The sequence below is a fragment of the Triticum aestivum genome, chromosome 2B, assembly GCF_018294505.1.
Source record: "Triticum aestivum cultivar Chinese Spring chromosome 2B, IWGSC CS RefSeq v2.1, whole genome shotgun sequence".
NCBI classification, from domain to species: domain Eukaryota; kingdom Viridiplantae; phylum Streptophyta; class Magnoliopsida; order Poales; family Poaceae; genus Triticum; species Triticum aestivum.
Genome location: NC_057798.1, coordinates 641,916,931 through 641,989,019, shown reverse-complemented (window position 1 = coordinate 641,989,019; position 72,089 = coordinate 641,916,931).

Below are 72,089 nucleotides of genomic sequence, written 5' to 3'. Positions count from 1 at the left end.
ATATACAACTCATCTATTGTCCGGACGAATCAGGTGAAATCCATCCAGTTTATTTTTATTGATACATTTTTACCGAGAACAATTACTCTCGCCTATTATCTCTTTTATGGAGGACAATTATTAATTAGAAAAGTGGTATCATGCCATGGATACATAACATGCACTAGCATCATCATGCACTAGCGTCCGCTCTTGCTCCCTACTCAACGGATGTGCGCAAGCTGCCACCCCTATGGCTCGGTCTACATCAGCTCTCCGGGACCGCGACTGTAGTTAACTCGCCCGTCCGCACTGGCCTATGATAACCCGCAAGTATATAGGATCAATTGTAGCCTCTTTCAATAAGTAAGAGTGTCGAACCCAATGAGGAGCTAAAGGTAGAACAAATATTCTCTCAAGTCCTATCTGCCACTGATACGACTGTACACACGCTTAGTGTTTGCTTTACCTAGAGCAAGTATGAAACTAGAAGTACTTTATAGGTGTTGTTGGATAGGTTTGCAAGAATATAAATAGCATATAAATATAAACTAGGGGCTTTTTAGATAAAGAAGCAATAAAGTAAATATAGCGAGTGTGGAAAAGTGGTGGTAGGAGTTGTGAAATTTTCCCTAAGCAATTGACTATGTTACTAGACCGGTAATCACTATTGCAATTCTATTTGAGGGAGAGGCATAAGCTAACATACTTTCTCTTCTTGGATCATATCACTTATGATTGGAACTCTAGCAAGCATCCGCAACTACTAAAGATCATTAAGGTAAAACCCAACCATAGCATTAAAGTATCAAGTCCCCTTTATCCCATACGCAAACAACCTACTTACTCGGGTATGTGCTTCTGTCACTCACACCACCCACCATAAGAAAATCATGAACATATTGCAAACCCTACAACGGGGATCCCTCATGCTTGCGCGACACGGAGAGCACCATAGGACAGCACCAATAATAAAACATGCAACTCAAACCAATCATGGGAATTCATCAATCACCGATAGGACAACGAAAATCTACTCAGACGTCATAGGATGGCAACACATGGATAATAATATGAAGCATAAAGCACCATGTTCAAGTAGAGGGTACAGCGGGTTGCGGGAGAGTGGACCGCTGGATATAGATGGGGGAAGGTGATGGAGATGTTGGTGAAGATGATGGAGGTGTTGGTGAAGATCGCGGTGATGATGATCGCCACGGGCAGCGTTCCGGTGCCACCGGAAGCAAGGGGGAGAGAGCCCCCCTTCTTCTTCTTCTTCCTTGACCTTCTCCCTAGATGGGAGAAGGGTTTCCCCTCTGGTCCTTGGATCCCATGGCATGGGAGGGGCGAGAGCCCCTCCAAGATTGGATCTATCTCTCTGTCTCTCTCTGTTTCTGCGTTCGCAGATTCTGCCCTTTCACCGTTTCTTTTATATCCGGAGATATGTAACTTCGATTGGGTTGAAACTTTCGCCCAGATTTTTCTCCTAAAATTAGCTTTCTTGCGGCCAAATAAGAGCGTCAACCACCTTATGGGGTGCCCACGAGGGTCCAGGGCGCGCCTGCCCCCTGGGGCGCGCCCCCTGCCTCGTGGCCCCCTCGGGCACCGTCTCGCGTTGATTTTTCTTCCCAAAAATCATAAATATTCGAAAAATATTCTCCGTCCGTTTTTATCCCGTTTGGGCTCCATTTGATATTGGGTTTCTATGAAACATAAAACATGCAACAAACAGGAACTGGCACTGGGCACTGGATCAATATGTTAGTCCCAAAAATAGTATAAAAAGTTGCCAAAAGTATATTAAAGTTGAATAATATTGGCATGGAACAATAAAAAATTATAGATATGACGGAGACGTATCAACATCTCCAAGCTTAATTCCTGCTCGTCCTCGAGTAGGTAAATGATAAAAAGATAATTTTTGATGTGGAATGCTACCTAGAATAATCTTGATCATATGTCTAATCATGGCATGAATATTAAGACACAAGTGATTCAAAGCAATAGTCTATCATTTGACATAAAAACGATAATACTTCGAGCGTACTAATAAAGCAATCATAACTTTTCAAAACAACATGGCCAAAGAAAGTTATCCCTACAAAATCATATAGTCTGGATGTTGCTCTATCTTCATCACACAAAATATTTAATCAGGCACAACCCCGATGACAAGCCAAGCAATTGTTACATACTTTAGTAATCTCAAACTTTTTCAACTTTCATGCAGTACATGAGCGTGAGCCATGGACATAGCACTATATGTGGAATAGATTGGTGGTTGTGGAGAAGACAAAAAGGAGAAGATAGTCTCACATCAACTAGCGTATCAACGGGCTATGGAGATGCCCATTAATAGATATCAATGTGAGTGAGTAGGGATTGCCATGCAACGGATGCACTAGAGCTATAAGTGTATGAAAGCTCAAACTGAAAACTAAGTGGGTGTGCATCCAACATGCTTGCTCATGAAGACCTCGGGCATTTGAGGAAGCCCACCATCGGAATATACAAGCCAAGTTCTATAATGAAAATTCCCACTAGTATATGAAAGTGACAATATAAGAGACTCTCTATATGAAGAACATGGTGCTACTCTGAAGCACAAGTGTGGTAAAAGGATAGTAACATTGCCCCTTCTCTCTTTTTCTCTCATTTTTTTATTTTCTTTATTTTATTTTTTATTTTTTGGTGGGATTCTTTGGCCTCTTTTTTATTTGGGCTTCTTTGGCCTCTTTTATTTTATAAATAAAGTTCGGAGTCTCATCCCGACTTGTGGGGGAATCATAGCCTCCATCATCCTTTCCTCACTGGGGCAATGCTCTAATAATGATGATCATCACAATTATATTTACTTATAACTCAATATTACAACTAGATATCTAGAACAAAGATATGACTCTATATGAATGCCTCCGGCGGTGTACCGGGATGTGCAATGATCTAGCATAGCAATGACATTAAAAAACGGACAAGCCATGGGAACATCATGCTAGCTATCTTACGATCATGCAAGGCATTATGACAATGAATGCTCAAGTCATGTATATGATGATGATGAAAGTTGCATGGCAATATATCTCGGAATGGCTATGGAAATGCCATCATAGGTAGGTATGGTGGCTGTTTTGAGGAAGGTATATGGTGGGTGTATGGTACCGGCGAAAGTTGCGCGACACAAGAAAGGCTAGCAATGGTGGAAGGGTGAGAGTGCGTACAATCCATGGACTCAACATTAGTCATAAATAACTCATATACTTATTGCAAAAATCTACAAGCCATTGAAAACAAAGTAATATGCGCATGCTCCTAGGGGGATAGATTGGTAGGAAAAGACCATCGCTCGTCCCCGACCGCCACTCATAAGGAAGACAATCAATAAATAAAATTATGCTCCAACTTCATCACAAAGCGGTTCACCATACGTGCATGCTTCGGGAATCACAAACCTCAACATAAGTATTTCTACTAATCCACAATTGCGCACTAGCATGACTCTAATATGACCACCTTTATATCGCAAAAACTATTGCAAGGAATCAAACATATCATATTCAGCGATCTACAAGTTTATGTAGGATTTTATGACTAACCATGTGAATGACCAATTCCTGTCATCTCTCTAAATAGATATAAGTGAAGAAAGAGAGTTTAATTCTTTCTACAAAAGATATGCCCACGCTCTAAAAAATATAAGTGAAGCAAAAGAGCATTCTACAAATAGCGGTTTTCTATGTGAAGAGAAACATGCAATCCAAACTTCAAATGATATAAGTGAAGCACATGAAAGCATTCTATAAAGACATACTCAAAAGATTTAAGTGAAGTGCAATGAGCATTCTATAAATAAACCAAGTACAATCTCATACCATCATGGTGCATAATAGAAAAATGAAAACTAAATGCAAAAGACGCTCCAAGACTTGCACATATCGCATGAACGAAACGAATCCGAAAACATACCGATACTTGTTGAAGAAAGAGGGGATGCCTTCCGGGGCATCCCCAAGTTTAGACGCTTGAGTCTCCTTGAATATTTACTTGGGTTGCCTTGGGCATCCCCAAGCTTGGGCTCTTGCCTCTCTTCCTTTTTCTCATATCGAGACCTACTCGATCAAACACTTCATCCACACAAACCTTCAACAGAAAACTCGGTAAGATCCATTAGTATAATAAAGCAAATCACTACTATAAGTACTGTAGAAAACCAATACTTTTGTTTTTGAATTGTGTCTACTGTAATATAGCTTTTCCATGGCTTAATCCACTGATATAAATTGATAGTTTCATCAAAACAAGCAAACTATGCATCAAAAACAGAATCTGTCAAAAACAGAACAGTCTGTAGCAATCTGAACATTCACCATACTTATGGTACCCCAAAAATTCTACCAAAATTAGGAAAAATAAAAAAAATTGTATATCAAGACATTGCAAAGAATCAGAACCGTTTGACTTTCCAGTTAAAAATGTAAAATTGCACACTACAACCAAAGTTTCTGTCCTGCACCATACAAACCAACAAGCATTGTAAACATCCTAAAGGCAAACCTTAGCACATTATTTTCATAATACAATGGAATTTTACAAGTATAATTATTTTTGATGAAAAGTTTCTGTAATTAAGATTCACAAAGTTTCCATGAGCATGAACAAAGTTCAAGGAGCTCTCCCACTTCAACAATGCTTGTCTTTCTTACTTTCACTTTCCTTTTTGAAAAGTTTTCGGTTCCCCTCTTTATTTTTTTGTTTTTAAACTATATGAAAGCACTCAACATAAATAAATGACTCTCTAAAACTTCCAGGTTGTCTCCCTGGCAGCGCTTTCTTTAAAGCCATTAAGCTAGGCATATAGTGCTCAAGTAATGGATCCACCTGGACCCCAAGGTATATCAAAGCCAATTTTAATTAACAATGATTTGTAATTTATTAATGAGCACAAAGTAACATATATCATGCAACATAACGAAGTCTAACTCTCTTCCCATGCATCGGCATGTCATAAAAGAACAATTCATGCACACCAAGTAAGGCCAATACATAGTATAAGCAGTTTCTTGCAATTTTATCATATTGGGAACATAGAGAGGTGGAGATATAGTTCCTATCTCATAATAATTACAAGTAGGAGCAGCAAGCACATGCATATCACATTCATCAAAATTATCATGTGCAATGGTAAAAGGCAACCCATCAATATAATCCTTAATAAGCACAAAACTTTTCCGATATAGTGTAATCAGGAGAATTCAAAAAGATAATAGGACTATCATGCGTGGGGTGCAATAGCAACAATTTTATGTTTAACATAAGGAACTATAGCAAGTTCATATCCATAAGCATAATTCATATTGGCATCTTGGCCACAAGCATAGCAAGCATCATCAAAAAGGGATATTTCAAGAGAATCAACGGGATCATAACAATCATCATAGCAATCATCCTTCGGTAAGCACGAAGGGGAATTAAACAATGTATGAGTTGAAGAGTTACTCTCATTAGAAGGTGGGCACGGGTAGCTAATCCGCTCTTCCTCCTTTTGTTCTTTGTTCTTTGGTCTTCTCGTCATCTTTTTCATCCAATGAGCTCACAGTTTTATCAACTTCTTCTTCCATAGCTTCCTGCAAAATATTAGTCTCTTCTTGGACAGCGGAGACTTTCTCAATAAATGAATCAATATTGGAATTTTATTCATAATTCTCATAACAATATTTAAGTATAGCAAAATTTTCAGGTCTATAAACTGAATCATCAAAATCGTCAAACTATTTAAACACAGATTCAATCTCATAAGCACCCATAAAAGCAACAAATTCTTCTATTTGTTCCACATCATAGTAATCATATATACCATTAGCATAAGAAGCCAAGGTTTTATTATCATTAAATTCACATGAAAAGGGAAGGTGTGGAGCCTTCATCCTAGAGCAACAAGTATAATCATATCTCAAGCATAGTTGCCTAGCATACCAATACAACATATAAATTTGATCCCACTATAGTTTCCCTTTTTGTGTCAAGCAATAATCCCTAAAGTATTCACGTCGATCCAACGTGTCTCCCATAACATAATTGAATGGGGTTTTCTCATGATTATCAAAGTAGTACATAATTTCTTTCACATAACGAGCATCGAGGGTTTTAGGAGGTTCCCCATCTCCATGAGTAGCAAGTACACCTAATTTTTTTGGTATTTCGTGTTCCATATGCATAACTAAGATAGAGAACAACTTAGACCAACAAATAAAAATTACTTAGTGATAAAGCAAACAAGCACACACGAGAATATTCACCCCACGCTATGACTCCCCGGCAACAGTGCCAGAAAAAGTTCTTGATAACCCGCAAGTATACCGGATCAATTGTAGCCTCTTTCGATAAGCAAGAGTGTTGAACCCAACGAGGAGCTAAAGGTAGAACAAATATTCTCTCAAGTCCTATCTGCCACTGATACGACTCTACGCACGCTTAGTGTTCGCTTTACCTAGAGCAAGTATGAAACTAGAAGTACATTGTAGGTGTTGTTGGATAGGTTTGCAAGAATATAAAGAGCACGTAAATATAAACTAGGGGCTATTTAGATAAAGAAGCAATAAAGTAAATATAGCGAGTGTGGAAAAGTGGTGGTAGGAGTTATGAAATTGTCCCTAAGAATTGACGACGTTACTAGACCGGTAATCACTATTGCAATTCTATTTGAGGGAGAGGCATAAGCTAACATACTTTCTCTTCTTGGATCATATGCACTTATGATTGTAACTCTAGCAAGCATCCACAACTACTAAAGATCATTAAGGTAAAACCCAACCATAGCATTAAAGTATCAAGTCCCCTTTATCCCATATGCAAACAACCTACTTACTCGGGTCTGTGCTTCTATCACTCACGCCACCCACCATAAGAAAATCATGAACATATTGCAAACCCTACAGCGGGGATCCCTCACGGTTGCGCGACACGGAGAGCACCATAGGACAACACCAATAATAAAACATGCAACTCAAACTAATCATAGGAATTCATCAATCACCGATAGGACAACAAAAATCTACTCAAACATCATAGGATGGCAACACATCATTGGATAATAATATGAAGCATAAAGCACCATGTTCAAGTAGAGGGTACAGCGGGTTGCGGGAGAGTGGACCGCTGGATATAGATGGGGGAAGGTGATGGAGATGTTGGTGAAGATGATGGAGGTGTTGGTGAAGATCGCGGTGATGATGATGGCCCCCGGCAGCGTTTCGGCGCCACCGGAAGCAAGGGGGAGAGAGCCCCCCTTCTTCTTCTTCTTCCTTGACCTTCTCCCTAGATGGGAGAAGGGTTTCCCCTCTGGTCCTTGGCTTCCATGGCATGGTAGGGGCGAGAGCCCCTCCAAGATTGGATCTATCTCTCTGTCTCTCTCTGTTTCTGCGTTCGCAAATTCAGCCCTTTCACCGTTTCTTTTATATCCGGAGATCCGTAACTCCGATTGGGTTAAAACTTTCGCCCGGATTTTTCTCCTAAAATTAGCTTTCTTGCGGCAAAAGAAGAGTGTAAACCGCCTTACAGGATGCCCACGAGGGTCCAGGGCGCGCCTGCCCCCCTAGGGCGCGCCCCCTGCCTCGTGCCCCCCTCGGGCACTGTCTCGCGTTGATTTTTCTTCCCAAAAATTGTAAATATTCGAAAAATAATCTTCGTCCGTTTTTATCCCGTTTGGGCTCCGTTTGATATTGGGTTTCTGCATAACATAAAACATGCAACAAACAGGAACTGGCACTGGGCACTGGATCAATATGTTAGTCCCAAAAATAGTATAAAAAGTTGCCAAAAGTATATGAAATTTTAATAATATTGGCATGGAACAATAAAAAACTATAGATACGACGGAGATGTATCAGCCTACAACACTGCTGCCGACTTATCCATCCGTACCCGCGACCAACTCATCTGTCCGCGCCTGTGGCTGACTCGCCCGCGTCCACGCCTCCTCCAACGCCGCGACCGTCTCTACCGTCCGCCCCCGCGGTCTGGTCTACATCAATACACCACAGCCGCACCCGTCTGCACAAGCTGCTTAGTGAGCGCACACAAGTAGCCAGTCCTGCGGCCTGGTCTACTCCAACAACTCTAGAGAAAATCATAATATATTATCAGTCTCCGCCTGCACTGGATGGCTCAATGGACAGGCGCACAAGTCACCGCCACTGCGGTTTGGTTAACTTCAACTACCACCCGGGATGAACCATTGGCCGGGTTACTGACACAGCTCATACGGGATCATTTATAACCCACCGCGGTCGACCTTGACCTTCCGTGGATTCACATCATGTTATCAATGCCAAGGAAATACAATGAGTGTCGTGAAGATTATCAACTCACCACCTTGTCTCCAGTTTCAACACTTTCCAGCGTTCCGCTGTCTGCTATATGTTTGCTTATGCCATGGCCAAGTGTGAAGAATCTCAAGTTGATTCCTCGAGTCATCTTAAGGCTCGGGGGCTACACAGACAAGACTCGGCAAATTTGGCGGCTTTCACAAATTCAAGAACCCCAAGTCATTGCAGGGAAGACAACCCGTACCTGGGGACTGCTGTCACATTGGTGAAAATTTAAAGATCATCAAAAAATTTCCGGCTCAAAAAGTGCCGGGCAATCAAAGAAGTATCCGGCTCAAAAGAAAGATTCCGGGTTATCAGAAAAGGTTCCGGCTGAAAATCCGGCTCAAGGAAAATTTGTCTCTCACAAAGTTTTCAGCTCTCAATATCCGGCTCAACATCTGGTTCAAGAGGAATCCATCTCTCGCAATTTCGAGTTCTCACAAAAATTAAAGGTTGCCAAAGAGAACTTGATGCCATGATGCGCAGTTCAAACATCAGTATCCTGCCAGATTGGCGGAAAAAAAATTAAAGGTTGCCAAAGATGACTAGCTGCCAAGGTGCATGGTTCAAACATGGGTATCCTGCCTTATTGGCTTATCATATTATGATCAACGTAATAAAGTCGGCATCCCCGTGAAAGTGCAATATTGCACTAAATTGTTTTTGACATCAATGACAACTTCATTTGTGTTTCTAACCACATGCTCTAAGTGTTAACAGCCCTGATTAAGTCAAAGTGAATCATGGATGGTTATTCCCTCTCTTATTGGAAAAAGGAAAAGCGGTGTGATCAAGAAAAGAAGAAGTCCCATAAAGTTTTCTTATTTCTTGAGTCCTTGGAGCAGCCGCTCTATTAAGAGGGGGTGCATCATAAAAACATCCAGGGAATCAACTTACCTTCTCACATTGATCTGAAAATCTTAGTGTCATGTTTCTGTTCAGGTCGGAAAAGGTCCGGGAAGCTTCCAGGGTACCCAGAAAAACTGCACTTTTCGTGCAATCTCTCTGTGTAGCCCGGAACATCTTCGGAACTTCCAGGGCGGCCGGAACTTCTGGGCACCGGAACTTCCGTCCCCTGTTTCTGCAGCTTCCGGTGTACAACTGAGTGGAGCAAACTCTGTGTGCAGCCCGAAACCTGGCCGGAACTTGGCCGGAACTTCCGTCCGTCGCCAGAACTTCCGGGCTACACAGAAATTTGCCTCCAACGGCCAGATTCCATCCCCACTTATAAATAGTCTTCTTCTTCCTCACGAAGAGTTTGATGACTCCATTTCTCTCACCTCCATTTTCAGACCTCGATTTCTTGGAGATCTCCCTCCTTAGCCAACCAAAGCTCTTGATCTTTTGAGAAGTAAAGGAGAAGTGCTCGATCTACACATTCACCAAAGCGAAAGTTGATTCCCCCCTTGTTTTTGTGGTGCATCTTGTTACTCTTGGAGGTTAGAGACTCCTAGGCGGTAGGAGTGCTTCAGCGAGGAATCGACCATTGTGATTACCCCCGAAAAGGTTTGTGAGGGTTTGGAGACCACCCCAAGGTCTACCACTAGTGGTTGAGAAACGCCTCTGTGGTGTTGTCTCAAAGGGAGAATAGGGTGAGCCTTCGTGGCATTGGTGTGCCTTCGTGGTAACATCTACCTCTCTAACAGTGACGTAGCTTCCCTCCAAGGAAGTGAACATCGGCATACATCCTTGTCTCCCGGAGTTGCGGTTATTCCTAACCCTAACTCTCTACTTGTGGTTACTTGTCTCTTATCACTTTCTTATATCATATTGTGCTTGCTTACTTACATACTTGTGCTACTTGCTTATCTTGCTTAGCACTTAGTACCACACTTGCAATTGTTAGGCTCACCATCATATTCCGCATTAGTGCCTAAAATTGCTATGTAATAATTAAAATTTGTAATTGTGCCTATTCACCCTCCTCTAGGTCCATCTTGGTCCTTTCAATTGGTATCAGATCCTCGTGCTCTATTCTTGTGGCTTAACCGCCCTAGAGCGAGATGAACCCCGATGGGACTCCCCTTGTTGCAGATCCAAAGGATAAAGGCGAGGCTTCTTCAGAAGTCAAGTCCTTTACCTCTGAGGATCTAGAAAGGGCCCTTGCTAAGCAAAAAAGAGGAGCATGATGCTTCTCTTGAGGCCTTGGTCCAAATGATAATAGCCACGTTGTCTACGATGCTTGCACCACTTTCGGGTTGTGCAGCTTCAAGGCCAACTGTGCCTACTCCGTCACTTGGTCAACGACCTCCTAGCAATGATCACTCCAGTGTTTCTTGGCTTTATGAAAGACCCCAAGTTGAGAAACCAAAATATAACCCTCAAGGCAAACCTCCTTTACTTGATGCCACTTCCCGTTTTGCCTTGTGGAGAGTTGCTATGCAGGATCATCTTCGATATGGAAACGATGAGATGCTGGAGATCTTGGAGTATGGTTACCATGTGGTTGATCCAAAGAATCCTACACCAAGAGAAATTTATGTCAAGAATCTCAATGACACTGCAACCATGTGTATAAGGAGAGGTATGGTTGAAAAGCAAAGGAGACCTTTCATACACATCACAAGTGCCAAGGAACTATGGGAAAGTACCATAAGATCCAAGACGCTCAATATGAAATTGCCAAGGGGCAATTGCAAAACTTTTGTATGGAGAAAGGTGAAACTCCCAATCAACTCCTTGAGCATCTCATGACTCTCACCGCTGACATTGAGTCGTGTGAGTGTGACAAGACACAAGATGGATTCAACATGACTAAGCGATTCCTTGTGGATAAGTTGCTTCATGCTCTTTCCCTATATCACCATCAAATGGTGTGGGACATAAGACAACACCGTGCCTTCAAGGAAATTACTACAAATGACATCATATCCACCTTCCAACTATTTGAAGAGTCAAAGGCAAATTCCACAAAACATCTTGCCATGCATGGTACCCCAACATGAAAGATCAATCTTGCATTGAAGGCCAAGCATGTATGTGAAGATGAGCAAAGTGAAGAAGAAGAAGAAGATGATGATGATGAAGATGGTGATGAGATTGAATCCGATAAGGGCCCTTCATATGAAGACATGGCTCTCTTTGTCAAGAAGTTTAGCGCAGGAAAATTCAAGGGAAGATTTCAAAAGAAGAAAGTAAGAAAATGCTACAACTGTGAAGAAACCAACCACCTCTCCAACGAGTGCCCTTATGAGAAGAGAGAGGATAAACCAAGGTTTCCCAAGACCTTTACCAAGAAGAAGTTGCCAAATCCTTTGAACTCCAAGCTCAAGAAGAGAGATGGGAAAGCAATGGTTGCTCAAGAAGAATCCAATCCGGATGATGTTAGTGGTGTTGCCGAAGTTGCTCAAGACTCTCAAAACACCTTGAGGTTAGTGAACAAGAGTGGTGATGTGGTCACCTACAACTACATGAAAGACTACAAGGGCAACGCTCACAAGTGCCTAATGGCAAAGGCCGTGGTAGAAGATGGAGAGGACCAAAGCTCTCCTGACAAGGTCAAGGTAACCCCACGATCAAATCCTCCTCTGTTCACTCCTACTCCTAGTGATGAGTATCTTGATGCGGAGGATAGTTATGAGGATGATGACCTAGATGATCCTATGCTTGCTAAACTTAATAAGTTCATGTGCTCCCTCAAAGGAAAGAAGCTCACTATGTTTCGTATGCTTATGGAGATGGTGAGTAAGCACACCATCACCATTAAGGAACTCGAAACCCTCGTCACCGAGGAATAGGAAAAATGTGAAATCCTTGAGCGGAAAGTCCAATATGAGGAAGCACGAAATGATGAACTATGCTTAAAAATTGGTGCAAACATTGATGTTCATACTAAAGATCTTGCCTCCTTGAAAAAGGCTATTGACTCTTGCGAAGAGTTGATGAATGATAAAAGTAAGCTTGTCAAGTCTCATGCTTCTCTCTCTAAGGATTGTGAGCTTCTATCCGTGTCCCTCAAGACTAAGGAAGAAGAGCTCATTCTTCTTACAAAGAGTTTTGAGACGCTCAAACTTACTTATCTTGAAACTCTATACAAAGCTTACTCTTCTCCTATTATCAATGTTGATGCTTGTATTACTAACTCTAGTAGTGATCTAGCATCTATTCTTGAGGAAAATCGCTTTCTCAAGGCTCAAATCAAGAAAGGTCTCATGACATGTGCTCAAGGGCAAAAGAACCTTGATGACGTATTGAGCCAACATAATGAGGTGTTTGCCAAAGAGGGACTCAGGTTTGACCCAAGCACAAGCAAGAAGAAGACTTCCTCTCAAAAGTGCACAACCCCTCTAAAGGAAACATTTGTACGAGAAGGGCATAAGGAGAAAGGTAAGGTTGTTAGTGGGAAGGCCACAAGGGGTATGCCCACTCTCAACAAGCCAAAAAAGTTCGTGCCTCCATCCTATGTACTTCATAAGACTAAGGATGGAGAAGTTTATGCAAAATTTGTTGGTCCTAAAAATGCATTCCGATTCTATGCTATTTGGGTCCCTAAGACCCTTGCGACTAACTTGAAGGTCCCATTGCAAAATGGGTGCCTCTAACCAAGTCATAATTGTGTGTAGGTTGCCTACTCCGGTGGAGTAAAATGGGTGATTGATAGTGGATGTACAAATCATATGACCGGAGATAGCAAATTGCTCTATGATTTCATGGAAGCTATTCAACCATTCATGAGCATTATGTTTGGTGGAGGTTCAAAAGGACAGGTACTCAATTTGGGCAAGGTGGCTATCACAAATGACATGTCTCTTGCAAATTTCATGCTTGTCCAATCCCTTAAATACCATGTGCTTTCTGTTCGCCAATTGGCTTTTGTTGGTTATGATACACTCATTGGACTAACATATGTGAAAGTCTTTAAGATAGATACTCTCGAAGTGGCCTTTGTTGGAGAGTTGCATGGCAACCTTTACACAGTTGATTTCTTGAAAGAGAGCACATTCCATGCAACTTGTCTAATGGCCAAGGCTGACAAGGGGTGGCTATGGCATCGCCGGCTAGCCCATGTCGACATGAGAAATCTTCAAGATCTCTTAAAGGGGAATCACATCCTTGGACTAACCAATGTCTCTTTTGACAAAGATCGTGTGTGTAGTGCATGCATAGCCGGGAAGCAACATCAATCAAAGCACCCACCCAAGAACATTGTATCTACTTCAAGACCCCTGGAGCACCTTCATGTGGATATTTTTGGGCCTCCTTCATGGGATAGTCTTGGTGGGAAAAAGTATGGACTTGTCATTGGTGATGATTACTCAAGATATACATGGGTGTTTTTCCTCAAGTCCAAGGACGAGACGAAGATCACCTTCATTGATTTTGCCAAGCAAGCACAACGCAAATTTGACAAATAAATCTTGGCAATAAGAAGTGACAATGGCTCTGAGTTCAAGAACTATACCGTGGAAGAATTCCTTAGTGATGAAGGGATTGAGCATCAATATTCATCTCCATACACTCCTCAGCAAAATGGTGTAGCCGAAAGGAAGAACCATACACTTGTGGAGATGGCAAGGTCCATGTTGGATGAATACAAGTCACCACATAGTTTTTGGGCCGAGGCTCTCAACACTGCATGCCATGCACCAAACCGGATCTTCCTCCGCACTATATTGGAAAAGACTCCATATGAGCTCCTAACTGGGAACAAGCCAAATGTCAAGTACTTCCGTGTATTTGGGTGCAAATGTTTCATCCTCAACAAAAGAGAACGGTTAGGAAAATTTCAATCCAAAACAATTGAGGGCATATTTGTTGGCTATGGATCAAACTCTCACCCCTATAGAGTCTACAACAAATCCAATGGATGTGTTGTAGAAACTTGTGACGTGGTGTTTGATGAATTTAATGGCTCCCATGGGGAGCAAGTTGATCTAAGTGATGTAGGTGAAGAAGATTCCTCTCAAGATATTTTGACCATGGGTGTTGGTGCACTTCTTCCAATGGAACAAGAACCTCATGATGATGAAGATGAAGATGGAAGCTTCACACATCATCAAACTACTTCAACACCCATAACACCACAAGCTCCTATTGTTCAACCGATGCCCCTAGTCCAAGTACAAGATGATGATCAAGTCCCTCTTCATGATAATCTTCAAGAACAAGATCATCATAAAGGGCAAGAACAAGAAATTCCAATCATTGATGATGAACCTTAACAAATGCAATATGAACAAGAAGATCTTCCACCACACGTTAATGATCCATATGTTGAGGACGTGGATGATGGACATGAAGTTGAATCTCGAGAAACTCTAACCTCCGTCATGCCTCGAGTGTCCGGTCGTGTTGATGTTGACAAAATTCTCACCGGCATATCGGAAGGTAGAGTCACTCGTAAACATTTCACAAACTTTTGTGCTCACTTCTAGTTTGTATCTAGTGTTGAACCTCTCAAGGTACAAGATGCATTGATGGACAATGATTGGCTCGTTGCTATGCAAGATGAGTTGAATAGCTTTGAACGCAACCAAGTGTGGTCATTAGTCAAGAGGCCAACTACGAAACACAATGTCATTGGAACAAAATGGATTTTCAAGAACAAGCAAGATGAGAAAGGTGTAATCATCCGCAACAAGGCAAGGTTAGTTGCACAAGGGTACTCACAAGTTGAAGCTTTGGACTTTGGTGATACTTTGCCCCCGTTGCCCGTCTTGAATCCATTCACATCTTACTTGCTTATGCTGCTTTTAATGGATTTACATTACATCAAATGGATGTGAAGAGTGCTTTCCTTAATGGTCCTCTACAAGAAGAAGTATATGTGTCACAACCACCTGGGTCCGTTGATCCCGATCACAAAGACTATGTGTATAAACTTCATAAGGCTTTGTATGGCCTCAAACAAGCACCTCGTGCTTGGTATGATCATCTTAAGAAGTTTTTACTCGATGATGGTTTTGTGAGAGGGGTGATCGATCCCACCCTTTTTACTAAAAGGGACAAGGGTGATTTGATCTTATGCCAAATCTATGTTGATGATATCATTTTTGGTTCTCCTAACATTCATTTGTGCAAGAAGTTTGCGGGTTCCATGACCAAGAATTTTGAAATTTCACTCAATGCGGATTTGAAGTTCTTCCTCGGATTTCAAATTCAAGAATTTCAAGAAGGAATTTTCTTGTCTCAAGCAAAATACTCAAGGATATCCTAGAGAAGTTTGTTATGTCCGATGCTAGTCCATGTAAGACACCCATGCCAACCAAAATTGTACTCACTGAAGACACAAACGGTATCCCTTTTGACCCATCTAAATACCGCTCTATGATTGGTTCATTGCTTTAGCTTTGTGCATCTAGACCAGACATCATGTTTAGTTATGCATGTGTGCTAGATTTCAAGCTTCCCCTAGGGGAAGTCATCATAAGGCGGTTAAGCATATTCTTAGATACCTTGTTCACACCCCAAAGTTGGGTCTATGGTACCCCAAGGATGGTAAGTTTGATCTCATTGGGTACACGGATGCGGATAGGGCCGGAGACAAAGTGGATCGTAAGTCCACCTCCGGTGCATGTCAATTTCTTGGACGCTCCTTGGTAAGTTGGTCCTCGAAGAAACAAAATTGTATTGCCCTCTCCACCGCCGAAGCAGATACATTGGAACCTCCAGTTGTGCAACTCAAGTGAGTATGGATGAGGCAAACTTTAAAGTATTACGGTATCACCTATAGACATGTGCCTCTTCTATGTGATAATGAAAGTGCCATCAATATTGCTGAGAATCCCAAAGATCATACCCGCACCAAGAACATTGATATTAGATATAATTTCTTGAGGTATCATGTGGAAAAGGGTGGCATTGATATTGCTCATGTTAGTACAGATATGCAACTTGCAAACATTTTCACCAAGCCATTGGATGAAGCAAGGTTTTGTCAACTTAGGCGTGAACTTGGTATCTTGGAGCTTGACAACATTATGTGAAATCTAGTACTCATCCATGCATTTACTTCATGTCTTGTCTAGATGTAGGCATGTATTTAGGGGGAGACATTCAACTCATGAGTTATCTCACCCTATATGATGCATAAATAAACCAAACACTCTCAAAGTTACTATGTTACCACTTTGTGACTTAGTACTTTAAATGATGGAGTTGTGATGTTGGGCTCAAGGTTAAAATCTTCGCAGTACCAAGTCACGTATACTCAAACATGGTGGACTCGTCCACCGCCCTCTCTTAGAGAGGCTGGACTTATTCTTAATTTTGTTTTCTGTGTGTTTGTCCGGTGTTTTTCTCTCTATTTGAGTGTTCTCGTTGTTGCTCTTTTGCTTTGCCCTAGCTCAGGTTCTACCCAAGCCTCTCTCATCTCGAAACCATCTGATATTTGTCTAGTGCACAAGCTTCAAATCATAACCATATAAATGTTGATGTGGTGTGTGGTGGTCTTGGGAGCTTTCGGACTCCCTCCCTCTAGTTCTCAGGAGTTTAGAGAGGCTGTAATCTCTCTGGATATCCCGGAACTTCCGGGGTGTGCCCGGAACTTCCGGCCGCCGGAACTTCCAGGCGTCGCGGGTCGTGGGCACTTATTATGGGCAGGGGATAACAAAGGGGCCTTTTCCCCTTTTCTCCTGTTCCACTGCTCTCTTTCCCTGCGGCGCCCCTCACCCTTCGACGACTTCCGAGTGAGCTGCCGGCCCCCGGAACCTCCGGCTCCTTCTTCTCTTTCATCGTGCTTGGAGGGGATCTGTCCTCTCCACCATCTCCATGGAGGAAGGTAACCTAAGCTTCTCTCCGCTCTCTCTTGATTCCTAGGGATTGTAGGCTAGGCTTATGGTTCTAGAATAAACACACACTTCACATCTCGAGTCCTGCATCCACTTTGGATCTGCAGTAATCCATGACTTTCACTTCTCGTTGGTCGATCCATGTCTATCCCCTGCTGAGATTCGGAAGGAGCCCCGCGACCATGCTGGTGCCCGAAACTTTCGGGCAGGCCAGACCTTCCGGCCTTGCTAGGATTTCCATGTTTGGGCTGGGCCGGTACTTCCGTCGGCCAGAACTTTCGGGATCCCCGGAACTTCCGGCTCCCGGAACTTCCGGCCTCCCCTGGAACTTCTGGCCTAAGCAAAGTTCTGTCAAATCTTTTCGACCAGTGAGATTCTTTGATTTTTTTCCTTGAGGCTTGTGTACTTATTCTGTCCCCATGCTATTCTCTCTCTCTGTCAGCAGGAGGGTCTGGTTCGCGTGCTCACTCATCCAAGGTGTATTAACGGAAATCTAAAGCTAGGGTCAAGAGGACAAAGGCTGTTGTTTTGGGGTGTGAGAACATGTTAACTGCCATCCTGAGGAAGGTGCTGAGGCTGAAGATAGTGCATCTCCTCCTGCTGCTCCCGTCCACTCCAAGAAGCGGAAGACTACTTCCAAGAAGGCCAAAGCACCAAATGTTCAACCTCCTCCTCCTGAGCCAGTCACCATGAAGGAAATGCCCGCACCGGAGTGGATTGCTCTGCGCCGAGTCAATCCTTATCGTCAAGACCGTGATCATGTGGCTGATTCCAAGTTTTGGACACTTTTCCAGCAACGCAACTATGAAGAGATTTTTTCTCAGTTCGTCAACAAGTGTGTCCTTCAGAAGAGTATCAACATTGCTCACTTTGACAAGACTCCAACAAATTCTGCTTACTTTGAGGGGATCCAGAGCATGTGTGTGAAGCTCAAACTCCTTCCACTCATGCACTTTGAACATGATGTGTCTCCGCCTCTTGTGGCTCAGTTCTATGCCATGGTGCATTTTGGGACTGATATGCAGCGCACTCTTACTTGGATGAGTGGTAATGAGAAGTTCTCTGCTCCGTTCTCAGTGTTGGCCGAGCTTCTGGGCTATGAGTATACTGACATTACTGTTGACCGTGGCTACAAGATTCACGACAAAGGGGTCTTCCAGGCTATTCACTTGGCTGATTTGTATCCTCCATCCGGAAAGGTTGGATCTGTTGGTGATCTTCTGCCTTTCTATGACATCATGCACCGAATCTTTCGAGAGATACTTGCGGTCAAGGTGGGTGACAAGAACAAGATTCGTGGTCACCTCATCAACCTTCTTCACTACACTTGTCACAACTCCGAGCAGGGCCCCATTGATGTGATGGACTTTATGTGGCATGAGATGTACAGTGTGGTAATGAACCAAAAGGTTCCTATCTATGCTCCTTATATTACTGCCTTGATTGCTGAGATTGCTCCTGATGCACTTGCGGGTCGGCGTCTGACTGGCCACTCCAGTGTTAACTTGCTTGTTAAGAAGGGCAAGGAAACTGCTCATGAGGGTGAGGATGAGGAGGAAGAGGAGCTACATGCTGGAGATTCACACCACTTTGAGTTTCGTTCCCGCTCTCACACTTTTCATCGTGGGGTGCCCAGTGACTTCGGGTCAAAGAAGAGCAACAAAATTTGGCGCCTTCTCAAGAACATGTTATGTCTACAGCAAGATATGCATAAGAAGCAGTGGGAGGAGCACAAGTCTAGGAAGGAGAGCATGAAGGCTCTTAAAGATGGTATGCGTGCATCTGGTATGGACATTGCTCACGGCTCCGAGTCTCATGTGACTTCTTTTGCGAAATACCAGTCCAAGTTTGCTTGGTTTGATGTTGAAGCCGGCGACGAAGCCTCTTCTCACCGCCCTCATGGCTCCGAGTCTTCTGGAGAGTCGTCTGATGACCCTTCCGCGTCCCTCTCCTAGGGAATGTTTATGGATTCCTCCATCTTTCCTTTTTGCCATCTAGGTGACAACAGGGGGAGATGTTGTGGTGCTTGATAGGGCTTATCGCTTACCGCTTATCTTTGTTTATCTGCCTATTTATGTTCCGTTGAGCCTTGAACCTTTGCTTTTATTTGCCTTAATTTGGATCTTAGCTTGCTATTTGAACCTATTTATGTTCCGTTAAATAATCTTTCTGTGTGTGAGAAACTTATGGCAAGGGGGTTACATGGCATATTCTAATTGCTCATATTGTGAGAACAAAGGTTAGTAAAGCGTTCTATGTCGATATATTATTCTTGTGTGGGTAAGCACAGTGATAGGGGGAGAATCCTTTAACCATGCCATTTCATTCAAATGCAATCTTAAACTAAGGCATGGGTTGTGGGGGAGTACCTTCCTATCACTGAAATATCTTAATACTGTATATACATTATGAGTTTATCCTCTCAAGCATTGTTGTCATCCATGTCAAAAAGGGGGAGATTGAAAGTGCAATATTGCACTAAATTGTTTTTGACATCTATGACAACTTCATTTGTGTTTTTAACCACATGCTCTAAGTGTTAACAGCCCTGATTAAGTCAAAGTGAAGCATGGATGGTTATTCCCTCTCTTATTGGAAAAAGGAAAAGCGGTGTGCTCAAGAAAAGAAGAAGTTCCATAAAGTTTTCTTATTTCTTGAGTCCTTAGGGCAGCCGCACTATTAAGAGGGGGTGCATCATAAAAACATCCAGGGAATCAACTTACCTTCTCACATTGATCTGAAAATCTTAGTGTCATGTTTCTGTTCAGGCCGGAACTTCCGGGACGACCGGATCTTCCGGGGACCGGAAGGTCCGGGAAGCTTCCGGGGTACCCAGAAAAACTGCACTTTCGTGCAATCTCTCTGTGTAGCCCGGAACGTCTCCGGAACTTCCGTCTCCCGGAACTTCCGGGGCGGCCGGAACTTCCGGGCACCGGAACTTCCGTCCCCTGTTTCTGCAGCTTCCAGTGTACAACTGAGTGGTGCAAACTCTCTGTGTAGCCCGGAACCTGGCTGGAACTTGGCCGAAACTTCCGGGCTACGCAGAAATCATCCCCACCTATAAATAGTCTTGTTCTTCCTCACGAAGAGTTTGAGGACTCCATTTCTCTCACCTTCATTTTCAGACCTCGATTTCTTGGACATCTCCCTCCTTAGCCAACCAAAGCTCTTGATTTTTTGAGAAGTAAAGGAGAAATGCTCGATCTACACATCCATAGTGCATAGTATCATAAAGTAGTATCATAGATGGTCTCATTTATTGCCATGCATGACACATAGTAGCATAATATTTATTATGATACGGTATCTACCTATGTTACTACTACCCTCTCTTTCTTATTTAATTGCCTGCCACATAAGCATGTTTATGAGTCTCAAGTATATGATATTAGTTATGTTACCCCATTATGGCCAGCCTTAGCACGTGACGGTGCACGGGTGCAGTGCAGCTCCACTATACTTTCATACACGCAAAACATAATAGAAAACCTAGCTTGTCACATGGGGCAGATGCTCAAGTCGCATGGGACAGATGCTCAAGTCACATGGATGGATGAAAATCGATGTGATAGCGCTGGTTGACTTTTCTTTTGGACAACTGTTGCCAACTTGTACCACTATGCGCGGACCGTTGCCCCATCGCGTAGTTATCGATTCAGTTTAGTGCGCGACGGTGCACGGGTGCAGTGCAGCTCCACTATATTTCATACACGCAAAACATAATAGAAAACCTAACTTGTCACATGGGACACATGCTCAAGTCGCATGGGACAGATGCTCAAGTCACTTGGATGGATGCAAATCGATGTGATAGCGCTGGTTGACTTTTCTTTTCGACAACTGTTGCCAACTTGTAGTACCACTATTTCCTTCCCTTCTTGAGATCCACGCTGAACAGTTTTGTAGACATCGGGGACTTGGATAATCAATTACAGCGACACACTAGTACTAAAGAAATTGCTATTTCGGGGACTTGGAGTAAAATGTTTTCCTATTTTTTCCCTAAAGGTGGACAGTCGATCACATCGATGAAGTAACACATTATTGAAGCTTTTTTTTTTGTTTGCGGGAAAACACATTATTGATGCTGGAGAGGACTAGATCGGGTCATTTGTTTTCCCATTCCCATGAGAAGACTAGACTATACCAACTCTACTGAGAGCTGGGTCTATATATCACGTCGCGTTGTAGAGCCTCATCCTCATCCATCGCATTACTAAGTACTCTGTCTTGTCTTGTTACCTCAACTTCAAATCTGTCACCCTTGGAGCTGTACCGGTGGGCCACCTCGTCGCCATCAGTTCAAGAGCATGATGATAAGGTTAATACTCTATCAAATAATAGTAGTGTGCACATAGTTATTTTGTGTTCATTTTTAATTTAGCCCACTACAGATATCTAAAGCCTAAGTTTCAAGTTTCACAGAATATCCATTTAACAATCAAACTGTCACAGACCAACCCTAAATCAGATTTGATTTTACTATACCCGCTTTATCTCTGTAAGAGTGCGATAAATTAAATGATCCACCTTTCGTATTCATGATGATTAGTTACTTCTCCAAGTAAATGTTGTTAGCAACGCAGATCATCTATAGTGCTGCAATAGGTATTTGACTATGGATTAAAGATAGTACATCTTTTCGTGCTCATGCCTTATTTGAAGTAGCTTCCCCGTTGTGCGCATCTGCACAGATTTAGTTGCTCGAACGAGCCCCGTTATTAGACATCTGACATCTTGTTCGACCAAATAACATCAGAGTGGGAGCGATGGTTTCTTCTTTAAGACACTCTTGAATCCTAGCACTCTTTGTCTGGTAATATGTTGTCGTAGGCTTGACGACACAATTTTGATTTGGAGAGGCCGTCTGTTAAATAAGTAGGCAATTTTTTTGACTAATTTAAACTATAAATATATCACTAGCATCACATTGATAGAATTAACGACATACTGATTCTGATCTAGACAAGCACGTACTATGCAAACAGTAGACACATCTACATATGATGCTACTACTGCTAATACGGAAATAAACAGAAGCAGGATAAACGTGTTATACCCTCCAGTAGGCCAGGCAGAGGCCGCGGCGTCCTCGGCAGCCTTCTTGTCGGTCTCGAGCTTCTCGGCAGCGAGACGGTCGACGTCAGACTGAGATATGGTGATGATGAAAGCGACGCGGACGCGGAGGAAGTACTGGATCGGAGGCGAGCAGTCGCTTCCTAAAAACCTATTCGCTCCTCTCCCGTACAGAATCAGGAGAGGTGGAGAGACGTGGGCTCGATCCACGTCCGAGTCCGTGACAGCCCACGATCTGATGTCTCAGATCGTGGCCCAGCTGTCAGAAACTCTCCATTACCGACTAGCAAAAATAAGCGCATATGTGTGAGCTCGGGCTCATTCGCGCAACCCGCGGTGCACGCGTGCCGAGGCGGACGGCGGAGGAGTGCGCGAGGGCATCTTCTATTCTTAAGCTCCAATAGCATGTGGAAAAAAAACCCTTATAAGGAGGTCCAACTCCTCTGCAACTTTTTTTTTGAGGGGTCCAACTCCTCTGCAACTTCCGGGGTGGGACTAGCCCTCTGCCAATTAAATCCACATGGGCCTTAGAGATTTTCAGAAAATTGGTAGATGGGCCTTAGGCTCACCCTAATATTTCAACACCGTCACGAGCATATCCTATGTACGTGGTTTCATGTTTTTATCCCCTTATTGTAAGCACATGTTTTCTGCATTATCATCAATTAATAATACATGGTTGCGTGCATCACTCAGTGCTTGAGGTTGAGGTTCATTACCTCTTTCTAAGGAGCTTCATTCCAAGGAATTACTAAGAAAACTAATTATTCATTATGCACTTATAGTGTGCCATGGAAAAAGCCGAGTCTAAAATGTCCCTGCCCAAACATTTTACTGTGGCAAAATGAATCTTTCTAATTATAACGGTAATTCTAAAATTGTAAAACATAAATTCCTAAAATGCCCCTGTTTCTAAAAAAATGGCTAACCATACCTACTTTTCAACCTACAGCTAATTATACAATGACCTAACTATTATCCCATGCACTTGCAAATAAATTTAGCAGCGATTTCATGTTGCTCTAATTTTAACATTCCAAATACATAAATATTAGACTTTTTTGTGGGTGAAAAAAATATTAAACTTCTTGGCTTAATTAGCAAAGTATCTCTATTTGTTTTAGGTCCAATGTTTGTTTTTTTACATTGCCTTCCGTGGTCGTTTCATTACAAAATAAAATAGTAAGACTACACTATACCCCTTCATTCTAAAATGCAAGTATTGATGGGTACAAAACAAAACGCCACATACAGTCAACCATTTGAAACTTTGGCCCCTATTTTATGGGGATGTATATTTGTTAAGTATATGAAACTAATGTGTTATTATTTTTCATGCAAACTTGTTTCAATATAACGCTACCTTTTAAGTGATATCGTTGTGGTGGTGGCAATGATTGTTCGGTTGTTTACGAACCTCGAATGCGGAACGAGCCTTTGTCACGTCCCGCTCCTCCTCTAAGGCGTCCAAACTGTCCTGCTGATCCAACTCGGCTTCTCTTTCTTCGTACATGCGCACACGAGGTGAGTCATGAATTATATCGCAAGGCAGAACTGCCTCTGCGCCATACACCATGAAAAATGGTGTGAATCCAGTAGTTCGGTTTGGCGTGGTCCGCAGCCCCCAGAGTACGGAGTCGAGCTCCTCTACCCAGTGCGTGTTAGATTCCTTGAGGGACCGCACTAGTCTGGGTTTGATGCCGCTCATGATTAGATCATTTGCTCGCTCGACTTGACCGTTAGTTTGGGGGTGATAGACTGAAGCGTAATCGAGCTTGATGCCCATGTTTTTGCACCAGAGTTTAACCTCGTCGGCAGTGAAGTTCGTGCCGTTATCAGTGATGATGCTGTGGGGGACGCCAAAACGATGTACTACCCCGGATAGGAAGTCTATCACCGGTCCGGATTCTGCCGTTTTAACCGGTGAATTTGTCCACCATGACCAATAAGTATTTGTGCTTTGGGTTCCCCCTTTAAGGGGTCCAACCATGTAAAGCCCCCAGACCGCGAACGGCCAGGTAATGGGTATAGTTTTGAGGGCGGTGGGTGGCATGTGGCTCTGATTAGCAAAGAGCTGGCAACCGACGCATCGTTGGACTAAGCCCTGAGCATCTGCCCGGGCTGTCGGCCAATAAAATCCTGTACGGAAGGCCTTGCCTACGAGTGCCCGGGCTGCAGCGTGGTGCCCGCCGAGTCCGGCGTGAATTTCAGCCAGGAGATTCCGCCCCTCCTCTTCGGAGATACACCTTTGAAGGATCCCGGTTGTGCTTTTCTTATAAAGTTCTCCCTCATGGACCTTGTAGGCTTTAGATCGCCGAACTATGCAGGGGCCTCATTTTGGTCTTCGGGAAGTTCCTACCGAATTAAGTAGGCTAGGAATGGTTCTGTCCACGGGGCAATTACTGCCATTATTTCGTGAGCTGAAGGTGTTATTTTGTTGGCTGAGCCGCCGAATGTGTCAGAATGGTCTGAGTTAGGTGATGCAGCTGGCTCCAGATTGTTATTTCGGGACTCCTCTTCCCAAAACACGGATGGCTTGAAGAGCCGTTCCAGGAAGATGTTTGGAGGGACGGCATCTCTTTTCGCGCCGATGCGTGCTAACACGTCTGCTGCCTGGTTATTATCCTGGGCTACATGGTGGAATTCGAGTCCTTCGAACCGAGCTGATATTTTTAGGACGGCGTTGCGGTAAGCTGCCATTTTTGGATCTTTGGCATCAAAATCTCCATTTACTTGGGATATTGCGAGGTTTGAATCCCCGCGCACCTCTAGGCGTTGAATGCCCATGGAGATTGCCATCCGGAGGCCATGTAGAAGGGCCTCGTATTCGGCTGCGTTATTGGAGTCCATGTACATTATTTGAAGTACATATTGGATTGTGTCTCCAGTTGGGGACATCAGGACGACGCCAGCCCCCAAGCCAGCCAACATTTTGGATCCGTCGAAATGCATGATCCAATTGGAGTATGCGCCGTACTCTTTAGGGAGTTCGGCTTCGGTCCATTCGGCGACGAAGTCGGCCAGAACCTGCGATTTTATAGCTCGCCGTGGTTTATAGGTTATGTAAAATGGTAAGAGCTCAATATCCCATTTTGCAATCCTGCCCGTTGCGTCGTGATTGTTTATAATATCGTTGAGAGGTACTTCGGAGGCCACCGTTATGGAACACTCTTGAAAGTAGTGTCGCAGCTTCCGGGATGCCATGAACACCGCATATGCTATCTTTTGATAATGTGGGTACCGGGACTTGCATGGAGTTAGAACAGTGGATACGTAGTACACTGATTTTTGAAGAGGGAATCTATGCCCTTCTGTCTCTCGCTCGACGTCGAGTACCGCGCTGACAACTTGATGTGTTGCTGCGATATATAATAACATAGGTTCGCCCAGGTTGGGCGCGGCCAGGACCGGATTTGTTGCCAGTATGACCTTTATTTCTTCGAGACCGTCTGTGCAAGCATCCGTCCATTCAAAATGTTCGGTGCGCCGGAGGAGGCGGTAGAGGGGCAGAGCCTTTTCTCCCAAACGGGAGATGAAGCAACTTAAGGCCGCTACGCATCCGATTAGTTTTTGTATTTGCTTGAGGTCTTTTGGAATATCCAATTGTGACAGAGCTCAGATTTTGGCCGGGTTTGCTTCAATTCCTCTACCGGATACGATGAAGCCCAAGAGCTTTCCGGCTGGTACACCAAAGACGCATTTTTCCGGATTGAGCTTAATGTCATGTGCTCGGAGGTTGTCGAATGTCACCCTCAAGTCTTCTACTAGAGTTTCGACGTGTTTGGTCTTGACGACCACATCGTCTACGTATGCCTCTACTGTTTTGCCTATCTGGGTAGCCAAACATGTTCGAATCATGCGCTGATATATTGCGCCGGCTTTTTTGAGTCCGAAGGGCATTGTGTTGAAGCAGAATGGCCCATATGGAGTAATGAATGCCATTGCGGACTGGTCTTTCTCCGCCATCTTGATTTGATGGTATCCGGAGTATGCGTCGAGGAAGCACAATGAATCGTGCCCTACGGTAGCATCGATGATTTGGTCGATGCGAGGGAGGGGGAAAGGGTCCTTTGGACAGGCCTTGTTAAGGTCTTTAAAATTGACGCAGAGGCGCCAGGATTTGTCCTTTTTTGGTACCATTACTAGATTGGCTAGCCAGTCCGGATGTTTTATATCTCTGATGAATCCGGCTTCTAAGAGTTTGGCTAGCTCTTCTCCCATTGCCTGTCTTTTGGGTTCGGAAAATCGCCGAAGAGCTTGTTTGACCGGCTTGAATCCTTTTAGGATGTTTAGGCTGTGCTCTGCCAGCCTGCGTGGGATTCCTGGCATGTCTGAAGGGTGCCAGGAAAAAATGTCCCAATTTTCCCGAAGGAATTCTCGTAGTGCGGCTTCGACATCAGGACTTAATTGTGCCCCAATGGAGGCCGTCTTTGTGGGGTCCGTTGGATGGACCTGAAATTTGACTATTTCGTGTGCTGGTTTAAAATAGGTGGACTTGGACCTCTTATCGAGTATCACATCGTCCCTATCCACCGTGGAGCGTAGTGTAGTTAGTTCCTCTGCCGCTAGGGCTTCGGACAATGCCTCTAGGGCCAGTGTGGCTGTCTTATTTTCAGCGCGGAGTGATGTATCTGGATCACTGGCAAGAGTGATTATCCCATTGGGTCCGGGCATTTTGAGCTTCATGTACCCGTAGTGGGGTATAGCTTGGAAGATTGTGAATGCCTCTCGCCTTAACAAAGCGTGATATCCGCTGCCGAATGGGGCCACTTGGAACGTGACCTCCTCGGGCCTGTAATTGTCTGGTGAGCCGAACACTACATCTAGTGTGATTTTTCCTGTGCAGCGTACTTCTCGACTAGGGATTATCCCTCTGAAGGTTGTGCTGCTTCACTCGATGCGTCTCCAGTCAATATCCATTTTTTGAAGGGTTTCCTCGTAGATGAGGTTTAATCCGCTGCCGCCATCCATGAGTACCTTGGTAAGGCGAAAGCCGTCCACTATCGGACTGAGGACCAATGCGGCTGGTGCTCTAGCTGTTCGGAATTTAGGTTCGTCGTTGGCGTTGAAGGTGATAGCTGTGTCACTCCATGGATTTGCTGTTGCTACTTGGTAGACTTCGGCGAGGCCACGGATTGTTCGTTTTCGCATGTTATTTGATGCAAAAGTCTCGAAGACTGTTAATACCGTACCGGTACTGCTGGGCTGTTTGCCCGGGGCTAAAAAGCCTTCGCCACTTTTGGCCACCTGCCGTAGTATCCAACATGCTCGAAGGCTGTGTGTTGGAGTGGCGCCCTCCGTACTGTGGATTTTGCAGGGTCCGTTGAGCCAGCCCTCCAGTATGGTTCCATGCCCTTTAGGGGGTCTTTGCTTTTTGGTTTTTAACCCAGGTGCTTGAGTATGGCGCACCCTTTTACTTCGGACTAGGGTTATGGTCAAGGCCAGACTATCCCAAAACCTAGTTTCAGTGTTCCTGGCACTCTCTATGGCATAGTATTTTTGTACGATAGTCGCTAGGTCGATGAAGCATGTAACTTCGCGACGACTTATGGCGTTCATGATTCCCTTGTCCGTGCAATTGTTGCAGAAAATTGAAATCGTGCTTTCTTCGCAGCAGTCCTTTATCCTGTTCATAACCAGGAGGAATCTGGCCCAGTAATGATGTACTGTTTCATCGGGCTCTTGCCGTATTCGAGATAGATCGCTTATGTTTGGGTGGGCGGGTGGAATCAAGTTCGGAACCCCGCCCGATCTGAGGCTCAAAGGCCAAGAAGTTTCCGGATTTGGAAGCTTGACTTGCTGGATGCTTTCCAACGAATCTAGTCTGATGCCTGACTCTAAGTTCAGTATTTGATTAGCGTCCGTCCCTTCGCGGGAATCCGGCTTGGAGGGATCGGGAATCCGGACATAGTTGGTTTTCAACGTAGAAGAAGGGTTGCCGCATTGTTCCTCTACCACGACAACATGGTGGGTGGCCTGAGGAGAGTTAATCTCTCTCAGATCGGGTTTAAGCCCAATCTGATCGTAGTCTGTGGCGACTCCCAGGGCGGCGATGCGATCCAAGAGCTTGTTTACAGAGGAGAGCTCAATCGGATCTAACTACTCGGCGAATTCCGAGCTGACGTGAAGATCACTTTTTATGACCTGAGAGGTCATCGTCGGAGCGGTGGCCGAACAGGCGGTCATAGAAAACTACCTAGCCGGACAGTTTGGCCGGCGGCCAAAGCTCTCTTGACGACGGTGCCGTCTTTAAAGACGGGAGAATGCATCCTTCTTGATCGCGACGGCACAGAGGAACTCTCAATGAAAGCACCAATGTTGGTGTCAAAACCGGCGGATCTCGGGTAGGGGGTCCCAAACTGTGCGTCTAGGCGGATGGTAACAGGAGACGAGGGACACGATGTTTTTACCCAGGTTCGGGCCCTCTTGATGGAGGTAAAACCCTACGTCCTGCTTGATTAATATTGATGATGTGGGTTACAAGAGTAGATCTACCACGAGATCAAGGAGGCTAAACCCTAGAAGCTAGCCTATGGTATGATTGTTGTTCGTCCTATGGACTAAGGCCATCCGGTTTATATAGACACCGGAGAGGGCTAGGGTTACACATAGTCGGTTACAAAGGTAGGAGATCTACATATCCGTATCGCCAAGCTTGCCTTCCACGCCAAGGAAAGTCCCATCCGGACACGGGACGAAGTCTTCAATCTTGTATCTTCATAGTCTTGGAGTCCGGCCGATGATGATAGCTCGGCTATCCGGACACCCCCTAGTCCGAGACTCCCTCAGTGGGGTTTCGGAGACCTTCTCTATCGTCCACCCTGTACCGGCGGACGGGATGGAGTCACCGGCGGCAGCAGCAGCAATGGAACGGCAGTGGGCGGTGCGCGTGGAGCAGATGTGATCTATTCATGGCGGCTTGGGTGGAGACACCTCACACTTTATATAGGTGCAGCCGCGTGGAGATACGTGGGATGGAACCACGTCTGAGTCCTTGACAGCCCATGATCCGATGATTCAGACCGTGGCCCAGCTATCAGAAGCTTTCCGTTACTGACTGGTAAAAATAAGCACATAGGTTTGAGCTCGGCTCGACTCATTGCCGCAACCGGCGGCGCGTCTTGACGAGGCGGGCGGCGGAGGAGTAGTGCGCGAGGGCCTCTTCTATTATGAATCTCCAATAGCATGTGGAAGAGAAATGTCCAACTCCTCTCCAACTTCCAGGGTGGGACTAAACTTCCCACTACACCCTGTGCCAATTAAACACACATGGGCCCTTAGAGATTTTTCGAAATTGTTAGATGGCCCTTAGGCCCACCCTAATATTTCAACAATCCACCACCCGATATCGAGGGCTCATTGTGTCCTCTGTTCTAGTTACTGTTTCGATATACCAGTGTTTCAGTGAAGACCTGTTAAGGTTGAACTTCACCTAGAGCAAGTAGCTACACTCCTTCACAACTGAATAATGGACTATGAATTGAATTGTCAGTTTGGCGTAAAGAAGCTTCACCACATGTCTTACTAGTACTAGGCTGCCGAAGGATGACCCCTCGGGTGGAGCATATAAGTCACACTCCTGGCCTATTCATGAGCTTACTAGAGATCACCCCAATCTCATAGATTGTGACCAGCAGTCGGGCTCATATAGGTGTGTTCCACCAAAGATCGCTCTGTAGGATAGCATCTTGATTTTATGAGCTTTGTAACACATTAAGACAGTAGTCATCCTACCATACAATATTGAGAGTATTGCATCTCCAACGGAGTGGGTTAGTATAGTTACTCTCCTTAGTTCACCACTGGCTTGTTTTCCTAGGTCCTACTTCACGGGATCTCCGAGCAAATAGGTTGGGTTAACACCACGGCAACTCATGTGGGTCTCATATCCATCTCCCTAGATGCACTGTCTATCACAACACGTTATAGCCTTTTTGTAAAGGGATCTGCCAGATTCTTAACCGTATGGACATAGTCCAACGCTATCACTCCGGAGTTTCTTAATGTTTTGAAAACTTTTAATCTCATTCTTCTGTGTTTGTTGGACTTCATTTTGTCCTTTGAACTCTTCACCTTGGTGATGACAGTCTGATTGTCATAGTTCATAAGGATAGCCGGAACCGATTTCTCAACCAATGGGAAGTCCATCAGAAGATCTCGAAGCCGTCCTGCTTCGACACCAGACATGTATTACGTTGTTAATTTTGCTTCCATTGTTGATCTCGTTAAGATCGTTTGCTTGCAAGACTTCCAGGAAACAATGCCACCTCCAAGAGTAAACATATACCTTGTTGTGGCCTTCATCTCATCAGTGACAGAGATCCAATTCACATACTATACCCTTCAAGTACCGACGGGTCTCCGGTATAGTGAAGTCCATAGTTCATACTACGTTTCAGACAATATTTTAAATAGCGCGCTACAAAATATAGCGAGGCCCTTCTCTAAATGCTACACAAGTTATAGCGTGCTATATTTCAAAATAGCGTTTGCAAAAAAAATCAAATATATCTAGAAATAAAGTATTTAAGCAACTAAATTTTTCATAGGAGCAAGCAATATATGCATAAGGGCCAAATCCAGCACATAAAAATAGTAAGTCTCAAACATCAACAACCATAGTTTTAAGTGTCTCTAACATCAACAGCCACCGGGGCAGCCACCTGGGCTTGCTGGTTAGGTCTTGTGGGAGAATCTGATAAAAGGAGTGAGAAAGCTAGTGGTCGTGGGTTGGTTTTGGCCTGTTGGGCTGGGCTTATTTCAGTTTTGCATGGTCTACACGTCGTAACGTTACAACATTACAATGTTATAGCGTGTGTAGCGTGCTAATTACGCATTTAGCAGCGCAGCGTCTGATTTTGCCAAAACGTAACGTCTCCCTTTCAAATATGCTATAACCGCGTTATAACAGCGAAATAGCGTGCTATTTAAAATATTGGTTTCAGATAGCACATAACTCTTTCAACCGCATGCCAATGTAGATCACCTAATTTGGAAACAAACCGGCTCAGTTTGCTCATAGCAAATGTGATATCAGGCCTCGTTGCGCTCGCTAGGTACATAAATGAACCAATAATTTGAGAGTATTTCAATTGATCTTTAGACGTGCCTTTGAACTTTCGAATCAACATGCTAGGATCATATGGTGTTTGAGATAGTGTGCAATCCGAATATCCAAAATGACTCAACACCTTCTCAACATAATGGGATTGCAGAAGTGTAATCCCACCCTCATTATCTCTTAGTAGCTTGATTTTCAAGATAACATCAGCCACACCAAGGTCTTTCATCTCAAAGTTCTGCCCTGGCTTCTTATACTTGTTTGGGCACTTGTTGGCCCAATGTTCAACTGAACCACAAGTGAAGCAGCCCTCATCCTTCTTGTTCTTCTTGAAAGTCTTCTTGCCCTTCATCTTAAAGTCGGTATTATGTTGGACACCATTATTTCCCTCGGGCTTGTGGGAGTTGAAGTTCCTCTAGTTCACCATGTTGGCGACAAAAGTTCCTTCAACCCTTTTTCCGTGTGAGTCCTTTTCCCTTGAGTTTGGCTCAACACTCAGATGGCCGATGACATCCTCTACTGAGAATTCACGCCTCTGATGTTTCAGAGTGGTAGCAAAGTTTCTCCATGAATTAGGGATCTTAACGATTATACATTCCGCGACAAACTTTCCGGGTAGATCACACTTAAGAAGCTGAAGCTCCTTAACGATGCATATCATCTCATGACCCTGCTCCAATACATGACGGTTCTCAACCATCTTGTAATCGTGGAACTGCTCTATAATATACATCTCACGTGTTCCCAGCATCGGTGGCCCCAAATTTTGATTCGAGCGCCTCCCACAAGTCCTTGGCAACATGCATATGTAAATATGCGTCAACCTATTTATCTAAGGTCACGCTAAGAACTGCTCCGAGAAAGACGACGGTGGCCTCCCTGAACGCCTTCTCCTGTTCAGGAGCAATCGTTCCTGTGGAGACACCGGTGACCCAGAATACGTTCATAGCCGTGAACCATAAAATGGTCATAGTCTGCCAACGTTTAAAGTATGTACCGGCAAACTTATCCGGTTTTAGTGCAGCAGCAAAGCCACTTGCCGAACATTTCCTACACATACTATGTTTTTGGATTCTTGAATAAGTAGGCAATTTTATGACTAATTTAATCCATAAATATATCACTATCATGGCATTAACATAATTAATGACATACTGATTCTGATCTAGACAAGAACGTACTACGCAAACATTAGACACATCTACACATGATAATAGTACCGCTAATACAGAAATAAACAGGAGCGGGATAAACGTGTTATACCCTCCAGTAGGCCAGGTAGAAGCCGCGGCAGCGGTGGCGGTAGCAGCGGTGTCCTTGGCGGCCTTCTTGTCGGCCTCGAACATCTCGGCAGCGAGACGATCAGCGTCGGACTGAGACATGGTGATGATGAAGGCGACGCGGACGTAGAGGAAGTAGCAGATCGGAGGCGAGCAGTCGTGTAGTCGCTTCCCAAAAACCTATTCGCCCCACCCCCGTACAGGATCTGGAGAGGTGGAGAGACGTGGGCTCAATCCACGTCCGAGTCCGTGATAGCCCACGATCTGACGTCTCAGATCGTGGCCCAACTGTCAGAAACTCTCCGTTACTGACTGGCAAAAATAAGCGCATAGGTGTGAGCTCGGCTCGGCTCATTCACGCAACCCGCGGTGCGGCGTGCCGAGGCGGGCGGCAAAGGAGTGTGCGAGGAGCTCTTCTATTCTCAAGCTCCAATTGCATGTGAAAGAGAAACCCTTATAAGGAGGTCCAACTCCTCAGCAACTTTCGGGGTGAGACTAAATTTCCCACTACACCATGTGCCAATTAAACCCACATGGGCCCTTAGAGATTTTCAAAAAATTGGTAGATGGGCGTTTGGCTCACCCTAATATTTCAACACCATCACGAGCATATCCTATGTACGTGGTTTCATGTTTTTATCCCCTTATTGTAAGCCCATGTTCTTTGCATTATCAATAATTAATAATACATGCTTGCGTGCATCAATCAATGCTGAGGTTGAGGTTCATTACCTCTTTCTAAGTAGCTTAATTACGAGGAATTAGTAAGAAAACTAATTATTCATTATGCACTTATAGTGTGCCATGGAAAGAGCTGAGTCTCAAATGTCCCTGCCCAAATTTTTTACTGTGGCAAAATGAATCTTTCTAATTATAACGGTAATCTTAAAATTGTAAAACATAAATTCCTAAAATGCCCTTGTTTCTAAAAAAATGGCTAACCATACCTACATTTCAACCTACAGCTAATTATACAATGACATAGCTATTATCCCATGCACTTGCAAATAAATTTAGCAGTGATTTCATGTTGCTCTAATTTTAACATTCTAAATACATACATATTAGACTTTTTTGTGGGTGAAAAAAATATTAGACTTCTTGGCTTAATTAGCAAAGTATCTCTGTTTGTTTTAGGTCCACTGTTTGTTTTTGACATTGCCTTCCGTGGTCGTTTCATTACAAAATAAAACAGTAACACTGCACTATACCCCTTCACTCTAAAATGCAAGTATTGATGGGTACAAAACAAAACGCCACATACAATCAACCATTTGAAACTTTGGCCCCTATTTTATGGGGAAGTATGGTTAAGTATATGAAACTAATGTGTTATTATTTGTCATGCGAACTTGTTTTAATATAACTCTACCTTTTAAATGATATCGTTGTGGTGGCGACAATGATTGTTCGGTTGTTCATGAACGTCAATCTAATTTTTATTATGGTCGAGGTGCTTTGCACTTCCGCTGAATCTTAACATATCTGATCCTTTTTGTTGAGAAATGATATCGAGTGATGCTAGACATTTTGATTGAGAGTGTAGAAAATTTCAGAGCCCATGTGTTTGAAATGTCATGGTGGGAGCACTGGGTCAAAACTATCTGAATAGTAGGTTCGCCATTGCACAACTGAAAGTTTACTTAGGCCTCCTTTGGTGTGAAGGAATATCATAGAAATTCTATACGATAGGATTTTTATAGGAATTTTTCCTTTAAAGCCCTTTGGTTGATAGAAATGGATTTTTGTTCTTACATAGGTTTGGTTCCTATTCTCCACATTTCAAAGAAAAATAAACATTAGCTTAGACTCAATGAAAAAATTCCTATGATGTGAACCAAATGACATATGTTTTCCTATTCCTATTCAGATTTAAGATACATGTCATAGCATTTCCTACCACTTTCATATATTTCTATAATATTCCTATCTTGTGAACTAAAGGATGCCTTAAGGTTAAAAAAATCACACTACATAGAACTCATAGGCATATTAACCTAGCATGCTTTATGAAACATTTTGTCAGTTTACTAAAGTCCTTGCCGTACCGTTTTCAGTGGCGACAGAATGAACGGAGTGGTAGAGCCAGCGCAGCGTGTATGGAACACTTGGGGAATGCATATGCTGGTTCTGCTGAGCTTCACAGTGCAGGCCACGCTCCTCGTTTTTGCGGGAATCCGGCGGCGCAAAAGTTCAGCCATAGTACGTGTCATTGTTTGGTCTGCATACATGTTGGCCGACACTGTGGCGGTATACACCCTCGGCCATTCCTTCAGAACCAACAGGTCGTCTGAACATATGCTTATGGTGCTATGGGCGCCGTTGCTACTGGTGCACCTTGGCGGCCAGGACAACATCACTGCCTTTGCCATCGTGGACAGCCGGCTGTGGCTACGACACCTGCAGAATTTGGGCGTGCAGGTTGCTGCAGCCGCCTATGTCCTCTACCAGTCTTCCATTCTCAGTCGCCCCGCCTGGCTCCGTGCGGCTACTATCCTCATGTTTGTGGTTGGTGTTCTGAAGTACGGCGAGAGAGTATGGGCCCTGAAGCGGGCCAACGGTCAACCAATTAGGGGGTTCGTGGATATATTTCAAGAGAAGCAGTGGAATCAGGGGGCGGACAAGGTGTACCACAAGATGCAGATAAAAATCTCGCAGATGTACGACGTCTTCTATGGCAAGAGTCTGGTCATGTTCTCACTGTACGGCATCTGCATCCGTGCCATCTGCCCGCTGGCCACTGTCGCGGCATTCCTTCTTTTCCATCTAGTCGGTGATAAAGATGGTTTGAATAGTATGGATGTCACTGCCACGTACATTCTGCTAGTTGGCGCCCTTGTCCTGGAGATCACGTCAGCGTTGAGTCTCGTCTGCCCAAAGCTATTCAGAGGTAGATGGTGTGGCCGTCATATTAAATCTATTGAGGAGCTCACCTACTCATTTTTCGAGAAAGCAGGGATACATACAATGTACTGGTCAGGCTCCATGGGGCAACTGGACTTGTTTGACATGTGCCGTCGGGCGAGAAGCAGTCCAGTCGGCAAAATCGCGACTTGGATGGGGACGTGGGGCCGGTGGATTAGGCTGGATTTCTCTTGGTCCGTCCCCGTCCCGACAGAGATCATCCAGATGTTCATGGAGATGGCAAATGGGAATTTGGAACAATATAAGATGGAATCTGATGAACTACTTGTAACTCTTTTCGCCAATGAGACAAGAAAGGAAGAGAAGATACTGGAGTGGCACATCGGCACACATGTCTACCTCAAATGGTACAAGGAGCAACAAGCCAGGGACATACATTGCTTTGCCAAGGCAACAGAAGCGCTCTCCAATTACACAGTTTTCCTGCTTGCAGCACATCCCCTTCCTTATAAGGGCGGATGCACACTGAAGAATATGATGCACTGTGCAAGACACAGATCGGCGGGTGAGCATCTATTGAGGTTACTTTCGGACCGTACCGCTAAGTACCATGTGGGGGCTGCTTCTTCTGAGCTAGAATGTTACGGCGAGTTGGATGTGGAATCCATTGATAGAACATTTGAGATTGGGTTTGAGATTGGCGCAAAGCTGATAAGCAATGGCATGAGTCGTGACAAATCATTGGCCCGTTTTTGGGTGGAAATGCTGAAAAAGGTAGAGCTGGAGTATGGTGAGGATTTTCATGCCAAACAGCTGAGCAATGGTGGCGAATTCTTAACCTTCCTTACCATTCTGGTGCAAAAAAGGCCAAGTGGTTGGGAGCCTCTGAGACGACGTTTGCGAAGCCACAGACCGATATAAACTCACCGGTTAACACGTTGCCGGCTTAGCAAATTTCTGTAACAGCTTTATGCCTTTATGTAACGGCCGGACTATGGCATGTCTACCGAATTGCTATGTATTCTTTTTGGTAGAACTACACGGTGCCTTGCGCAAAGATGCGGGCAATCTCATTTTGATCAAAAAAAAAAAGAAAGATGCGGGCAATCTCATAATATGTACAAGTATTTCTTAGTCTATTTTTTATAAATAAAAAGGGAATGAACCATATGAAGGATTATTTTGTTTGTCAGGTTTTTATCTGATTATCTGATTTTTTGTACTAAAACATATGATTTTGTAATATTTGTTTGTGTGTTTTTCCAGAACATGTATCCACAATGAATATAATGTTTGACCATGTCCCTATCTCGAGCAAAGAGAGCCTTGACTCAGTGGTTGGGCATGCGGTTGTGCAGCCTAGCGATCCGAATTCAATTTCTAGAATTGACTGGTGATGCACAGGGGTTCTTCGAGCGAGCCTTGTCGGGAAGCAAGCGCCCTCGCGAGGAATCGCCTCGATCGTGGGGGATCTGGCCTATGAGGCCGCCCTTCGCTCTAAGCTGGAGGCGGATCGGGCGTCACGCGAGCAGGTGGTTCCCGAGCGTGAGGCGTGGGCGGCGGGGCCGACGTGGCTTCAGCTTGACGAGCAGGCCCGGGCGGCGGTGGATCTACTGCTCCGGCGGCTGGATCTGGCGTTCCGGGCTTGGTAGTGGCCGATACGTGGGAGGTAGCGACTGCGGGTGGGGCGGTGGGCTCGTCCTCTTCGGGGCAGTGCCCGTCTCAGTATCGGTGTACAAAAGTAGGGGCTTTGCTTTTGACCCCTTTACTTGTGCACGGGCAGTCAGAGCCTCCCGCCACGGCCACGCACAGACACGACAAGAATGGGAAGCCGGAGAGGAGCCGAAGCCACAAAACGAACAAAGCAACAACAAGGACCAAGACCACGAAGATCAGATGGGCGAAGCAGGTTTTCCCGGCAAGGACCCTTGCCGGGGCAGCCTTAGAGGCCCCGGCAAGACCCTCGCCGGGGCAGCTCGCCCACGCCAACCGAGCGAGCCACCCTTGAGCCCACCGACGCTTGGCAAACGCGTCGGGACAAGGCTCGGGAGGCACCTCTGTGATGGCATGCAGAACTTTATGAAGACATAGAATGCTCGAGATCAAGTAAGGATAGGAAGGCAACCATCCTCACAGAAGGAACCCACAAGACCCCCGCAAGATCCTTGCCGGGGACGCCAGTGCGCCACGGCAAGACCCTTGCCGGGCCACCTGGCAAGACCCTTGCCGGGCCACCCGACAAGGCCCTCGCCAAGCGCACCGGCAGGGCCGCTGCCAGGGACGCGCCAGCTAAGTCTTCACCGCCATTCGCATACAGCTGCCGACCCAACCAGCTGGGCAGGCACCTGCGTGGCAGCATGCAATCCTTCGTGGAGGCTCCACCACCACGCCACCTCAGCTGCCTGCCTGCCTACATGGCACCGCATGCATCGCTGGCCAAGGCGCGCGTCGAAGCGAGGGGGAGCGACGACAGACAGGACGGGCCCCGCCCCTGTCCCCTCGATAAAGTGGATGGACACCTAAGCCTTGCATTTAATGCACCTTGTCCTGTAATACGGGCGATAAGCTCATGCTACTGTATCACTTTCCACCTCCTGTGTGCCACTGTGGCAGCCCCTTTTGCCTATAAAAGGAGGCCCATGGCGCACAGAGAAAGGATTCGGCTCTTCGAACCCCACAGCACCCAGAGCTAGATCGAGAGCTCAAGAACACTAATACATCCACCAAAGCAGGATCCTAGGGTTTTACGCATTGTTGCGGCCCGAACCTGGGTAAATCCTCCTTGTGTTGTCTATTAGTCCCGCTCTTCTCACGATCCCCGCGCCCTGCAACCGTAGAAGGGATTCCAGTGATCCCATAGGTGTCGTTTCCCACCGACATGTTTGGCGCACCAGGTAGGGGGCGCTATTGTGAGAATCTGGTCTAGCAGTTGGCCTAGCTGTTCTTCATCGCCATGGCTCCTAAGAAGAAGGCGACCACGGCGATCGGTTCATCTGGGACCAAGTTGCTGGCACCGGTGCGGACCAGTAGCGGGCCAGTCATGGAGAGAACCATAGGCGGCGCGGGGCCCCTCAGGGGTGCCGCCGTCCTGCCAGGCGGCAGCACGGCGATCTCCGAGACGCCAACACCAGCGCCCACGACGCGCTCCTCTCAGGTTGTGCGTGATGAGCAGCGTCACCCTGCCGGTGACCCTGCGCACCGCCCTGGGAAGAGTCCCGTGCATCCATCACATAAAGAGGAGGGCCAGCGTGCGCGCCGAGGTGCTAATGGAGGTGGCGAACGGCTGCAGAGCTGTGACGCAGCTCCTTCTAACATGGTTAGGAGTCGAGGCGCATCGCGGTCCACCCAGCTTTCGCCGCCACCCACGCCAGCGGAAGCCCTAGCGCGCGCACAGTTGCTCCTCGATTTTCCTCCCGCCGCAGAGAAGCTTGACGAATGGAGGGCCACCGTTCGGAGCCTCATCGGCATCGCCAACAATGATGGGCTGCGGCCGGCGGAACCCGTCGGCCGTCGCTCCGCCAGGCTGCCACGTGCTAGCGGAGGCCACGCCGGAGGCGACGCGGCCATGGTGTATTCCCCGCCTCCATCCCGACCGCCCCGGGCGTCGGCCCGTCACGGCGACACTCGTGATGATATCTCCATCGCGTCGTCCGACCCGTGAACCAACCGCGATCAGCGCCAAGTCCTTCGGGAGCGGGCTCATGAGGACGCTCGTACTATGATCGAGCGCTGACGTGACGCGTGCCACTAGTTGGACAGGCGGGCATGGCCCGCTACGGACCACCCAGCGCCGGGAGGCTACGGTGGCCTACCTTACGAGGTGGGTTGTCCGGCCTTCACCCGTGAGCTGCGGCAGTTCCAGTGGCCCTCCCACCATACGTTCAAACCCGACGTTGGCAAGAAGTACAATGGCAAGACCCACCCGTCAGAGTTCCTCAGCATCTACACCATCACGATGCAAGCTGTTGGGGCCCGTGACGATAAGGTGCTTGCCAACTACTTCTCGTTGGCACTCAAGCCTAATGTTATGTCATGGTTGATACACTTGCCAGTGGATTCCATATCTTCTTGGGCGGATCTGTGCCATGAGTTTGTTGGCGCCTTTACCGGAGGTCACCAAGCTCATGGCCAGATGAGTGATTTACACATCATCCCCCAAAAGGAAGGAGAAAACCTGCGCAAGTACATCCAAAGGTTCATCCGGGTGCAGTACAACATCCCCGATGTTCATCTCGCCGCCGTGATCAGTGCGTTCCACCAGAACGTGCGCAATCGCAAGATGCGTGAAGAACTGGCGATGAACAAGGTTAAGGATGTGGCCGAGCTCTATGTTCTGGCCGGTCGGTGCGGTCGTGCTGAGGAAGGAAGGAAGTACCCCGACGAAGATGCCGGTGCGGAAACCGACTCCACCGGCGATACCGCCACCTAGCAAAGAAAGGCCGACGCCGTAATAGGAAGCGCAAGGGCAAGGCCATGCTTGCCGTTGAGGGATCCGACGACACCGGTACCACCAAGAAGACCAAGGCGAGCGACCCCGGCAAGGAGGTTGCCGGGTGTGACGCTTGCCGGGCCTTGGCGGCTACCGACAAGCCAGGAGGCTCCGACAAGCAGTACTGCAAGATCCACCGCACCAAGGGCCACGATCTCCAAAACTGCCGGCAAGTAGAACTGCTCGCCGAGAAGCAGAAAGCCGAGTATGAGCGGCGGGACAAGGAGAAAGGCCCAGATGGTGCCGAGGGATCCGGCAAGAAACGTGGCGGCCAAGGAGGCCGTCGCGGCAAGGATAATCAACAAGAGAGGCCCGCCCGGGGCCGCGACAAGAAGAAGGAAGACGATGATCATGACGAGGACGACGAGTCCGGCGACCACAAGTTTCAGAAAGCCACAGAGGCCATGTGCGTCGATGGTGGCGCCTCGCTGCATACGTCTCATCGCCAACTCAAGCTGTGGGCGCGTGAGGTCGCAGCAGTGGAACCATCATTCGATGCACGAAAGCCGCTGAAATGGTCCAGCAGTCCCATCATCTTCGACACCAAGGACCACCCTGACTGCACCACTGCGGTCGGGTGCTTGCCGTTGTTGGTTTCACCAACAATCCGCAACCTCAAGGTGACGAAGATGTTGGTTGACGGCGGGGCCGGCCTGAACATGATCTCGCCCGTTGTGGTCAGAAGGCTGCAGATCCCTGATGGAGACCTCGAGGAGATGGGTACGTTCCAAGGGGTCAACCCGATGAGGAGCCAGCCGAAGGGGAAGATCACGCTGCGCGTGACGTTCGGAGGCGTGCTTAACCACATGACGGAGAGGATTGTCTTCGACGTGGCCGAGATCCCCTTGCCTTACAACGGGATCCTCGACCGCCCGGCGCTAGCCAAGTTCATGGCGGCTTCACACTACGCCTATAACACGCTGAAGATGCCCGGGCCGATGAACATCATCACCATTCCCTCTGACAGGAAGGACGCGCTGATCTGCGTCGACCAACTCTACTGGGAAGCAGTTGCAGCAGCTGCTGCTAAGGCACCTGCTCCTACCGACGGAACCCCGAAGGAGAAGAAGACCGACGAGACCCCTCGCACCCACTCCGGCAAGCGCACCTCTTTGGGGTGTTGCGCTTCCGTTAACAACATGCCAGGGAGCTCCGCCAGCAAGAGCAAGAAGTCCAGAGCTACACCACCAGAGACCAAGAAGGTGCCCTTCAAGGAGGACGACACGGGAGGAGCTTTTACCATAAGCTCCACCCTCGACGGCAAATAGGAAAGAGAGCTCGTCACCTTCCTGCGGGCAAATGTCGATGTGTTTGCAGGGCAAGCCTCCGACATCCCCGGCGTTCCCAGGGAGGTGATTGAGCACCACCTTGCTGTCTGTCCTCATGCACGACCCGTCAAGTAGAAGGTCAGGAAGCAAGCTCTAGAGAGGCAAGAGTTCATTACGGAGGAAATCACAAAGCTAGAGGTGGCAGGTTTGGTAAGGGAAGTACTCCATCCGACGTGGTTGGCCAATCCGGTAGTGGTGCGCAAGGCAAATGGGAAATGGAGGTTGTGTATTGACTACACGGACATCAATAAGGCCTGTCCAAAGGTCCCTTTCCCGTTGCCGCGCGTCGACCAGATTGTTGACTCCACGGCTGGGTGTGACCTCATATCGTTCCTCGACGCCTACTCAGGATACCACCAGATCTTCATGACAAAGGAAGACGAGGAAAAGACAACATTCATCACCCCATGTGGTATGTATTGCTTTTTATGGATGCCTTTCGGGTTGAAGAGTGCTGGCTCGACCTTTGCAAGAGCAGTCCAAATTGGTTTTGAGCCCCAGCTACATAAAAATATGGAAGCTTATATGGATGACATAGTGGTCAAAACCAAGGACAAAGCAACCCTTGTGCAAGGTCTGGAGGAAACGTTCGGGAACCTGCGTAAGATCAACCTCAAACTAAACCCTGAGAAGTGTGTCTTTGGCGTCCCGTGTGGCAAGCTTCTCGGGTTCTTTGTGTCCCAGCGCGGGATTGAAGCAAACCCAGATAAGATCAAGGCCATCGAGCAGATTGAGGCACCCAAGCAGATCAAGGATGTGCGTCGGCTCACTGGCTGCGTTGTTGCCATGAGCCGGTTCATCTCCAAGTCTGCGGAGCGTGCCCTTCCTTTATTCAAGATCTTGAAGAAGGCAAGGCCAGTGGAGTGGACCCCAGAAGCCGACGCAGTGCTGCAGGATTTGAAGAAATACCTCTCTTCTACCCCAGTGTTGGTTGCGCCCAAACCACACGAACCGTTGCTGCTCTATCTAGCGGCAACGAACCAGGTGGTTAGCGCCGCACTAGTGGCGTGGAGAGAGGACGACGAAAAGGCAGCGACAGCGGTAGAGCCAATAGATGGCGGACCGAAACCCTCTCCGGCAGCGCTCGATCCCGGCGAGATCGAGTCCCCGGCAGGGGCTGGCAGTAGCACAACGGGACCCATGCAACCGGGTGAAGAGGCGCAGAAGAAGAAGAAGATGGTGCAACACCCAGTGTACTTCGTCAGCTCCCTCTTGCAGGGGGCTAGGTCGAGGTACTCAGGTGTGCAAAAGCTTCTCTTCGGCCTCCTTATGGCCTCGAGGAAGCTGTACCACTACTTCCAAGCGCATGCAATCACGGTGGTCACCCGCCTCCCATGGCAACGGATACTACACAACCCAGATGCAACGGGGAGGATCGTGGAATGGGCCCTGGAGCTGTCAAGCTTCGGTCTGAAGTTTGAAAGCACCTCGACAATTCAGGGCAGAGTCTTGGCGGAGTTTGTTGCGGAATGGACCTCGACGCCCGATGAAGAGGTACAGGAGACCACTCTCCCCGGCAAGGAAATGAGCTGCAACTGGATCATGTACTTTGATGGTTCCTTCTCGCTGCAAGGCGCCGGTGCTGGTGTGCTCCTTGTCGCACCCACCGGAGAGCACCTCAAGTATGTAGTCCAGATGCATTTTCCCCAGGAGATGTCAACCAACAATACTGCCGAGTATGAGGGTCTGCTTGCCGGTCTCAGGATCGCGGCAGACCTTGGAGTTAAGAAGCTCATCGTCAGGGGCGACTCACAACTCGTCGTCAGGTAGGTCAATAAAGATTATCAAAGCCCGTTGATGGAAGCTTACGTAGATGAGGTGAGGAAACTGGAGGAGCGCTTTGACGGTATACAAGCGGAACATGTCCCTCGGGCGGAGAATGACATTGCCGACTATCTGTCAAAGCGCGCTTCCCTCAAGCTACCTGTGGAACCAGGTACCTTCGTGCTTCAGTTAACCTAACCATCCGTTGAGCCGTCGACTGGGCAGAGCAAGCGGAGGAAGCTAGGCCCCAACAAGTACTTCCCCACCGAGCTCCCCGGAGCCGCCGGCGAAGATATTGCCGTGGATGCCGATCCTGCCGCGGGGCAACCAACTCCGGCAGGACCTCAGGTCATGGCCGTGGAGGCGACCGCTCCCGCGGCAGAAGAGATGCCTTTGGTCCTTGCCGTCGAGCCTCTGGCTCCGGCATGGGCGCAGCACAACATCCGTTTCCTTCAAAAAGGAGAGCTTCCTGAGGAGCAGGAAGAGGCAGAAAGAGTAGCCCACCGGTCTGCTCTGTACCCATTCGTTGATAACGTGTTGTACAGAAGAAGACCGAATGGGGTCAAATTGATGTGCATCTCCCGGGAGGAAGGGCTAAAGCTGTTGGCAGAGATACATGGAGGCATATGTGGCTCCCACATAGGGTCGAGGGCCCTTGCCGGCAAGGTCTTCCGGCAAGGTTTCTTCTGGCCCACCGCCCTCCAGGATGCAACAACACTAGTGACCAAGTGTGAAGCATGCCAGTTCCATTCGAAGAAGCTTCATCAACCAGCTCAAGCCTTTCAAACTATCCCTCTCTCCTGGCCCTTCTCGGTCTGGTGGCTCAACATACTGGGCCCTTTCCCCCGTGCCGTCGGAGGCTTTGAGTACTTGTACGTCGCAATCGACAAGTTCACAAAATGGCCAGAGGTGGAAGCAGTGAGGAAGGTGACGGTGCAGTCAGCCATCAAGTTCTTCAAGGGGCTAGTGTGCCGCTTCGGGGTGCCCAACAGGATCATCACCGATAATGGCACATAGTTCACAAGGCATGCCTTCATGCAATATATTGAAGATCTCGGCAGTAGGGTCTGTTTTGCTTCTGTGGCACACCCACGGAGCAACGACCAAGTGGAGAGGGCAAATGCTGAAGTCTTACGAGGCTTAAGGACCAAAACTTTTGACAGACCGCGCAAGAGTGGAATGCGCTGGATTGATGAGTTGCCGGCGGTTCTTTGGTCAATCAGAACGACACCAAATCGAGCCACCGGCCAGACACCCTTTTCCCTGGTTTACGGGGCAGAAGCAGTTATCCCCACAGAACTCATGTATGGGTCACCTCGAGTGCTCGCTTATGATGAGCTTGAGCAAGAGCGATTGCGGCAAGATGACGCGACGCTCCTTGAGGAAGATCATCTTCGGGCGGCTGTGAGAGCAGCACGCTACCAGCAAGCCTTGCGCTGCTACCATAGCCGCGAGGTTCATGCCTAGAGCTTTGAGGAAGGCGACCTTGTTCTTCGGCACGTTCAGTCGGCCAAGAATTCCAACAAGTTGACGCCAAAGTGGGAAGGCCCTTATCGGGTAACACGAGTCACCAGGCCCGGCGCAGTCCGGCTGGAGACCGAAGACGCCATTCCAGTGAGCAACTCCTGGAACATCAAGCATCTTCGCAAGTTTTACACATAAGGCACGGCTACCGGGCCTCCCAGCAAGCCACCCTTTTGTACAAGCCTTGCCGGCAAGGCATGTAACCCTTTGTACAAAGCCAGGCGCATACCCTAAGGATAAATAAACGAAGTGCTGGCGCCCTGAGTTATAGCATGCATGCTAGGTTGAGTCTCTTCCTTGGTTAGGGTTGATAGTGCTTAGCTGCGGCTAACCCCTAGCTTAGAGGTCGAGTACGCGTCTCTCTCTTCCTTTCTGTCTCTCTTTGGTTCGCAGGGCACGTAAGTATTCTTGCTGAGCTGTTTTGAAAGAAAAGGAACGGACCGGCGCCCGGGCCCCGCCGAGCCAGAGTTGCCGGGGGCTGCAAGAACAAGGATCCTTCTGCGGCAAGCCAAAATCGCCGGGGGCGGCAAATCCAGATAAGTCCTTTATCCTCTATCATGCATTTCGTTATGAACTAGGATGTGTGAAACCCCATTCTATCTCTAAGCTAACATGCTCCCTCTTTTCAGCACCCAAGGATTATCTCCTGGGTCTGGATCTGGTCGTAGCCGCGGTAGCAAAGAAGGAGAATGAGGGGCCTAAACCCACCTCGTCCCTGCCTCCGCCAAGAGCGTGAGAAAGGTTGAGCGAGGTGGGGAGACGGCAAGGCCTGTTGCCGGGCAGGAAAAAACGTTTGTCTTAAAGATGACAAGGGTTCACCCCTTGCCATGGGTTCCTCTCGCGAACGAAAATCCCGGCAAACATCCCTTTTTCATTAAAAAACATCCCGTACAGGTACCGTTCATGCGAAATGAAAAACATGAACAAGGGGATTACAAGTTCTAAAGCTATCAAAGGCCCGAAGGCTTACAAGACTAAAAAGATATAAGGTGCCCGTAATCTCTTTCTTGTCCCTCTCCTCAGGAGATGGAACAAGAGAGCAGAAGGGCAAAAGGGGCGCCTAGGCGAGCTACGAGCGCAGAAGACACCAAGAGAACATCTCGGTGGCCGTCCAAGGGCTGGGTGGTGATGGCGGCGCCGGAGGCAGAGCTTGAAGACGAGGCGGTAGGACACCAACGCACGACGAAGGCATCGGTGCCCGCTTACTCCGAATTGACGGCCTTGCCGCTCGTCCTCTTCCTCTTCCGCAGCCTCCCTATGCCATCCGCCCAAGGAGACGACCCCGAGAAGTTCAACGAGCCGGCGACACGGATGATGGGGTCGCCGGTGCCGCTCGGAGCGGCGCCCGACACCTAGTCGGACCCATCATCCCGCCGCCCGTTGCCCTCGTCGTTGCTGCTGTCATGTTCCTTGCCACTTTCTCTTGAGGAGGAGTCTTCATCGTCGGAGGAGCTCTCCACATAGCACCTCACGCGGTTCCCGAAGTGCCCGAAGATCTTGACGGAGAGGAGGCCGCCCTCCATTAGTTTGAAATTGAGAACGAGCCCATCCGTCAAGGTGTGGAGGCGAGTGAAGGTCTTCCACCCTCGGTGAAGATACATGACGTGAGAGGCGGGGAACTCGACGTCGACCCACGTGCCACTGTTCCCACAACCCCTCATGTGCAGCCGCAGCGCCTGCGGCGGATCCAGCTCCATCTCCCGCGCAAACGGGGTCAGGAGGCAAAGGCGACGACGCGACGGATGGCGCAGCCTGACGAAGAATTCACAGGGGTTGTCCCCGGCGTGGCCCTCCATCGAAGGGAGGGCTGCTGGAGGGGGCGAGGCGGATCTGCCGCCTCGTTCTCCTCTCCCTCAAGCACCAGGTGACCTCGACCTCGCCCCCTCCCCCTTCCTCTAGCGTCTGGCTCCGCCTCTACAGGCTCTTGGGGAGGAGTGATGCGCTGTCTGGCCAAGACCCTCGCCACCACTGATGAAGCATCGCCGCGCCCCCTCGCCATAGCGGAAGAAGAAGGGAAGCAGGGATGGGAAGAGGTAGATGGCGAAAGGTTGAGAGGCACCGTCCCTCCCGCGCCCCTCTTTATAAAGGGGCAGGGGCGAGGCTCGGCCGCCCCCTCTCGGCCAATCCATCCTCTTGAAGTGACAATGAGCGGGGCCGTCGACCGCCCTCCCCGCTCCATTGAAGGCGCGTGGGAATCGACCCGCATGCGCGCGACTACCCACGACCCCTGCGCCTGTCATTCGCTCTGCATGCAGCGAATGTGGCGCAAGGGGCGGGCGCAATGAGGCGCGTGGAATGATGGTTCCCGAGCGAGGGCAGTAAATGGGAGGCGGCCCTACGGTCTCAAGGAGACACGCAAGCTGCCTCTTTACTGTCCACCACAAGGTGACGCCAGCATCCCCATGTCATGAGCGCGCACGACCCCCACGTCGCGCGTTCAACACAGGTCGTGGGAAGCACGGCAGACAGAACATTGGCCGTGGTAAAATCCGCCCCAACTGCCCGTGCACCGTTCTGGGCCTGGCCCAACAACGTGCTACGCTTATGTGTGGCCCAGGCCCGGGGGCTCCTGTCGGTGTACAAAAGTAGGGGCTCTGCCTTTGACCCCTTTACTTGTGCACGGGTAGTCAGAGCCTCCCGCCATGGCCATGCACATACATGGCAAGAATGGGAAGCCGGAGAGGAGCCGAAGCCACAAAACAAACGAAGCAACAACAAGTACCAAGGCCACGAAGATCAGATGGGCGAAGCAGGTTTCCTGGCAAGGACCCTTGCTGGGGCAGCCTCAGCGGCCCGGGTAAGACCCTTGCCGGGGTAGCTCGCCCATGCCAACCGAGTGAGCCACCCTTGAGCCCACCGACGCTTGGCAAATGCGTCGGGACAAGGCTCGGGAGGCACCTCTATGGTGGCATGCAGATCTTTGTGAAGACATAGAATGCTCGAGATCAAGTAAGGATAGGAAGGCAACCATCCTCACCGAAGGAACCCACAAGACCCCCGGCAAGATCCTTGCCGGGGACGCCAGTGCGCCACGGAAAGACCCTTGCCGGGCCACCCGACAAGGCCCTCGCCAAGCGCACCGGCAGGGCCGCTGCCAGGCCCGCGCCAGCTAAGTCTTCACCGCCGTTCGCATACAGCTGCCAACCCAACCAGCTGGCCAGGCACCTGCATGGCAGCATGCAATCCTTCGTGGAGGCTCCAGCACCGCGCCACCTCAGCTGCTTGCCTGCGTACATGGCACCACATGCATCGCTGGCTAGGCCGCGTGTCGAAGCGAGGGGGATCAGCGACGGATGGGACGGGCCCCGCCCCCGTCCCCGATAAAGTGGAGGGACACCTAAGCCTTGCATTTAATGCACCTTGTCCTATAATACGGGCGATAAACTCGTGTTACTGTATCACTTTCCACCTGCTGTGTGCCACTATGGCAGCCCCTTTCACCTATAAAAGGAGGCCCATGGCGCACAGAGAAAGGATTCGGATCTTCGAACCCCACAGCACCAAAAGCTAGTTCGAGAGCTCAAGAACACTAATACATCCACCAAAGCAGGATCGTAGGGTTTTACGCATCGTTGCGGCGCGAACCTGGGTAAATCCCCCTTGTGTTGTCTGTTAGTCCTGCTCTTCTCACGATCCCCACGCCCTATAACCATAGAAGGGATTCCAGTGATTCCATAGGTGTCGTTTCCCACCGACACTCGGGGTCCGGTGGCTCCGCCGCAGCAGCCTCTCCTCCCCGCTCCTCCGCTCTCGCTGTTGGCTCCTCCGGCCCCCCGCCTCGCTCCTTCTTAGGTTCCTCTTCCTAGCAGTTCAGGCCTCGTCCTTCCCAATCCCTCATCCCTGGTTCTTCTTCTATGGGGCTTGGCAACGTCATCCTTCCCTCTCCAACTCCTTCTTCCTGCCAGGGCTCTGGCGCGCCTAGCTCTCCGCCTCTCTCACATGCTTTGCTAGCCATCAGTCGGGCCACTTCCAGTCCAGATGCCCCAATCCCCCGTTCTGCCTGATATGTTGCTCTGAGGGTAATCTAACTATGGATTGCCAGAACAAAATCAAGCCCCCTGCTTTTGTACACTTTGGGACGGAACTCCCTAGTTGTTCCTTTTTTGCTTTGGATAGTGATCTTCTGATTGTCGCTGCGGCCCCGTTGCTCTCCAATGCTGCCATCATTATGGTCCAGGAGCAGAAGATATCCCCCCAAACTCTGTTGGATGGTCCTAGGATTTGGGATGAGGGTGGCTGGGATTGGCAAGTTCGTCAGCTATCTGAATCTGAATTTGCAGTTGTGTTTCCATCCAAGGACTGCTTAAGGATGATCTCCTTGTGTACTTGCTTTACCCTCCCTGTTAATCAATTGGTTGTTTCGGTCAAGGTTGCGACCTATGGTGCCAAGACGGTGGGCCCGCTCTCCTAGGTTTGGGTTTTGGTTGATGATGTGCCGATGGGTTTGCGCTCGGTCTCCTTCATGATGGCTTTGGGGTGTTGATTGGTAAACCAGTTGAGGTGGATTCTGAGTCTCTGGAGAGAATTGGTCCGGTGCGTCTCAAGGTATTGTGTGTGGATCCTGTGTGTATTCGCAGGGCCGTGGATGTTTTCCCCTCTGCTGACGGTGTCAGGCTTCGTGTCAGGGTGGAGGGAGCCGAGGCGTTTCAGGTACCACCTCCCCCACCCCACCGTAGCTCTGCGAACTCTGACAATGACAACCAGGGTGACGGTTCGGCTGGTGGGCAAAATCCTAGTGGGGCCTCTAATTTTTGTTTTACTCAGTCTGAATGGGACATTCTAGAACCAAATGAGAAGGAGCTGTTTAAATCCAACGCCCCGATGGGCGCGTCTCAGAAGGATGTGGGGGAGGCTCCAGTTGAGGGCGGGTGAACCCTGATGGAGCTGAGCACGTCAAATATGCGACAAAGGGCACCCCTCTCTCTGTTGTCTGCTCCAACCTGCCCGCTCGTCCCATGTCTCCGTCCTTCTCTGGTATTGAGGACTTGCCTGCGTCTCCTCTCCGCCCTACTGACCACACCCCCTCCAAGAAGAAGAAGAAGACGTCGGTCAGGAAGTTCTCGGCCAAAAGAAGGGCCTCCTCGGGATCCAAGCAATCGATGACGGGCATCTGTCGTCGGCTCGACCAGGATTTGGGAGCCGCGTTAGGTTTCGGCCCTGTTTCAGCATCTCTAGTGGCACATTCTCCTGCTCTTCGCTTGCCTGCTTCCACGGCGTGCAAGGGGCGGCGTGTCCGGAACTCAGGTGAGCCGATCGCTCTGCGGGCGAAGCGGCATGCTGCAGCTAAGGATCTCCCTCCTCAAGGTACGGTTTCCATCCCGCCCACTTCTTTGTCTCTGATTCATCTAGTTCTACCGTCTGTTTCGGATGACCATCTCTTGCATATTCTGTCGGACGTCAGGGTTTCTATTGATGCTGGGGTGGGTTCGCTGGCTCGCATTCTTTCTGTCATTCGGGCTAGTGAGTTGGCCCAAGCGGCCATTGCCAAGGCCAAGGAAGCTGCTGAGTCTACGACTAATAATGTTCAGGTTGTTGCTGATGTGGGGGGTGGGGACGTTGGTTGTGGCCAATCGTCCCCTCACCCTCCTAAAAGGGGCCCTTCTAAAAGAGCTAAATCCAGCGCTGCCCCTTGCAGGTTGAGTCTCCGTATTAAAAACCTTAATTTTAGATGAAAGCTCTATTTTGGAATATTCGTGGTTTTGGTGCTAGGGGGCGCTGAGACCAGAACAGGGACATTGTGTGGAGCGAAAACATCGACATCTTAGGGTTGGCCGAGACTTTTAAAGAGTCCTTTTCTTCCTAATGAACTTTCTGCGATCGCGGACATAGATAGGTTTGACTGACATATCATTCCCTCTTCTGGTCACTCTGGGGTATTCTTTTGGGCTCAAAGAGGGATATGTTTGATTTTGTTGCTTTTGATCATGGTATTTTTTGGGCAAGCATTGTGGTGCATCATCGGCGTCTAAATACCCTTTGGGAGTTTATGGTGGTATACGGCCTGCGCATCACTCTCTATCCCCGATTTTTCTTGATGAGCTGTCTATTAAGATCGACTCCTGCTCTCTCCTGATCGTTATTGGGGGCGATTTCAACCTTCTTCGGGTGCCTTCGGATAAGAACAACCAATTTTTTTCCTGGCCTCTGGCTAATGCTTTTAATAATTTCATCAGTAACTGTGCCATCCGCGAGCTCCCTCGGGTGGGGGCTCGTTTCACCTGGTCTAATCATCAACCTAACCCGGTCCGGTCGGTGCTGGATCGGTCCTTCATTTGTCCTAGGTGGGACTCGCTTTCCCCCCGTGCTACTCTCAAAGCCAAGCCAGCGGTTGAGTCGGACCACACTCCTCTTATTTTGGACGCTGGCCTTCCAGGCCGTTGGCCACTTCTTGCTTCCAATTCGATGCCTCGTGGCTGCTGGTTGAGGGTTTTTATAGCATGCTTGCTACCAGAATTTCCACCCTTCTTTCCCTGTTCCCTCGCTCCTTTGGTCCCATGGATGACTGGCACAAGTGCTCTTATGAGCTGCACAAATTTCTTAGCGGCTGGGCGCGTAATAGGGCCGCGGAGATGCAAAGGGAGAAGGGTGCATTAGATGACCATATTTCTGGCTTGGACTTGAGTGCGGATTTGAATGGTCTCTCTGTTCATGATTGGGCGGTTAGGTATAGTCTTGAGGCGGCTCTGATGCAGTTACATCAGCAGGCCAAGGTTTATTGGCGTCAACGTGGTATTATCAATTGGACGCTAATGGGGGATGCTCCTATGGCCTATTTCTTTGCCATTGCTAATGGCATGAGGAGGCATTGCTTTATCGACAGTTTGATCATCAACGGTGTTATGATCTCAGACCAGTCCCTCATTTCAGCCCATGTCGTGGAGTTCTTTTCCTCCCTTCTTCAGGCGAGGCAGGAGAGTGGTTTATTGATCTCTAATTCTTTCTGTGAGCTTGGAAACAAGATATCTCCTGCTGAGAATGAAGCTTTGATGGTTCCCCTCTCTGACGATGAGATCTGGGACGTCATTAATTTGACTAACCTGAATTCTGCTTCTGGCCCTAACGGCTTCTCTATCCTTTTTTCAAGAAATTCTGGCCACAACTTTGGAGGTTGGTTTGTCAGATCATTCACAGGTTTTGCCTTGGGACTGTTGACATCACTCGTCTTAATTACGCTGTTATTTCCCTTATCCCCAAAGTGAAAGGTGCCGAGCTCATTTCTCAATTTAGGCCTATAGCCCTGATTAATAACTTCGCCAAGTTCCCGCCGAAGGGCTTTGCCAATTGCCTCACTTCGATTGCTGACAGGACCATTAGTCAGTTCCAATCTGGCTTCATCAAAGGCCGTTTCATTCTCGATGGGATCCTGTGCCTTCATGAGATTGTTCACGATTTGAAGATCCGTAAGTCTAAGGATGTGATTCTTAAGCTGGACTTTGCGAAAGCGTACGATTCGGTTAGCTGGCCTTTTCTTTGAAAGGTGCTTCTTGCCAAAGGCTTTGAGGGAGCCTATGTGCACAGGGTTCTGCAGTTAGTCTCGGGGGGCCACACTTCAATTTCCGTTAATGGGCAGATCAGTAATTACTTTGCCAATGGCCAGGGCCTACGGCAAGGGGACCCTGCCTCCCCTATCTTGTTTAATTTTGTCGTGGATGCCTTATCTCGTATTCTTTCCCGTGCTGCCGCCCATGGCCACATCTCTCCTATTGTCTCCCACCTCATTCCTGAAGGGGTTACCCATCTCCAATATGCGGATGACATAATTATTATGGTTGAGTTGAATGAATCTTGCCTTGCTCACCTTAAGTTTATCCTCCTGTGCTTCGAGGCTTTGTCGGGTTTGAAGATCAATTTTTCTCTAAAAGTGAAGTCACTGTGTCTGGAGTGGATGATAATGAGGCTCAGAGAATGGCCCACCTCCTCAATTATAAGATGGGAGCTTTCCCTTTTAAATATCTAGGTCTACCCATTTCCCAGGACACTCTCTTTGCGAAAGACTTCGCCCCTGCTGTGGCCAAAGTGGGTAATAGGGTTTTACCTTGGGGAGGTAGATACCACACCAACGCTGGCAAAGTGGCTTTGATCAATGACCGCCTTTCCTCCTTGCCTATGTTCCTTATGGGATTCTACTCTCTCTCGGCTGGTACTCGCGCGGGCTTCGACAAACATAGAGGGGCTTTCTACTGGAACTCAGCTAACAATAAGCACAAATACAGATTCGTCAGATGGAAGCTTATGTGCAGGCCCAAAAGCCTTGGGGGGCTGGGCATTATTAACACCGCTGTCATGAATAAATGCCTTCTAATTAAGTGGTGGTGGAAGATCATGACTACTGTGGTTGGGACTCTTTGGTTTTCCATCCTCAAAGGTAAGTATTTCCCTCTTACCAGTCTGTTGTATGCTCCGGCCCGCGGTGGCTCTCAATTTTGGAAGGATTTGGTTAGAGTTAGACCTATTTTTTTGGAGCATGTTAAGTTTGTTGTCGGGAATGGCTCCTCAGTTCATTTTTGGCTTGACTGGTGGTGTGGTGACTCACCGCTCTCCGTGAGTTTCCCTACCCTGTTCTCTTACTGCCCTACCACGGATATCTCCATTGCCCAGCTATCGGCTAATAATTGGGACCTTGCTTTCTGGTGCTCCCTCTCTTTTGAAGAGTTCAAAGACTGGCAAAGGCTCAGTGCTCTCTTCCCTACGCTCTCGGAGAATGTGGACCCGTGTGGTGTGGCCCCACACTTCTTCTGGTCGCTTTTCGGTTAACTCTCTCTACTCTAGGCTTATCGGTGGTTCCCCACCAACAGGTTTTCTCAGGTCTGGCCCGTGTTCCCCCCAAAATCAAAATCTTTCTTTGGCAAGCTTTCAGGGGTCGCCTGCCTGCGGTGGACCAGATTCGTAAGCGGAATGGCCTGGGATCGGAGTTTTGTGCCCTTTGTGGCGCTCGGGAGGACACAACTCATATGTTCTTTCATTGTGCTTTGGCAAAGTTGGTCTAGAGTTGTGTTAGATCGTGGCTCCATGTCTCATGGGACACTTCTTCTTTTCCTGATGTTCGTATAATGGCTAAGTCTTTGAGTGGTGTCACCAAGAGGGTGTTCTGGGTTGGGCTTGGAGCAATTTGTTGGTCTATGTGGACGATTAGAAATAATTTTACCATTGAACATGTTTTTCCTAATAAACCCGCTGATTGTCTGTTCAAATCATGTATCTTGTTGATCATGTTTTACCTTGTTGAAGGCATTGCTCGGATATGCTCGGACCGACTCTTCAAGGTGAAAACTTAGATTCTGGCCTTGTGGTCGGATCCGGTGATGGCAACGCTTTACGCTGCTCCCTTCCTGAAGGCATTGCTGTTAAAGAACATCTTCTCTATATGGTGTCATAAGATGATTGATGCATATATGGTCATTGCTATAGTTTGTTAATCATGGATTAGATCGATTTTTTTCCTCGCCTACATATAGTTTTGGTCTTATATGACTTTTGCTATTTGTCGGTGTATTTTTTTTTTGTGTGTGTGCTGGTGTTGGCTATGTGCATCCTAGCTATGTAGAGGCCGGGTGTGTGCTCATTGTGTTTGTATCCTCTTGATGCTTCATTTTGAGTCAATAAAGTCCACCCTTTGTCGAAAAATGTCCCTATCTCGAAGGTATCACTAGTGCAGAATAAAGCTATGAAGACACAAGTATTGCACATCCTTGAACCAAACTGTGTGCAATTCAAGCATCACAAACATCAGAAAAATAAGACCATGTGCCAGAAAAAGAAATGTGTGTGAGGATCCATCCATTGGTACGATTTTGAGATAGAAACCATGTGTGATACATGGCACATAGTTTGGCAGAAAGACGCAAGTCGCGGTAATGCACATGAGTCTGCGACCTGAATCGTCTATGTTGTTTGGCAAGCGGTTTAAATAGATCAATTATGTGCGGTGATTGCGAGCATCGAACGTGGTGCGTAATATGCACAAGTGTGCAAAGTTAGTGCACATGATTTACTTAGGGCAACTTGTGTGGGATAACTCGTGATAACGCATACAATTGTGTGGTCAGAATTGTGTGCCCTAACAGGCGCATAATTGAGTTTACGGAACTGTGTGTGATTATTAGAACTATTACACACGATTCCTTAATTTGGATCGTGTGCAATATGAGTTGCTCTGTCTGCATGTACAACATGGTCTAGTGTTCACAACAACAACATAATTAAAGTGTCATTGGACATATTCATTGCGTAATCGAACTAAATATCCATTCATAACCAAGTACACACCATATTGCACATATCGTTGCAAAATTACCAAAACTACAAACATTAATTAAACTATGGATAGTGATGAGATACTCGTTATCGTCCAAGGAGGAGCAGTGGTTGACTACAAAATCTGCTCTATTATGTGGCGAAAACCCTGGTGACAAAGAACGAACCATCACCTAAAATTATTTTCCGTGACGGTCATCATCATTAATGGATTTCACCCCAATGTAGATCCCATTGCCAATTTTGGTGACGTTCAAGCCTGATTTGGGGCGACGGTTTTTGCCCATCAATAATCATTACTAGTGCAGACGGGCTATATGGAAACATTTTTACCCCTATTACATGACATAGTTTTAAACCGTCGCCTTACCTGTGTGGGCGATAGGGGGGGGTCCATCCCACACGACCCAGATAAATCACCAGCGATAGCTCCGCCGATCACACACGTGGGGCAAAAGGAGCTCATGCGCGATCTGATGAGCCATCAGAAACAATATGTGGGACAAATCGTGTGAGATGTGCTTAGCATTCCGCACGGTGAATCCAAAATAAATGTTTCTGTTTGTATGGTACATCACACACAATTTTCTACAGGACCTCATTTGTTGTAGGGCTGGCCATCACAAACGATATTTATAATTTTATCGTTGCGTTATTCAATACATCAGACGCATTGCCTAGAATAAACTGTATGACATACGACTACCCGTTACACACACTTTTAATGTCGAAACATTTGTGCAAGGTGACCTAATGCAAACGATTGTTGGGCAGAAGGCATATGTGATTATTCATTGATCTCACAAACATAATTTCTAAAAATTGTGCGGGTTGGAAGAGGTCATGCCCCACGGGGTTGTCTGAGAAACTGTCTACAATAAAAATACTCAATAAGCAGGCTAATATTGGCCTATTACTTTTAATTCATTTAGTAATCAAGTTGACATTTCATATCAAACACACAATATATTTCATATTTGTATTAGGGCAACCAAGATTTCATAATTAAAATAAATCAGAGTACACCATCATATAGCTTCAGCACTCAGTTAGACCATATATGCATATTGCTACCCCATTACACAATAACACTAAGTTTCACATGCAATATCCAAAACCTTTGGAAACCAGCATCATAGACAGTAAATATACAGATGAACCTCATCTGAAAAATTTCTCAAGAAGGAGAATACTAAGCCTTTAATGATGTTGAAGGTCCTTGCAACTTTAGGCTAGTGCATGTGGATGATTGCCCGACCATCATTCGTCTTCTTGAGGAAGACTTAAATATTATACCGTGAGTGTTGTATGAATACCTTCCTTGGGTCTTGACCATACAGGTGGTTTGAGATGTAATCATCGGTGAACTTCTGTGGAAAGGACTGAAAACAAAGATATACAGAAATATCTTTTTAAAATTTTTAAATGTCGCAAAGAAAATAAATAAGGTAAAAGTGTTAGTAATATCCTAAGTTGATTGTTATCTTCTTCATTGTGCAGACAAAGATCTTGTGTTTTTTTGTCACTATTTTTTATCCTAACAATCTTCCTGAGTTTCTTGATTTGATTGATATTCATGGACATTTCATTTCTGCATATGCAAAATGGGTCAAACAGTGGGTCCAAACCTCTAACACCAGGACCTACATATGGAGGACCAAATAATTAAAAACCTAAATATTAGAATGGTTCCTACAATTGCACAATAACCACTAATGCAGGAATGCCTAGCGGTTGCGGGCACAAAAAGGCCAAAAGTGGCGGGCTAGGCCCCCAGAGGCGCTCACCATCGATCTCCCGCCACTGCTATGACCACTCCAGCGGCGGGCGCCCGCCCGCCACTGGTAGATAGTCAGTAGTGGAGGGCACATAGCCATGTCTGCTAGTGCTTGACAATGAAGCAGTTGCGGGCGCGCGCGCCACCGGATGTTTTGTCATGTAAATTAAAAATTATGCAGTCATGACAATGTTTTTGCTGCCATGGCTGCATTTTCCATGAAACTAAGATCATAAATTGCAACATACGTTAACCACTAGCTAATCGATATCAAGAAATAATATTAGTAAATCATAAAGCAATAAATAAATATATGTTAAACAACTATTTAATGCTTAGTAATTACACGATTCAATAAAATAAGTGCATACAAACATATATGTTCAATAAAGTTCTACAGCTAGTCCCAGAAAGCAGAAAATATATGCACGACATCCTGATCACCATCAAAAGTACATACTATGGTGATTATTGCACACATACCATAGATAGATTTTGTTGCCGCCCTGATGACCCTCCTTAAATTCGTGAAGAAAAGAAAGAATGACTTCCCAGCTTGCATCCTGAATTGTGCAGCAAGATCAATCCAGTTTTGACCATGGAAATATGTTCTCCCTCCCTTGTTGGTGAGAGTGATGGCCAAGGTAATGCCATTTTTATCTGCATCATGTTGTACTGAATTGTGTACTCCTCATCGATGGGCAGGTTGGCCACACACAAGAACTCGTCCCTTCCCCAACAAGGGTTACCCTGAGCCTTAAAAAATAAAACAGAAATTAGACAATTGTGGGTGCAACATTATTGACGGCATCCTAAACTTAGGGGGGGGGGTACTCACCACGTCGTCTCTCAGTAGGTGGAATGGGCCGAGAACTCCCATGGAGGTTTACTAATGGGCTTCTTCGGACACCTCATGGCGTATGCAAGGAAAACCCCATAAAATTTGGCGCACAAGACGAGGACTCCTCTAAATCCTAGGCCTCTGGTACATTATATAAATTGAGGCCAGACTAGTCAATAGAAAATCTCATATTCATTACAACAATCTTGTGGTAGATACCTGTACTATGTGCTATCCCTCATATCAATACAATTAACAACAAGATGTAGGGTATTATCTCCTCAAGAGAGCCCGAACCTGGGTAAAATCTCGGTGTTCCTTGTTCATCTTGTTACCATCGCTCCAAGACGCCTAGCATTGCACCCCTACCTCAAGGTATGTCGGATTTAGCATCAACATTGATGGCCCATACAGGTCCTCGCAGGAAGTCGCTGTAGTGCGATGGGAATTTAGATCAGGTCCTACGCGATCTACACGGCGAAACCAAGCTTCATCATTGACGTCGGCATCTTCGTTGCTGGCTCGACTGATCAACTTGGCTGGACCGAGGAGTGCACTCCTTGTCGGATCATCAAGATCAGATGGCTGCCTTCATCAACATTAACACTGATCCAATTGAGATCATGGGAGAATCATCCATGGAGCTCGGGGGCTCAACGTCAACATTGCCCACGGGCGACCATGCAGTTTTTCTGGATAGTGGATTTGTCTTCGCCGTCCCTTCCTCCTCGAGCGTCCCTTTGACAATTGCTTCGGTGGAATTGTGCAGAATTGGGCCTAAAACAACCCTGTAATATTTCATCGCTATCCAATGTACGAATCTCCAACAAATCTAGACATATCATAGCCATGTTGAATTTGAATGGGATCTGGACGATTTTGGGGTGGGGGCTCAAGCTGCCAGCACAGACATCTTTTGAAAGATCCAACTGTTCATCGTCTTAGCAATTACTATATCAACCACCCCTCAAAATTTCATCTCGATCCAACTGTTCAAACTCTGGGAAATGTCCGATGAGTGCATCAATTTTTGGATATGTTTTCTGTGCAAAAACGAAATCGACCCGAATTCATCTTTCTTTTTGAATGGGATATCGAACATCCTTCTTGAAGGAAATTTTTTCTTGGTTATTGTGTTTTGATCTCAAACGCGTGCCAACAATTTTGAGCCTTTTTCGAGGTGCTCTTCATTGTTGCACTGGTGTTAGACCATCCGACGTCGTTGCTCCACGGATGCCGACCTGGGCTAGACGTGCCATCTCTTCATCGAGCTGACGTCAACCACACCGGATCGTCATCTTGGTGAGCCTACCAAGAGTTCGGCATTACGAAGACAAATAATCGTCAAGACAACAACATTGCCCCACGGATTGCACAGGGTGGGGGCTCCAGCGGCCAGCTCGGACATCTTTTGGAAGATCCAACCGTTCACCAGCTTAGCAATTACTATATCAACTAACCCTCAAAATTTCATCTCGATCTGACCATTCAAACTCCAGGAAACGTCCGATGAGTGCATCAATTTTTGGATATGTTTTCTGCACGAAAATGAAATCGACTCGAATTCATCTTTCTTTTTGAATGGGATATCGGACATCCTTCTTGAAGGATTTTTTTCTAGGGTATTGTGTTTTCATCTCAAACACGTGCCAACAATTTTGAGCCTTTTTCGAGGCGCTCTTCACTGTCGCGCTGGTGTTAAACCATCGGACGTCGTTGCTCCAGGGATGCCGACTGTCGGTGTCAAAATTGGCGGATCTCGGGTAGGGGGTCCCGAGCTGTGCGTCTAAGGCTAATGGTAACAGGAAGCGGGGGACACAATGTTTACCCAGGTTCGGGCCCTCTTGATGGAGGAAATACCCTACTTCCTGCTTGATTGATCTTGATGATATGAGTATTACAAGAGTTGATCTACCACGAGATCGTAGAGGCTAAACCCTAGAAGCTAGCCTATGATTCTGATTGATTGTTGTTGTCCTACGGACTAAACCCTCCGGTTTATATAGACACCGGAGGGGGCTAGGGTTACATAGATTCGGTTATAGAGAAGGAAATCTACATATCCGAATTGCCAAGCTTGCCTTCAACGCAAAGGAGAGTCCCACCCGGACACATGACGAAGTCTTCAATCTTGTATCTTCATAGTCCAACATCCCGGCCAAATTATATAGTCCGGCTGTCTGAGGACCCCCTAATCCAGTACTCCCTCAGTAGCCCCTAAACCAGGCTTCAATGACAACGAGTCCGGCACAGATTGTCTTCGGCATTGCAAGGCGGGTTCCTTCTCCAAATACTCCAAGGTAGGTTCCGAACGCATAAATCGTGTCCGGCTCTGCAAAACAATTTCCACATACCACCGTAGAGAGCACAATATTCCACAAATCTAATCTGCTGACAACTTTTCATAGCGTGACATCATGCTGCGGCCCAGTCATTATTCGAACAATTTTTCTCAACCAGCTGCACATATTGCGAGGCGCTTTCCTTGGCACGTCTTGTCGAAGCAGAGATTGTGTCCCCTTATCACAGGATTCTCATCAATACGGGTGTGGGTAGCCCAACCGCGCCATCAACACGATGCTTGGGGAATAAGCAAGTTTACGGGGCAAGTGGGGAGGCGCAGGGTTTCTATCGCCTTTATAAAGAGATAAGGATTCACGTTTCTCCACCCATGCCTTCTCCTTCCTCTGCTCATCCATTCCCCCTCGCTCGAGCTCTAGCACCCAAGCTTTCTCCTTCTCCGCAAAGTCATTCCAAGTATGTATGGAGCGAGAGGCAAGTGGATGGCTTCCTCCGTCAAGGAGGAGGACATCAGGAAGCTCCGGGAGGCCGGATACCTGTCCGCGAACATCGCGCACTGGCTTCTGCCCGAAGGGCAAATCGTCCCTACCCCGGAACCCCAGGAGAGGGTAGTGTTCCTTTCTCACTTCATCCACGGACTGGGATTCCCCCTCCAGCCATTTGTCCGTGGGATCATGTTCTACTACGGGCTGGACTTCCATGATCTGGCTCCCAATTTCATCCTCAACATCTCGGTGTTTATCACCGTGTGCGAGGCATTCCTCCGCATTACGCCCCACTTCGGCCTATGGCTGAAGACCTTCAATGTGAAGCCGAAGGTAGTGGTTGGCCAGCAAGCATAGTGCAGAGGTGCCATGGTGAGCAAGATGCCCAATGTCACTTGGCCCGAAGGCTCCTATGTGGAGACGTAAAAGGGTGGCAGTCGATGTGGTTCTACATCACCAAGCCATGCGACGCCAACTGGACAACCGCCCCCGAATTTCGATCCGGTATCCCCATGTGGCTCACCTCCTGGAAAGAGAAGGGCTTAGCCTGGGGGTCACCGGTGGAGCCGATCAGACAACAGACCTGTATAAAAAATATGATAAGCAAGAAAATCAAGCTTGTCAACATGGTCCAGGTCATGCTCTTCCGACGGATCCTTCCGTGTCAAAGACGGGCTTTCAATATGTGGGAGTTCGACCCGGCCGAACACCAGACGCTACGAGAGCTCTTCGATACGACACACAAAGAAGTCTGGAAGGTGCTATTCAAGGCCACCGAGGTACCTCCTCCCGTAAGCGAGGATCTCGGACTCAGCGCAAAGCGCCTCGCAAATCTGGTAAGCTCTTTATATTTTGCGAGATGTTTCTTTCCCCAGTATATTCATGGGAGGAACCTAAGCCTCCACGCTGATCCAATAGGACTGGGTAGCGATAGGGGAGCAGATTAACTGTCCAGCTCCACTACCTGAAGATCCAGCAACGACTCTCTTAACGGAGATGCTGGCTCCGGTACCCTATGATGTGTCAGAGAAGAAGGCCAAGAAGAAGGCCACGGGGACCAGGAAAGGTCTCCGGCGCAAGGTTGTATCAGACTCATCGTCCGAAGACACCAAGGCGCGCTCCTCCAATGAAAACAAGGAGGACGAAGAGGAAAGCCCTCGCCCCCCCAACCAGGGGGAAAAGAAAAGGAAGGTCGCCCTGTCTGGGGAGGCCAAAGGGTCCAAGAAAAGAAAGACCCTCCCTCCAGACCACTCCACCACAACCGCCTACAGCAGCGAGAAGTGGTTGCCCAGGGCTATGCCCAGGGCTAAGCCCTTGGCGAAGTCGTAAGTATCCAGACACTATAATACTTCCGATATGTTTTGCTTTATTGCTTCTTATCATGCCAAACATGATCGTGCAGTCCGGCCAAAGCCCACATCGACGTATCCTCTTCAGATGGGTCTTTGGGCTCGTCAGCGATGAACATCGATTCACTCCCGACGGCCACCTCCCCCCGGCCCGTTGACGACACCGAGGTGTTGTCTCAGAGGATACCGGACCAGGGGAGACAGTTCTGGAGACGCCCCAAGGCAAAATTCCAGACGCTGGGAATAGGGGAGGGAAGACCCCCATGGATGCTGACGACGGGGGCCACAACAAGTCTGGCCCTCAGCTAGATACTGCGCCGGAACCCGCAGTGGTTCCGGATTTAGGCAGGCAGCCTCTGTCTAAGAGGGGCGAGCCGTCCGTACTGATGACCTTTGTCCATCCAGAGGCATCAGATAACTTGCTGGAAGTGCTTCGCGTCGCTTCCATTGATGAAGAACACTGGACCATCATGAGTGCGGTGATTCAGAAGGTTCGGTCTGCCAAAAGTTGATTGACTGAGGCCTGCGCCAGCCTCCTAACAGGATTTGAGGTAAGTAATCAAATTATGAGAAAATATCACAGTATAGACAGTAGCCCCTGATGCTCTGTTTGGAGTTCGGAAAAGAATGGCCAAACAGAGGATCAAATAACATTCGCAGGAGTCTGACAGAAAATGTCCATGTGAATAAGCAGGCGTCACTACTGGCTGCTGCCGCTCGTACTGCGAAGGTCTCCGGATTAAAGCAGGACCTGGAGCGGACCGAGGGAGAGCTCGGCCTCATGAAGAGGCAGCTCGAGGAGAACAAAGGTAAGTAATACCCCGTATGTGTATTCATAAAGAAAAAATGGTTTCAGCTTATAGAAGCGTCATGAACTTTTAATAGGGGCCACGACCGAAGTGGCTGCCCTTAAGAAAGCGCTGTCCGAGGCCGAAGACAAGCGGCCAAGGAGCGCACCGAGCGCGAGAAGCAAGAGGCCCGTGTCGATGAGGTCCAGCAAGAGCTCCAGGATTTCGTCAAAAAATACGAGTCCTTGGAGCATGACTCTAAGACGCGAGAGTCCAAGCTTGCTGAGGCCCTCCAGAGTGCACGAGATGCCAAAGCCGAAGCCCGAAGGGCCCTCCAGGAGATTAAGGCAGCCAAAAAGATAGCGGTGGGTAAGGCATTCATTATGCAAAGCAAGCATGTGAATGATACTTTCCTTTTACTTACCCGAATTCGGAGCTCTCCAGGAGCATTTCGCAAATCTGCCACGCAGCATATCGGATGCCGCGGAGTTCTACCGAGCCAAAGAAGGGAGCTCGACAGAGAAGTGGTTCTGGTCTCAATATATTGGGACTGAACATCCGATGCCCTTGAGCGACCAGCTAAAGCAACTGGCCGAATTGCACAAGGCGGCCGAACTGGCCATGAAGGACCTTATAGTCCGGATGTGGACTGCCGAGCCCTTGCCCAACAGCTACTTCGGCCTGATGAAGCGGCTTGTAAGCACCTGCCCGTGTCTTGAAGCCATAAAGCGGTCAGTCTGCATTGAAGGTGCACGCAGGGCCTTTGCCCGTGCGAAAGTGCACTGGGCGAAAATGGATGCCGAGAAGCTGGTGACGGAGGGGCCGCCGAAGGGCAAGGAGCAGCGCCACCCCGAAAAGTATTATGACGGTGTCCTGAAGGGCGCCCGCCTTGTGGCGGAGGAATGTGCTAAGGATGTAATATTTGAATGAATGTAGTAATTTCATCCTGTAATATGAAAAGGAGTTCATTTGCGCTATACAATGCTTGTTGATTTAAAAATATTACCTTCTGTGCGGCCATTTATAAAATCTGAGAGTTGGCCAGTCGTCGGCTTCTTCCCCCATGTAACTAGTACTGGGGTGTTCAGGATAAATCAAAACACTCTTTATCCAAATTTTTGGTCCTTTTAAGGAGGTGTTTAGCGCAACGAACAAGGCAATCGGACTATACAGCTTTATCACTCTCACTTAGCCATAGAAGTCTATAATTTTAAATTTTTGCATAGCCCCTTGTATTCGGAAGGCTGAACTTGGGGCGCTATACACGCCTAAATCGAACAAGGCCGATTCCTCGCCCAAAGCGGAAAAAATCTTTAAGAATTTTGGACCTCTGGAACAGCGACCAGCTCTTGCCGCATCATGAAAGTTAGTTTTCGGCTTTCTGTACTGAGGTGCTCGTCCGGAAGAACCGGGACACAATCGCAGTAGTTCTCCCTGTGCCACCTTAGCCGATGTAGCAGAACGTAAGGCAGCAAAACATGGGAGCCGGGCAAACCCAACTATTGACCCAAGACATGATTCAGAGCTGATGGATATAATGCTATAAGTTCGGGGTGTCGCACTGTGGAAAGTGTTCGTACTTTTCTTGCCGTGTTATGCGGTACACTGAAGCCCCTGGCGAGCTGAACGTACCAAAATGTACGGGTGCAATTTGTAATAAATAAATAGTCAAGGAAAAAGATAAAGAAATGTAATAATAAGCTGACGCTATACATTATTTTCCATTGCTAAATGATACGTCCAGGCGTATGTGTACAAGTAGTGCGATAAGCAAAATAGGACTATTTGACATGTCCTGACCAAAGGCGAGCTGCGTGTGGGTATGTAAAACAGGTATAACGATCGTTATCAGAGATCACCTGGGGATTCCCTTGTACGTCAAAGCTCCTTGCTTCCTTGGTGTTTCCATCCCGTGATGGGTCCAATAGTCAGGTTACCGGAGGAGCCTGCAAAAAATAGGGACCTGAAAGAAAGAAAAAGGGTGAAAGTGTACGGGTCCTTGGGCGGTTGAGCCGCATTGTAGCCGTGCCTCCGCCTATGCCCATGGTATTTTAAGTGCGTAATTATGTACGCGCGACACGAATTTCTCCGCTTGGCTAGGACTAGGGCAGAGGCCGAATTGCTAGGCGAGCTCAAGGCGTGCCGGACAATCCTGTTGCAGAGTACTCTGGACTCGCTTGGCGGTGTCCGGGGGCTTTATTGCCAAATTGGAGATCTGCCTAAGAAGGCTGCTATGTACCTTTGCTGTGAGGGCCGCAGTGTGCTCCTGTGTACGGAGGGAGCGCTCTGTGTTTCCATTGACTATTATAACCCCGCGAGGTCCTGGAATCTTGAGCTTGAGGTATGCATAGTGCGGCACCGCATTGAATCTGGCGAATGCGGTTCGTCCGAGCAGTGCGTGATAGCCACTACGGAAGGGGACGATATCGAAGATTAACTCCTCGCTTCGGAAGTTGTCTGGAGATCCGAAGACTACTTCCAGTGTGATTGAGCCTGTGCAACAGGCCTCTACACCTGGTATGACACCTTTAAAGGTGGTTTTGGTTGGTTTGATCCTTGAGGGATCGATGCCCATTTTGCGCACTGTATCCTGATAGAGAAGGTTCAAGCTGCTACCACCGTCCATATGGACTCTTGTAAGGTGGAATCCGTTGATGATGGGGTCGAGGACTAGCGCGGCCGAACCGCCATGACGGATATTGGTCAGATGGTCCCTGCGATCGAACGTGATCGGACAGGAAGACCATGGGTTGAACTTTGGGGCGACTGCTCCATCGCATAGACGTCCCTTAGTGCACACCTCCGTTCCCTCTTGGGAACATGGGTTGCGTATATCATGTTTACCGTTTTCACTTGGGGAGGAAATTTCTTCTGTCCACCTGTGTTCGGCGGCCGGGGCTCCTCGTAGTCATCGCTATGCAGCCCCTTTTCCTTATTTTCGGCATCAACTTGCCTGCCTGTTTAAACACCCAGCATTCTCTGTTGGTGTGGTTGGCTGGTTTATCGGGGGTGCCATGAATTTGACACGAGCGATCGAGTATGCGGTCCAGACTGGACGGGCCCGGATTGTTTCTTCTGAATGCCTTTTTCCGATGACCGGACTTAGAGCCACTGAATCCGGCATTGACTGCCGTGTCCTCGGCGTTATCGCCATTATTGCGACGCTTGTGTCTGTTGCGTCGGGGCTTGCAGTTGTTATCTCTGGCGTCTGAAGTGCCAGGATTTCTTGATGTGCTGTTGCTACGAGCCAGCCAGCTGTCCTCGCCTGCACAAAAGCGGGTCATGAGTTTCGTGAGGGATGCCATGGACTTCGGCTTCTCTTGGCCGAGGTGTCGGGCGAGCCACTCGTCGCGGATGTTATGCTTAAAGGCTGCTAGGGCTTCGGCATCCGGACAGTCGATAATTTGGTTCTTTTTAGTTAGGAAGCGAGTCCAGAATTTCCTGGCTGACTCTCGAGGCTGTTGGGTTATGTGAATTAAGTCATCAGCGTCCGGTGGTTGCACATAAGTGCCCTGAAATTTGTCAAGGAATGCGTCTTCCAGGTTCTCCCAACTGCCAATAGAGTTTGCCGGCAGGCTATTCAGCCAATGCCGAGCTGGTCCTTTGAGTTTTAGTGGGAGGTACTTGATGGCATGTAGATCATCGCCGCGACCCATGTGATGTGGAGAAGGAAATCTTCAATCCATACCGCGGGGTCTGTTGTACCATCGTATGATTCAATATTCACGGGTTTAAACCCTTCTAGGAATTCATGATCCATTACTTCATTAGTTAAGCATAGGGGGTGTGCGGCGTCTCTATGCCGGGCTACATCACGACGCAGTTCAAATGATTCTGGTCTGTTGTATTCGGCATAGCCGGATTTGTTTCTAGTGTATCCAGCATGACAGTCGTCGTCACGCATTGGGGCGCGCCCCCGTGATCCGTAGATCGATCTTGACTGCCCTGCTTTGTTTTCAAATTTTTCTCGCACGTCATGCACGTAGCCTCGGGCCTTCGTGTTTTTGCTTCTTTGGCGACGGGGTGCGGGATGGACTTTGGGCTGATACGCCGCTTTGTCTCGGCCACGAGGTGGCCGGTGAGCCGCATCATGCGCTGGTAGTGTAGGATTTAATGCCTCCTCCTCGAGTTGAGGTAGCAACCTGCGCTTTGGGTAACTTTTGGTTGGGCGCTCGAGTCCGTATTCCTCGGCCGCCGGGATCTCAGTCCATCTACTAGTTAGCAGATTTTGATCAGCTTGAAGCTGCTGCTGCTTTTTCTTCAGTCTTTTTGCAGTGGCTATAAGCCGACGCTTGAAGCGCTCCTGCTTGACGGGATCCTCAGGCATGATGAATTCTTCGTCGCCGAGGCTCACCTTGTCTTCGGAGACACTACAAAAAAATACACTTCCATGATGATACGTGTTTGTCACAGTAGGTCGCATTTTTTGTCATGCATGTACATCCATGACGATTTTATGACAGAATCAAGATAGTCATACCCGTGTTGTCGTAGAAGTGTTCCATGACATTACCAAAATTATCATCACGGAAGTGTCCACTTCCATGATGATAAATCGCGTGTCACAGAAGTGCTTTCGTCAAGGGTGACCAACACGTGGCATCCACCATAACGGAACGCCGTTAAGCTATCGGGTCGCGTTTTGGATCCGATAACCCGTTAACAACCCCGACCAATGGGGATTTTCCACGTGTAAAATCATCATTGGCTGGAGGAAACATGTGTCGGCTCATCATTAGGACAGATGTCATCCACTCATTGGACAGAAGGCGCCTATGATACGTCGACACGTGGCACGGCCCAACAGAGGCCCATTCCTGTGAAAAGGCCGGCCCGTTTGACTTGGTCAAAAGGTGGCGGTCCAGCCCATGGAAAGCCTGTTAATGGCATGTTCGCATATATCCCATTTACAACCCGCTAACCCAAGGCCCGTTACGCCCTATCCGAATTAGGCCCAGTAGCATCATCTGGGCCATCCAATATGATTCCAGCCCGTTTTCACTTCTGGCCCATGTATGGCCCATGACGTCTTTCGGCCCATATGAGGCCCTATGTAACTCTTGGCCTATTAATGGCCCGTGCTGAAACTGGCCTGGAATGAACAATGCATCACTTTACAGCCATTAACGGCCCGTGGTGAAACTGGCCCGTAATGAACAGTATATCACTTTATACCCATTAAGGGCCCGTTATTCAGTTGGGACGTTTCCAGCAAATGTTATCTTTCGGCCTTCTCAGAGCCCATTTATTCTCGGGCTCATTTCCAGCATTCGTTTACTTACGGCCTGTTACTGTCATTTTCTGCTTGTGGGCCAAACTCAGCCCGTGGTTACATCGGCCCTTTTGTGGCCTGTTAATACGTTGGGCCGTTTTCATAGCGTCATCAAATACGGCCTATTAACGATGGCCCGTTATGGTCGTACGGCCCGTATAAGGCCCATTGATGATACGACCCGTAGAAGGCCCATTGTTTCTACGACCCATAGAAGGCCCATTGTTTATATGGCCCGTAGAAGGCCTACTGTTTCTACGGCCCGTAGAAGGCCTACTATTTCTACGGCCCGTAGGAGGCCCAGTGTCACTACAGTAAATATTAGCCCATGGTTATTGTGGCCTAGTTTTAAAAAGTAGGTTATTGCAGCCACTAGCAAACCGCGGAAAAAGAACTGCACTGACTACAAGCAAACAAATAAACAAGACAACAAGGAAATAAATAAGCAAGCAACTTATGCTAGGCTATCACGGCTATTACACATAGTACATCCACTGGGCATCAAAGCTCGCCATCAGTGCAAATATAGGGAACAAAGCAGCATATCATATACACTGGTTGTCAAAGTTGGCGACTAGCGCAAATAAATGCCGCAGCAAAACAAATCCAGAACTGAAACCACTTCATAAGATCTCAAGAAACAATATCCTCCGTACCCATAATGCTAGCAAGATGCTTAGCAAGCTTATTAACTTTCTCTTGTTTGGCGCTTAAATCCTCCAGCGCTTGCTGTTGCACCAGAAAATATGCATCTGAATTCTGCAGGGACTTCCTCAGCCCTTTAGCTTCCTGTCGCAGCACATCTAATTGATGTCTTTCAACTTGAAGTTGAGACTCAAGAAGACGAACTGATTCAGGCAGCGAGTTCGAAGAGCTTGTGCCAGCAGTAGTGGCCAGTAACTCGAACACTACATCAAGACAGGACTTTTGGGTTCCCTCACTGTCGTCAAGATAGTTTTTATCAGCTTTCTTGGAGACCAACAGGGATGTCTCACTATCTTGAACCTTATCTACATTACTTCCTTTACCATTGGATAACACGGTACTGTTCTCCAATATTTTGTCCGCATTCTAAAAGAGAAACAAGCAGACACATCACATGTTTACCATGTTGTATATGAAACTCATTTTGGTAAATGAGTTCAGTAGTAAAGTGGACAGGATAACAACATGAGACAAACATATATCTATGTACCATGGTCACTTTATGGTCTATATCGTTCTAGTTTTTGTTGCCAAATCAAGATAGAGACACAGCTCAAATAATATTTGTTCAAGACAAAGCAGAATAGATAGAATATAAGTGTGGGTAACTATAGAGCAATAACAACACTTGTAATGTGCATGACATGAGAACATAACTGTTTATTCAATTGAAACTGAAATCAACATAGAGCAGGTTACAACAACAAACCAGTTAAAGAAACAGGTTTAAAACATACCTGTTGCACCATTGGAGTTTCAATTCAATCCTTCAAATTTGAAAATAGTTGGTATGAGTAAATACAGTAATGCAAGAGCAAAGGAGTATGAACCATAGCTACAGAACCTGACCTGAGAACAAATCTTCTTCTCCTTTAAGCGTTGAATTGGGATTCGGAGTGGTGGTCCTCGTGCTTTGGGCACTGCAGTTCCCTTACTAACTGCTCATGTTTGGGTGCTCTGTGGTGGAGGCGGTGCTATGTCAACTGGAATTGGGTTACTATCTGCCGGGGTTGGGGGTAGAAGGGGTGTAGCTGGTTCTCTGTCCAACTGGGTAGGGGTACAATCTGCGGGAGTCTGGGTTATGTGTGGTGGATCTGGTCCTTGGGCAAGTACAACCGTGGTTCTATCTGCATCAACTGGTAGCACTATCTTTTCTGAAGACCGTGTTGTTACTCCCTTAGATACTGCCATCACGCTCTCAATTCAAATGGCTGATAAACAAGAAAAGTAATTGAAAGTATAGACATTGTATGATAGACAGGTGCAATGGATAGTGGGGAATAAAAGAGGGCATGAAATAATTCATATTTATTTTGTCTAACCAAACAGGATAGCATGACAAAATTTCACATATATGATGGCTAACTAAACAGGATAGCATGACACAATTTCACATTATGATGGTAACTAAAAAAGATGGAAAGACATAGTTCAAAATATGAGACTATGTAAACAGGATGACATGACATAACTATATAATGTGTTTATTAAATAGGTTGGCATGCCATAATTCACATACATTCATGGACAGAATGCCATAATTCTAAATATGATGACTGTAAACACTAAACAGGATGAGATGATATAACTATATGATGTCTTTATTAAATGGGGTGCCATGCCATAATTCAGATAGATGATGTGTATGTACTATGTAAACATGATGGCATGATATAATTCAAATATATGATTTATATAGTAAGTAAGTAAGCAGATGGCAATCCATATATGATGTAAAAACTAAGCAATGCCAACACTGATGTATATAGACATATTGTTTGGAATATATATGTCCTTTAGTAGATTTCAATATGAACTACTAGTACATACTCCAAACACTGATGTATATAGACATATTTTAGAGTGTACATTCACTCATTTTGCTCCATATGTAGTAGCACTCTCCCTCGCCCCTCGACCCTCGCCCACGTGGTGGACGTGCAGCAATTCATTCGGTATCATATAGCCAGAACGATATATACTGCACTACCATTATTGCTCGACTTCCCAAAGAGGCGAAGAGCCAATCGCAAGGTTAATATTTTGGAGATGCCAAGAGCAAGGTTATAGGAGAACGAGTAGTAGGTGCCGCATCATTTATAAATATTTTTTTCTTTAGTGGCACGTATGCAATATGATAGGTTCATATGGAGAGAAAAGGAAACCGCTCCACTTTATACATAGTCAGGACGGGCCAGCCTACACGGTTGCTTGCTGGGGTTGCTCCCTTCACACTCTCTCGCACAAAACGACTGTGGCCACATCTCTAACATCCCGGTGGATCACGTCCGCTTGGGGAAGGGGTGGATGCTTAGTGTAGATGCGGTGGCCGTTGCCGACGGTGAAAACCCACTGTCGACACGTCCCGATCAGGGGTCCCCGCCGCTCTCTCTCACAAAGCCGGTGAGGTTGCCTTCGTCCCTTGCTCACTGCCGCGACGTGGGCAATTGCCGCCTCCCACCGCCCTCCTCAAGGTTGAGCTACGTCCCTCAGGTACAACTCCCTTTACAGCCGGCTTGCACCACTGCTCCAACTGCCCACATCACTCCCTGTGGATATTTCTCTACTTCTTTGCTCCACACATACCTTATAACTCTACTGGCTTCTACGTACTGTATTTGTGATGAATTTATGTCTCATCAACTAGTCCCCGTAATCTTATTCTAATCATGCTTCTTCAATTTCTTTGCCACAGGGATGCTCATCTCGATTTTGGTGAAACTGCACAAAATGATCCGATGGTTAAAAGGTTGCAAACTTCATTTATTAGGAAGCTCGAACATTGACAGCAAATTGAAGCCTGGTCAGGGTTCATGGTTCAAGGGCTAGGGACTACATGGATCGTTTTTTTCTTTAGCTGCCTCTGTTCCAAAATAAGTGTCAACTTTAGTAGTAGTACAACTTTGTACTAAAGTTTGCACAAAGTTGAGACACTTATTTTGAAACGGAGGGAGTACATATTTGCTATGATCTGTCAATTATTGAGATGCAATAGCATGCATGTTAGTCTCCTTTGTATTTGATGAAATGTTGCAACGGGCAACCTTGGACGCAAGATACATGTAACAGGAGCTGGAAGCTTCATAGCATTGTACAAATTTATCTTGCTGATAAATTACAGTACGTACTAGTACTATACTAGTACTTCCTCCGTTCCTAAATATAAGTCTTTATAGAGATTTCACCATGAACCACATGCGGATGTATATAGATGCATTTTAAGTGTAGATTCATTCATTTTGTTTCGTATGTAGTTCACCTAGTGGAATCTCTACAAAGACTTATCTACTAGCAATAGCTAGCCGCCACTACTAGGAATTCTCTATACTCTCCTTGAGCCACATCATCAAAATTGATGTAGCCATTAGATGAAGTAAATCAGTCATAATAGCCGTCAGATCTAGACATTGAGAGGCTCCGCACTAAGCCACATGCAAGCATGCAGAAATACAGTGGCACATGCATGTGAGTGGGTTTTAAATCACATCAACATGTCTGCATGCAAGCATGCACCGGTAGCATGCATGTAAGTGAGCTTTTTAGTCCCATTAACATGTCAAAAAGAAAAATATAATCCCATTATGCAGTAGGAGTTGGCTGATCTTTTTTCCTTATGTGGGATGTGATACGTCCATTTTGCATCATGCTTTTATATAAATATTTATTGCATTATGGGCTGTTATTTCACGGTATGTCACAATACTTATGGCTATTCTCTCTTATTTTACAAGGCTTACATGAAGAGGGAGAATGCCGTCAGCTGGAATTCTGGGCTGGAAAAGGACCAAATATTGGAGACCTATTCTGCGCAACTCCAAAAGTCCTGAAACTCCATGGAATATCTTAAAATAAATAAAGA